This window comes from Ictidomys tridecemlineatus, chromosome 2 (assembly GCF_052094955.1).
Source record: "Ictidomys tridecemlineatus isolate mIctTri1 chromosome 2, mIctTri1.hap1, whole genome shotgun sequence".
Classification (NCBI taxonomy): Eukaryota; Metazoa; Chordata; class Mammalia; order Rodentia; family Sciuridae; genus Ictidomys; species Ictidomys tridecemlineatus.
Window position 1 is genome coordinate 68,374,678 of NC_135478.1, and position 72,089 is coordinate 68,446,766.

The 72,089-nt window shown below is 36.0% G+C and overlaps 2 protein-coding genes and 2 pseudogenes across 4 annotated transcripts in view; 1 reads left to right on the forward strand and 3 right to left on the reverse strand.

Moving 5' to 3' along the window:
• The first annotated feature begins 17,266 nt into the window (after positions 1-17,266).
• On the forward strand, positions 17,267-44,493 carry LOC144375132 (cytochrome P450 3A9-like). The gene is made up of 13 exons (XM_078038693.1): positions 17,267-17,398; positions 20,001-20,094; positions 22,846-22,898; positions 24,911-25,010; positions 28,777-28,890; positions 29,319-29,407; positions 31,900-32,048; positions 36,815-36,942; positions 38,079-38,145; positions 40,894-41,054; positions 41,281-41,507; positions 43,569-43,731; positions 44,061-44,493. The coding sequence occupies exons 1-13, from the start codon at positions 17,328-17,330 to the stop codon at positions 44,148-44,150; spliced, it is 1,506 nt and encodes a 501-aa protein (XP_077894819.1). The 5' UTR covers positions 17,267-17,327; the 3' UTR covers positions 44,151-44,493.
• A 14-nt stretch (positions 44,494-44,507) lies between these two features.
• Positions 44,508-46,172, reverse strand: LOC144375131 (olfactory receptor 2AE1-like; annotated as a pseudogene).
• Positions 46,173-61,828: 15,656 nt separating this feature from the next.
• On the reverse strand, positions 61,829-70,716 carry LOC144368158 (protein Spindly-like; annotated as a pseudogene).
• Positions 70,666-72,089, reverse strand: part of LOC144375128 (protein Spindly-like) — a 7,557-nt gene continuing 6,133 nt past the window's right edge. For all 3 annotated transcript variants that reach the window (XM_078038688.1, XM_078038689.1, XM_078038687.1), the window contains exons 3-4: positions 71,379-71,482; positions 70,666-70,853 (exon numbers count right to left, since the gene is read on the reverse strand). In XM_078038688.1, the coding sequence (XP_077894814.1) occupies positions 70,748-70,853; positions 71,379-71,482 (210 nt within the window). In that variant the 3' untranslated portion in view covers positions 70,666-70,747. The remainder of the gene's footprint in view (positions 70,854-71,378; positions 71,483-72,089) is intronic.

Below are 72,089 nucleotides of genomic sequence, written 5' to 3' on the forward strand. Positions count from 1 at the left end.
TGTCTTCTGGGTGCTGGCATGACCTGAAGGTTTAAATAGAAGCAGAATTGGGACAGTGGGGAAGAAGTATGCATTGTGAAGCAGTCTTGTCCAAACTGAGGTCTGAGGGATCACTATCTCACTTCTAGCACTCTTAGGTGGCTCCTGAGAAGTTCTTACCACTTGAAAGGAATAAATTTTATTTACTGTTCAGGATATTTATCTACCAGACCTGGAATCCTAAAAAAAACAGTGTATGTCCCATGAGATGATTGCTCCTGTTCAGGAAATAAACTCCTGTGTATATCTGTCTACAAGCTCTGCCTTTCCTGGAAGGAAATAAACAATGACTGAAGATTTCTGAGAAGCACCCTTGGATTCTGAAAAAAGATACTGTAAAAGCTGACACTTGATGGGCTGGGGTTGTGGCTCAGTTGTAGATCACTTGACTGTCATGTGTGAGGCACTGGCTTTGACCCTCAGCATTGCATAAAATTAAATGAATTAAACAAAGGTGTTTTGTTCATCTACAACTAAAAAGAATATTTTTTTTAAAAGCTGATAGTTGAATGTTCCTTCAATATTGCCTTAATATTCAAGGGGGATAAGACAGATTAGATAAATTGGTAATCTATTGCTAGTTTTTATATGAGCATTCCTTAAATTATTAACATGTCTATGTGCACAGCTGAGCAGTCACAAATATTAAGTTAGTAAAGGATCCTGAATTAAGGCAGAATGCCAAGCTTTATCCTGCTTTTAGTTACTCATTGTACAGCGGCAGGCCCCAGAGTCAATGTCTTTACCCAAGGCAGTATCTGTAAGTCCCTGTTTTCAAGCAAAGGTCAAAGAAGGAGAGTGCGTGATTCTTTGCCAGCTGCAAAGAGGACACTTGACCCCTCCAATTCTAGGAGATGCAAAGGTGGCCTTTCCACTGGATTCATCCCTGGCCCCACCTCCTTCCCCAGCACAAAAACTAGCCTCACTGAATCATAGCTTGTCACAGAAGGGACACTCTGCAGGCACAGTTCTGCAAAGGGCAGCCCATCTTGCTGAAAGAAAGATACAGAATTCAAAACTTATGAGGAAAAGTGGTGAAGAACCTATCCCTGAATTCTTTCATAGACACCTGGGTGCTCCTCGCTATCAGCCTTATGCTTTTCTGTCTGTGAGTCACTGTCAAGCCTTTTCTCCTCCAGAAGCCTGGAGTTGGTGGCCTAATCAGGTTCCTGTTTTCCTTAACTATTCAGGAGATCGAAATAGATGATGGAATTGAAATTGTTATACACACTTAAGAATTTTCTATTGATATTAGGCAGACTGCTTGAGCTTCTCCCTGCACTGAAATCTATATTCCTATGGGTTTGGGGATTCATGTTGATGTGTATTCCCAGTAATAATCTGATTGGCTCTGAGTTTACACATAGAGTGATGAACCAGAATTCAACAGATACAGCTAATGCATAAGTTCTTATCACATGTAGTGGGAACGTCACCCTTTCAAGCTTTGGGAATTCTGGGGAAAATTAGTCTCTTCATCTTCTGGGTTATCTGCTAAAAATATTCTGGAGGACTGTACCTGTTCATATGGTGATTCCTGTGCCCTCCTGGCTGTAGAACCATTTGTACAATGCACCATAGCCCCTCAGACTCCCTGGGAGGCTGACTGAACAATTCCCTCTTTTCTGTGAACCTCTCCTAGCACATCCTTCCTTCAAAAAACTCAATTCTCCCACCCTGAAATTCACAGAAATGTCTAAATGATGAGCATCTAGAGCAAAAATACCTGACAGAAATTTTAAGAAGTTTTATTCTTTTCTTTTGTATTATCTTTCCTTTCTCTGGGAGATTAGCATCAGTAAAGAGACTTATTTACCCCCAGTATAAAATCTACTAGCAACCTGACAAACACCCCAAACCCAATTGGGCTTTTCTTTATTATTTCCCTCCACACTCCAGCATGAAAGAATGAATCCATACAATCTAGAAGTGATGCAATTTAGTTTTATTGTACTGTTATAGTTAAAGCTTTGTCCCAGGGTTTTATAAACTAACTTCCATTCTGGTCACATATAATTAAATCAAGCATTTATTGCAGTGCACTAGTGGCCACTGACTAGAACTTAAAGCTGCCCCCCCCACCCGTCAGCCCTGAACAATTTCAAGGGTGCTCCTTAGAAGCCTGAAAACCACAAAAGGGATGTTTGGGGGTCTCGCCAATGTAAGGAAGCCAGGTTATAGAAGCAGGAGAGTGAAGTCAAGCAATTGGAAGCCTAACCAATAACAGTGAGTCCAGTCACCCCAGTTACAGAAACAGAGCTCTGTTACCCTAGTTAGAGAAACATTGCCCCACTAGGTAGTTCCATGTTCTTAAGGTTTTGATAGTAAAAGTAAAAGAACATCTTGACCCAATCATGACCCTTCTACTTTGCATGGCTGTTTTACAGAATGGAGTCACAAAACAAAATGGAGTCACATTTTTTTTACTATCACATTCCCACTGGTTTTAGTAGGTTTGTTGTCAATCTTGCACATCATTAGGCTTCAGTTTCTTTTTCATCCTTCTGTGTCTAAGGGACCATACTAGGCTGGCAAGACCATAAGTCGGACCTCACCTACACTCTTGTGTAATAGGCAGAGCCCTATAGTAGTCCCAATCAGGAGAAAGACTTAAGGGCCCAACTATGGCTGAGATGATTGTAGTCAGCCAAGGAGACCAGGAGCAATAGTTTTAGAACTAATTGCCTGAAGCTTCTTATGGTTTGTGTTTCTTTCTCACTAGCACCAAATTGTTTTTTTTTTTTTTCCCAGAATGGTTTGCTTAAAAACAACACATTTTTCCTAGGGCCATACAAAATCCTACTTGTTTTAGAAAGAGATGATCTAGACCCCATCTGTTTGTAATACTATTTCTGTCAGAGAGTCTAGTAAAAATTCTAGTTTGGAGACTGATATTTTTAGTTCTCCAAAATCTATATATATTCTATGGCTGAGGGACTTAAAATTTTTAGAGCCTGTGATAAGAGCTGCAGTTCCCAAAGCAGTATACTGATCCAGCTATTCCCATACCAGCCAGGAGGGGAACTAAAATGGGGTCAGCCTGTCTATTTTGATAAATCAGAGGGCCCTGGTCTTTTAATAAGCCCAGGTACTTTTCCAATTTCTCCATCAAAATAGTAGGTTACATAGATAAGAGTTATTGACAGTTTTGAGATTTAGGCAAGGAGTTTAAAGTGGGACCTGGAAGCACAATTTTTGGTAAATGGGGAGTTGTCCCACTTATAATTTGGATTGTGAAAGCAAGTGTCTCTTTCTGGAAGATCACCCAGGGTGATCTTGGGGGTAATTCCCCAGGTACATCTTCCTGAGCTAGACATATTGGCGAATATCTATACTGACCATAATTTTTTCTATAATATTAGGGACCTACTACTGCTGTAAAGTAAAAGGGAGATGACTGTTCTTACTGCTTCGAGCTGAGAGGGAGCGATGTGCAGTGGGCAAGCAGTTTGGAGTCCCTTTGTAGAAACTGAGAGGGTCAAGGAGTCCATGGTAAAAATTTGATTCAGGAAGAATAGATTGTAAATTCATCTGGGGGTGTGCACTTCTATGAGAGAAACAAAATGACATGAGTACTGAAATAAGATTAATGCAAAGTAGTAGTTGTAGCATCTGAAATCTTTTCATGAATATTATGAAAATGATAGAAATTAATAATTGTTTACCAGGAGGCAAAAGACCTGAGAAATTGTTCCCATAACAAGGCCTAACAAAGCCTAATAAGGCCCTTTTTTAGGGAAATAAATCTTTAACATTGTCAGAATTATCAGGAATGTAGACACAACATTTAGGTAAGTTAGATAATGTCATCTTATTTTTGTAAAATATCTTTATTGGCATGACCTCTACATTCAGTAGAGATTTCTTTGTTACATAGGGGAAGATAGTTATACTAACAAACACTGATTAAGTCTATTTGTGTATGAGGTTAGGAAAATATGTAGGCCTTAAACTGACTAAAAACTTCTGACTCGCAATTTTTATTATCAGGCATTCTTGCCCAAGAATTTTTCTTTTGTTGTCTCCAGTCTTACTTACTGGAGGGTGTTAACACAAGTGTACACTTTATGTTACATTAAAATAAGTGTTGTTTATTTTAAATGCCAAGAAATGGCTATGCTTTGGTTTTTAACTGTTTTTGCTAGGTGATTAAGACCAAGCTGGTCAAACTGACCTTTTTTCTATCTATTGGAAAGAGTCAGCTGAGTTTCCTTGCAGGACACTCTTGGGGAACTTGTGAGCAGTATTTCAGCTCTGCTAGTGCCATCTACATTAGGATGGGTCAAGGTCTTGCTGACCATGTGGCTTCCCTTGGAAGCATCAGGCATGTCTCCTCTTTTTAATGAACCTTCTCTTTTGAAGCATGTATACTCATTGGCTTTCTGTTCTCCAGTAGTCTCATTAATCTCCCTTATCAGGAGGTTATGTGGCCCAGAGTTGCAAAGCTCTTCCTCCTGTCCTGGGTTCAGGCTGACACAGAGGGCAAGAGCCAAATATTGGTTTTCTTGTCCCCTTTATTTTAATCTTAATTTTTAAATTTGATCCTAAGCATCTAGCAAGTCAGTTATATCAGTGTTAAACTGAGAATACTCTGTTTTAACCTTAATGTTTATAACTTTAGAGTTAATTTTTTTACATAACACTATATCTTTATTTTTTATTAACTTATTTAATGTTGAGGATTAAACCCATTGACTCACTCATGCAAGGCAAACACTGCACTGCTGAGCTATAACTTTAGCCCCTTTTCAGTTAGTTTAACCTCTTTTAATTATTATCTGTCTACAGATGATGGCTTATTATCTCAAATTAACTTAGGTTGTGTGTTAATGAAGTTTTACTTCTATAACACATTAACAGGCTCAGTTATTGTTAGTTGTGGAGCAGGCTGAACAAGTGTCAGCTTCTTTTGTCTGCCTCAAGTCTGAACACATTCAATCTGTAAAGAAGAGTAATGTACCACACTTGTATTGATGTTTTTATATTAACCAAGGTTAGCTTTTAAAGAAAAATCTAGACTGTGTAATGTAGAAAAATACTTTAAAATAAACGTTGCTGTTTAACCAAGATTATTTGTTGTAGGGGATAAAATTCACAGACACAATGTAATTAATATTTTTAGAAGGTTTTGTCATTTTAGTATATAAATATATCAGTACATTAATATTTGTCTGTAGGGAAAGAACTTGAATAGTTTTAACTATTTGTGTTACACATATAACCAACTTATTTACATATAAACCTTTTAATATTTATCTTTTATTTTTAGACCTTTATATTACTTAATTAGACCCTTTTGTTGTTTACTTAGAAGTATTAAAATTATACTTTACCACATAAAGACTTTTTACCTGGAACCTATTTTTAAATGGTTTTAAAGCTGATTTTTGTCTCTCTTTTAAAATATTATTTTATAAAGTTTACATATATTGTTTCCTGACTCTGTATGAATGTTAGCTAGCACAATATGACATACATCTGAAACATTAGCTTATTTTTTAAAACCTATTAGATTTTTACTAAATATATTTTTATATTAGAACATTTTAATAATTTTTAATCCATTGATCTTTCTTTCTGTTTATACCTTGAAATAACCCTTATACATTCCTGAATTAGATAAATTAATCTATTTTAATAAGATGAAATATTTGTTATTTATGGTCTTTAATTGAAATGTAGTTGAAACGTCTTGACTCCTTGCATATAGAACTATACTTGTTGGGACTTTTAATTTGTAGTAACCTTGTTTTTATGATAACACAAAATATTTTTGGAGAAAGAGAGAGAGAGAGAGAGAGAGAGAGAGAGAGAGAGAGAGAGAGAGAGAGAGAAAGAGAGAGAGTTTTTAAATATTTATTTTGAGGATTTTGGTGGAGGCAATATTGTTATTTTATTTTTATGTAGTGCTGAGGATCGAACCCAGTGTTCTGCATATTCCAGGCGAGTGCGTTACTACTTGAGCCACATTCTCTGTCCCACACAAATAATTTTTTAAAAAATTAATTTACCAACTTATGAAAACACAAACATTGTTTAGGTATTTTGCCTTATGGAATTTAAGGTGTTAAAAGTACTTGATACTATATTTAACAGTTAGAATTTTAACTTTGTTAAACAATTAGATGTCTATACCAAACACATCCATGATTAATTTTATATATGTTTAGGTGTAATTTATGTTTCATTTTTAAAAAACAAGGTATCAAACAGGTGCATTCAATAGTGTTAGTAATCGTTTTTTCCTGTTGAAGAAAAGTCCTAGAGAGAATGGATATCAGACACTTTATAAATATTAACATTTTAACAGCTGTTTAACCATCTAGAAAAAAACTGTCATTAGTAACTTTAAAGACATTTGTATTTTTATTTATTTTACCAATTTAAATTAAAACTTTTAAATCATAATAATGAAAGGTATTTGGATCTATTTTTTAATTTTAATTTATGATCTCAGATGTCAATTTTTTTGTACCAAATATATGTAGACATGGCAATACATGTAGATGGACAGTACACGGGTGCACCCACACAAAGCAAACAGGCAAACAAAAGCCTTGTAACTTATTTTTTAAAACCTATTAGATTGAGGGTTAACCCTTGTAAATTGGCCTTAGAATAAAGCAGAGTGTAATCAGAAAAACATATTAATCTAGGCATATTGGATCAAAGTTATCAATTTGGCAAATATAAAATTTTAAAAGTTTTTTTGACCTTTTCCTTGAGGAGGTCCTGTTCATCAAAGCTAAAATGAGTTAAGGGAATATAGACAAATGAAAGGGTCTTATTTTTTTCCTGAAAAAACTTCCGAAAGATGCAGCTCCACTGGTCTCCTAGGGAGAGTCCCTAGGTTGGGGACTCATTCTAAACTGTTTTTTCCTCATTTCCTGGATTGTGGCGACCAAATTTTAACCTGACATAGAAAAATCTTTGGACCACTTTTTTAATAGTTGGGAGTTATTCATGCTTGCAAATACTGAGAGACAAAATCCAAACTTCCTAGACAAAATTATGCTTTTTGTTATACAATTTAGTAATAATAATTTTATAAAACACTTTAGTTTTAATCTGTTCTCTATAAGAACTGACACGATTTACCCAGTTGGCACCTGGCCTAGTTACTAAGTGAAGGCAATCTCCAGATTGCTTTTTTTTTTTTTTTACCTTTAGCTTTTACTATTGACAATTCCTGTTGGAAGCACTTTATATTTTAATGAAAGCTGTAGTGAGCACAGTTAAAACCATTTTAATCATTTCTTTTCTCATTAGAAACAAATTGAAGTAGAAATTAACACAGAACACAAAGGCAACAAACAAAAACAAACCAACAAACAAAAGTTCTGAAAATTGTTAAGAAAATAAGTTAAAGGGGTCCAGGTAGAGATCTCTATAGAGCTTCCTTGTCCCATGATGATGGTGAAGAGAAGGAGTTCTGATGAGAGAAGAGCAGTTGTGAGAACAAAAAAAGGGCCCATGCACAACACAGGAACAGATAAACACAAGACAGATGTCCGGCAAACAGACACTGGACAAATAACAAATAGAAAGGCAGAAGCTGGAGAAACGATAAACAGCAGAACAGATGCAGGACAAGCAACAATCGGTAAGGTCACACAGGGAGACCTCAAATGGGGCACAGACCACGTCTCATTCTGCCCCCAGGTACAAGATGAGGGCCCACAGGGAGGCCTCCAGGGGGACAGAGACAATGTCTCCTCATGCCCCAAGATACAGACAGGTGAGGTCACACAGGGAGTCCTCCAATGGGGCAGAGTCATGACTCATCCTGCCCCAGGCAAAGGTAAGAGCCCACTGGGAGGTCTCCAGGGAGACAGTGGCAATATCTCCTCCTGTCCCAGGAAAGGTGTAAGCAACTTCGCCCAATCTGGCCCTTTCCCCAGAGGAGTCCACTCACCATATCTGAGAGGCCAGCCGGAGGAGCATCCTAGGATGCTATAGCCCCCCAGATGTTATAGTTAAAGCTTCACCCCAGGGTTTCACAAATTGACTTCCAGACCACTCTTGTATAATCGAATCAAGCCTTTTTTGCAGCACACTAGTGGCCACTTAACAGAATATAAAGCTGTTCCCCTGATCAGTCCTGAACAATTGCAAGGGTGCTACTTATAACCCTGAAAACCACAAAAGGGATGTTTGGGGGTCCAGCCAATGCAAGCAAGCCAGGTTTCAGAAGCGGAAGAGTGCAGTCAAGTGGCAGAAAGCCTAACCAATCACAGTTGGCTCAGTCACCCCAGTTACAGAAACAGAGCCCTGTTACCCTAGTTATAGAAACCATGCCCCATTAGGTAGTTCCATGTCCTTAAAGGTTTTGATAAAAAAAGGAAAAGAACATCTTGACCCATTCATGACCCTTCTACTTGGCATGGTCGTTTTATAGAATGGATACACAAAACAAAATGGAGTCACATTTAATTTTACTATCACAGTATTAAATGGCAGGATTTGTAAGAATATAAGAAACCTACACTGCCTTAAACATTCTCCTCTAAAAAGCAGCAGCAAGTTCTTATTGCAACTGTCTGGAACACATTATGGGTTCTTATTTTATATTGCATATTTTTTTCTCATTCAAAAAGACAGTTCCTGAACTTTGGAGGGTCCCCCTCCATGTAGATGAGAGGAATTACAGAGCATGCTGGGCCATTTATCCATGCCACAGTTTTCTCCTTTGCCACTATGGGGCCACTTTTGCAGAAATAGCTGTTTAATGGTTAAAATAGCTGCTAGGAGTCTCTTGTACACTATTTCTTTTTCTCCATGTTTCCCTCATTTTGGGGATGGTGGAGCATGGGTTGTATGACATAGAACACTCTGGCATGGGGCTGTGAGTATGACACATCTGAGTTGCTGCCAGCCAGGCTAAAGGAGCACCAGCCTTTGTGGGTTTTCATACAAAGGAAGTTGATGCATGGGGGCAATAAACAAAGTGTGCTGTGACTGGCCACCTTGATGAACATGAGCATGCCTGGCTTTGGGCTACTATCTGAGCATCACAGTTGGAGAAACAGAATCAATGAGAGAGAATGGCCTGGAGATGATTCCTCAGTCATTCATTCCTCGCTGTAGCACTCAGAGGACATAAGGAACTCGGTCTTCCCTTTGAATCAAGGCAACCAGATTGTCTGACAACAGACTTGGGTGACACTCAACATGGCTCACATTTGTGTGAGGTAGAGGGAAGTCTCATTGTTTCAAAATGGTATATTTGCCATTCAACAGAAGGATATTATTACTGCTTCCAAGGATCCATATAAAGTCAATTTTCAAGAAGGGCTGGATGCTGAACTGGGAGCATTGCAGAGAAAAAATGAAAAACCCCAAAGTTTTATGACCAAGTTGTAAGAAAAAAATGTCACCAGAGGCTCTCAATGGGCCATCTGTGATTGAATAGACTGTGTTAAGCAAAATCTCTTCATCAAAGTAACTTCAAAATATCACCCCCCTTTTTAGACTGGGAAATACTACATTAAGGAAGGGCCAACATACCAAAGAGACATGCAAATGAAATGCCCTGGCAGAATGCCAGGCTGGACCTTGCAGGAGCACTCAAGTCTGGGAATGTGTATTGAGTATAAACCTAATAATTGAGGAATAAAATCTCAACTTCTCTTAACTCATCATTATGACTTTGGTGTAAGAGAGTGCTTTCTAAATGAAGTTGGGAAAGATCGAATGTGCCCACTTTCTCACACTGTGAGTTGGAGTTGTTATATATCACCTACATGTTACCTATCTCATTGCCTGGTCCAGTTTCTGAGTCAAAGACTGGTCAGGCTCTTATCTATAGAATGACAATCATACTCACCTGGCTTTGTCTCTCAATTTATATATTTGAAACCTATTCATATGTGCTGTTTGAGAAGTTGGGAATTTCTGAGCCAACACCTTTGTCTTTCTTTGGAATGTTTCTGTACTACTGCAAGGTGAGTATGGTTGAGTTCCCTCTTTTTTCTTTGGCAAAAAGAAAGTACCAGTTTAATGTCATTGGTAAAACTGCACTTCTTTTGGAGGAAGTTCCCAGCTCTCATCCTTTTTGAAACAGTGTGCAAGCTCCACGCTGAGCATGGCCAGATTTTCCCTGGGGCTCTGCTGTTAAATTTTCAAGAGCCTCAGTGGAACAGCTCAGATCTCTAGTTCATCTGCATTGGATGCTCATGATGTTGTTCAGACTTGTACATATCATAAAGGGGATGTTTAATTTGCCTTTGCACATTTCCAGGAAATTTATATTGTATTTAATATTTGATCAAAAATCTGTGAAATAGAAGACATCAAGCACATTCAAACACTCGTATTCATAACTAGATTTCATGAGTAGCTATTTAAAAATGTTCATGGATAGATTTGAGACTAAAATTTCTTGAGCAATGCAAGTATTCATAGTTTGATAATTTACACATACATAATTTCTTAATGTCTAAATTTGTGGTTATTTCTATGGCACTACTCAAGTTTTACTACTGAAGGTACATTTAGAGGAATTGAGAGATGAAACAAAAGCATTCTGAATTTTTTATTATTCTCCAAAGATAATACCCTGTCTATAAATCTTAGAAGGAAAAAATTATGAATGAGATCAGACAGTTTTTATCTATGGACTTCACATAATTAAACATAAGATGAGTATTGTTTTTTCAACAAAGGCACATTTAGTGATGTCAAATGAAAAAAATTATAAATGAGATCAGACAGTTTTTATCTATGGACTTCACATAATTAAACATAAGACGAGTATTGTTTTTTCAACAAAGGCACATTTAGTGATTTCAAATGAGCAGAAATTGGGTGATTTAAATATTATTAAAATTTAAGTCAACTGAATGGAATATTCCAAAAGAAATGTGAAATTGTGGCTTGCATTTGGGACTAACCTGGTTAGGTATTTGACTCAAATCTTGATTACTGGACAGAAATTCATGAGCTCAAAATTAGAGGCCAGAAAAAAGGCTACACTCTGCTCAGATTATCTCTCCCAAACACTGAGGCTTATTTATCATATTCTAATTCTAAAATTCTGAGATCTAATGACCATCTGAGAATTTCATAATTTAGCTATTTCTGCTAAAAAGGCATTATTTTCCTATTCACGTTTTTCTGTTCAACAGTATACTAGACAGGCTGTAAGATCCACATAATTTTGGGTCTCCCTGTGCATCATAAAATATCACCCCTGAAACATAGCAACAAGAAGATTTATTTTTAAGTGTTAGAAGCAAAAACTTAGAGAACTTAATTTGCTGACTCCCATGGGTAGAGTGGCATCTCCCCATCTTTTCCACATTGAGCTGGAAAACTGGAAGGTGACCCCATTTTGTCAATCCATACTTATTCTTTCTCACTTTACAACATACATGAGAATCACTGTTATGGCATTGGTGTCCCTCAGAAGCTCATGTGTGAGGCAATTGAAGAAAGTTCAGAAATAAAGTGATTGAATTCTGAAAGCCTTAATCTACTCATTATAGAATTTCCTCAGTAAGGATTAACTGGGTGCAACTGTAGGCAGGTAGGATATTGGTGGAAGAGGTGGGTCTCTGAGGGCCTGGCTTCAAGGCATACATTTTGTCCCTGGTTAGTGGAGTTTCTGTCTGCTTTCTAGTGCCATGTCCTAAACTTTTTTATTCCTTTACACTCTTCTGCCATGTTATTCTGCCTCACTGCAGACCACAGCAACATAGTAAGCCGTGTATGAATTGAGACCTCTGAAACTGTGAGTCCAGTGGTTCTTGTCAGGGTCACAGTAATGAAGAAGCCAATTAAAGTAATCACATCAACATGGTTAACTAAAGAGGTGATTTGTGCCTTTAATTTCCTAATTTCCCCATGATTCTAGAAGGATTAATGAAAGAAATGAAAAAGATCTGGGGAAAAAATGAGTGAAGTGTCCTTGAGAATGTCCCTGGGAAACTCACTCACTTTCTCTCAGCTTTGATTTTTTCACATCCAGGTGGAAGGAATGATTCAAATTTGGAAGGATTTCAAAAACAGTTCATGCACATGAGAAAATGATACAGAAAACTAGATTTGCTTCATATTCCTACTCAAGGACAACAAGCAAAACTGTGGCACATACCTATAGTCCCAACCACTCTGGAGGCTGAGGCAGGAGAATTGCAAATCCAGGAGTAATCTGAGGACCTTTAAGAAGATATATCTGCCATTTGTCCCAGATATCCCACTTCTCGGACTATACCCAACATAGAGAACATCGCAAAATCTTATCTCAAAGAAAAAAGAGAATAATTACTTCAATATGTACAATACTTCAAGAAAATTCAAGATTGACTCTAAATTCCCTTTTCTAATATCTCTTTTCTTTTTTTCTTTTATGCTTTTAGATGTCTTAGTATAAGATCTTCTCTCTAATATTCCCTTTTTAGCAAGAAAGTATAGAAGGTGGCATCACCATATTAGAACTTAAACCATACTACAGAGCAATAGTAACAAAAACAGCATGGTATTGGCACCAAGATAGACTGCTAGAACAATAGTACAGAATAGAGGACACAGAGACTAACCCACATAATTGCAGTCATCTTACATTAGACAAAGGTACCCAAATAAAACAAAAAGCACCTTCTGGCAAAATACAAGCATGACCTATGGCCCACATAATCACTGTGTCTTGTCCTTTCCATTGATCAGTCTGTAAGTCCTAAAGGGCCTGTTGCTGTGGAAGAGATGTGTCACTCAGTGCAGTGTGACCTTCTGAGTCATAATTTAGAAAATTTAAAACAAATACAGCATTATTGAGGTTTTTTGGGGGAGTCATAGTCTTATATCCCCCTTTTAATTTTTGTAATTGTAGCTTAATAGATAAACGAGCTCATTCTACAATGGCTTGACCTTGAGGGAATATGGAATATTCCTTATGAAATAACTGTTTTATGGTAAATCCAAAATTCTTGGTGAAATTGTTGAAAAGAAAAGCTTACATAAGCCAGTGGATTATCAGTTTTAATCTGTATCATAGTGAGGTTCTAAGCAACTTAGGAAGACTCTGTTTCAAAATCAAAAGGACTGGGTAACAAAATCAGTAAGAAATGTTAACAGATGCATTTTACAGAGATCTCCATAATGGTGAGCAGGTCATTCCCTGAATAAGGCCAGCCCGCAGTCCCACCAGGCAAGTTAGAAAGTCACTGGCCCACATAGAGGGGCAGTGTGCAGGCTTTTCAGGCTTTTTCAACATAACCCCATGATGCACATTTTGTCCTCACTGATTAATTCTCTCAGTTATCTTTGATTTATTGGTTTTGACCTCTTTTCCTTCTTGTTTTCCTGACTATTGGAATGATTCTGATTGCAAAATGGCTGAACTCCTTTTACCTCTGACTGTCTGCTGACTCATAGAATTCAGTGAATTCACATTTAGTAATAAATAAACAAAAGGTCGTCTGTAGATTTGTGTTTACAAGCAGTTCTGCAACATTTTGTAACTGTGTTGGGAGTGTTCTGGAAGATGTGGAAAGAAATATGTAACACATGTGAGGTTGAAACATCAACCAGGTTTTTTAGAAGGTCTTTTGAACTTTCAATGGAAAATGGAATTACAAGATTTTGCTCCAGGGCCCCACTTTTTGATGGTAGTAATTAGCTATGTAACTGTATGTGATGAATTAAATTTCTGGGGCTTAGTTGCTCTTTCATAAAATGATAATTATAGCCATACATATCTCATAGAATTGTTGGATGGGTTGTGCCAGTTAATGAAGGAGAAGTCCTTACAACAACAACAAAACAACAACAAAAAGATATTAGAAAAGAAAGTAGAAGTAATTGGATGTCACTTTCCTATGTTCATATATGCATACATGACCAGAAAAAATCCACATGATGTACAACCACAAAAATGGTATTTTAATTTGAATAAGATATACTCCACGTATGTATAATGTCAAAATACAATCTTCTTTCATATATATCAAAAAACCCCAAATAAAAATTTAAAGAGTTAAAAAATAAACACTAGCTAGTTTTTCTTGAGGTAAGGGGTGTGTGGAGGTGTGGTGTACCTCTCTCTCTGCACTCCCAGTTGAGAAAACTCTCTAGACTTTAGGACTCAGAGCTTCCATGGCAGCTGTGTCTTCTTTAAGATCCTGCCTATTCTACCTTTGTGCATCATGATCATAGGATCTCTTGGTTCCTGACTGGACTGCAGGAAATTATGGACTTTAATATACAAGATAAGTAGAATAATGAAGAAGTGGTGTGTTTTATATCAATCCTGAGAGAGGCAGGTGGTCCTGAGCAAGTCCTGTGATTCAGATAACAAGACCCGTGGACATCTTAGGTCAATTCTAGCCAATATCCATCACCTACATGAGGAAAGAAGTCTAGTTACACCCAATGGCTCACACTTCCCTTCTCTTTAGTTTTGTTGATTATGCTGTTTTTATATTTTTTGAAAAATGAGTAAGTTTGAAAAAGGAAAAAATGAGTGAGTCAAATCCTGCTACAAGTTTCAGTAAAGTATTCTTTAACTTCACAGAACTCATCCAAATTTGTAATTCAAAATCTATATGTGTGGGGTTTTTTTCATCTTGCTGTTTAGTGTTTAATTCCCCCAACAATGGTTAAAATTCATGAAAGCCATGTTTCTGGATAGTTCATGTGTAATGCTTGACACAGGTCCTGAACACAGTGGGAATACATCACATTCAACCTGCAGTGACTATGGGTTGAGGAACATTTTTCCTTCAGTCCAAGAGGATGTGTTCCTGGACCTGACAGTCTTCACACCACTCAAAACACAAGGCCGAGAATACTTGGCTATTCCCTCTCCCCACCACAAAGCTTAGATACTTCTGCCTCTCAAAGTTAGCAAGATGAAAATAGTACCTACTTAAAAGAAAGAGCATTTGAGAGCTGAGTTTAAAAAATCATCTTACTTTTTTTTTTCTTTCATTCCATTCTATTTTTTTTGCATACTTAAGATTATGACCTGTGAGTTTTGAATGTAAAACAAAAGCCAAACCCATGTGCAATTTATTTGTCAGTGGAAGTGATAACAGGCTTCTCAAAACAGATATTATGTGGACTTACGATGCACAAGAGAATGGACTGTCCCATGCCAAGAAAGAAGCTCACCTTTAAAATTGATAAGAATGTTTTTTTCTCATACCTCTATGATTACTTTATTTGGCATCCTACAATTGCCTGTTCATGTGTGCCCCTCTCAAATCAGCATGGTATCTGGGGCTGAGTCTGTATATAACCAAATACGTGAGCAGATCTTCATACTTAACCTATGGAACAAATGTAGGTGTCCTTCAAAAGATGAATATATAAAGAAAATGTGATACACACACACACACACACACACAATGAAATATGACTCAACCTTAAAAAAGAATAAAATGGCATTTACTGGTAAATGGATGGAGCTGGAAAATATTATGTTAAACAAAATAAGTCAATCCCCCCAAACCAAATTTCAAATGTTTTCTCTGATATCTTGATGCTAATTCACAATAAAGTGGGGTGTAGACATGATTAAGTAGAAATATGTGAAGGGAATGAAGGGGGTTTATGAGTAGGAAGTATAGTAAAATGAATCTCTTGGTTGTACATGATGTAGATTTACATGGATTGTGTAACCATATATGCACATAAAGTAATACTGTATTATTCATTCTATTATTCTTCCCTTTTTATATTTTATTTTGAGAGAGGGTCTATCTAAGTGTCATAGGGCCTCAATCAATTTATGAGACTGGTTTTAAACTTGCAATCCTCCTTCGTCAGCTTTCAGAGTCTTGGAGATCAGAGCAAGGAATAAGTTTTCCTACTGCTCAAGATAAATTAGGAAAGACTATACCAAAATAGGTGCTGTGGGAGCTGGTTTTTGAAGGGTAAGCTGAAGTCTTTTGTGAGGCACAAAAACATTCTAGGTGCAGTAACCTGTATAGCCAAAGATTTATGGATGTAGCTTGTTTTGATGAAGGTCTCATGTATTCTCATGTCAGCAGCTATGGTGCTATGAAAAATTAAGAAAATTAAATGCTAATGGTTTTGCTTGAGTTCAAAAATAAAATATTAAATAACATTGACATTATTGATTACACAGTGATATATTTATTTTTTCACCAAACATAAACTAAGCATACTACAGAAGTTTCAGGCCAGATACAAAATCTAGGTCTGGCCACTCACCCCCAAAATCAAACGCAAAGGGTAAATGTAAAAAGCAAGTAAAGAAATATAATCTGTGTATCCACCCCAGGAAGATATATTTTTAGGCATGTCTTCAAGGTGTGGAGTTGACCTGAAGGCTTTTATATAAGAATTAGAGCAGTGGGGAAGAAGTATGCATTGTTAAGCAATCTTGCCCAAACTGTAGTCTCATGGATCACTATCTCAGTTCTAGCACTGTGAGGTAGCTCCTGAGAAGTCCTAATCACTTGAAAGGGGTAAATTTTACTTACTGCTCAGGATGTTTATCTACCAGATATTGGATACTAGAAAGGCAATGTAGATGTCATGATATGATTCCTTTTGTTGAGGGAACATTCTCTTCATAGTGATCTGTCTACAAGACTCTGCCATTCCTGAAAGGAATTGAAAAATGAATGAGAAATTCTAGGTACCACTCTGGTGCTCTGAAGAAAAGCTGCTTTAAAAGCTGAGGATCAGGGCTGGGGTTACAGCTCAGTTGGTAGAGTGCTTGTCTTGCATGCACAAGGCCCTGGGTTCCATCCTCAGCACCAAAAAAAACAAAACAAAACAAAACAAAACCCCCAAAGCTGACAATCAAATGTCCCTTCAATCTTGCCTCAATCTCCAAGATGGTATCAGATTAGGTATATTTGGGACTAAACATTCTTATTTTGCTAATTTTTAGATAAACACTCCTTAAATGATTAACATGTCTTGTGCAAAGCTGCGTAGTCACAAATATTAGGTTAGTAAAGGATACCTAATGAAGGCAGAATACCAAGATTTATTCTTCTTTTAGTTACCCATTGGACAGCTGTTGGCCTCAAAGTTAGTGAAATTACCAAAGGAAGTTTGTTTAAGTCAATAGTTTAAAAGATCAAAGAGGAGAGTGCATGATTCTTTGTCAACTGCAAAGAGAACACCTGACCTCTCCAATTCCAGGAGATGCATAGGTGGCCTTTCCACTGGCCCCACCTCCTTTCCTAGCACATAAATTGGCCTCACTGAATTACAGCTTGACACATTTTGGCAAAAAAAGCCCAAATAGCAAAAAAAAAAAAAAAAAAAAAAAACAATTAAGAAGACAGAACTGCTGAAGAAAAGTGGTGATGGATCTGATCTCCAATTCTTCCATAGAGACCTGGGTCCTCCTGGCTATCTTCCTGGTGCTCCTATATCTGTGAGTAGCTGTCCAGTCTCCTCTCCACTGTTACCCTGGAGGTGGGGACCTAATCATGTTCCTCTTTTCTTTGTCTATTTGAAAGATCAAAAGAGATCATGGAATTGAAATTTCTATAAACACTTAAAAAGTTTCTATTGAGCATGCCTGGCCCCATCTCCTTTCCTAACACATAAATTGGCCTCACTGAATTACAAATTGACACATTTTTGGCAAAAAAGCCCACATAGTAGAAAAAAAATTCAGAAGACAGAACTGCTGAACAAATGGTGAGTTCTTGTGGATAGGGAAATTGGTGTTGAGATTTGTTTCTGGGGGTTATCTGATTGGCTCTGTGTTTCACCTAGAGGAATAAACCAGAATTCAGCATATACAGATAATTAATAACTATTATCACATGCAGTGGGAACCTCACTCCCTTTCAAACTTAGGGAATTCTGGGGAAAACCAGTTTACTTGGGTTTTGTCTCTTTATCTTCTTGGATTTCTGCCTATTGCAGAAGACATGCAAGAGGACTATCCCCTGTGCATGTGGTGACTCCTGCCCCCTCTTGCCCCCAGCACCCTCTATATAACACACCAATTTCCCCTCAGACTCCCTGGAAGGTTGACTGCACAATTCCCTCTTTTTCTCCTGGCACTTTCCTCTCTTGTAAAACTCAATTATTTCACCCTGAAATTCACAGAACTGTTTTCTTGTAAATGATAAGTGTCTAGAGCAGAGAATACCTGACAGAAATTTTAATAAGTTTTATTCTTTCCTTTTCTATTATTTTTGCTCTCTCTGAGATATTAGCATCAGTAAAGAGACTTATTATCCCTCAATATGAAACAGTCTAGCAGCGTGAACAACATCACAAAGCCAAATTGGCTTTACTTCTTTTCCTTTACACTCCAACATAAACGCATGAATGAATATCATCTAGTAGGGAAATTGCTTTTACTAATGGGATCCTGACATCATGAAACAGAGGGAAAGAGGTTATTTTGATTGTGGGTAGGAGAGATTCCACACAGGTCACATCTGACATTTGTCTCAATTTCACTCTTAAAAATAAGGAATCAAAATAGCATGGAAAATGAAAATATAGATCTGTCTTTTATTGTCTGAAAGAAAAGGTACTACTAATTCAGGGTGTTGTGGCAACATAATCCTCTCTCTGCAGACATTCTCTAGTGAATCAATGTAGTTTAATTTTACTGTATGTAATCACAGGATTTGTACAGAGTATGTGAAAACTATACTGCCTTAAAAATTCTCCTCCAAAGAAGCAGCAAGTTCTTATTCAACTGTCTGGAACACATTATGGATTCTTATTTTATGTTGCATATTGTCTGCTCTGTCATCAGGACTGTAACTAAAATTTGGAAGGTCACCTTCTATGTAGTTAAAAGGAATTGCTGGGCATGTTGAGCTATTTAAACATGCCAGACTTTTCTCTTCTGTGCTACTATGGGGCAATTTTGCAAGACTGGTTGTTTCGTGATTGAAGTAGCTGCCAGGAATCTCTTGTTCACCATTTTTCCTTTACCTAGTCTTTCATCTATTATCAATGCTGATAGGGGTGAAGATTTTAGGATCCAGAACCCTCAGGCATGGGGATGTGAACATGACACATCTGTGTTGCAGGTTGGCTAGCCCAAGGAAGCACCAGCCTTTGTGGGTTTTCATACAAGGAGAGTTGATGTATAGAGGCAATACAAAAATTTATTTTATGATTGACTGCCTTGGTAAACATGAGCATGCCTAAATCTATGCTGCCATCTGAGCATCACCAGTTGGAGGATCAGACTCAATGAGAGGAGGAATGGCCTGGAGATGATTCCTCAGTCATTTATTCCTCACAGTAGCACTAAGAGTCTAAGGAAACTCAGCCTTCCTTCTTGCTCAAGTCACTTAGATTGTCTGACAATGGACTTGGGTGACACTCAACTTAGCTCACGTTGGTATAAAGCCAATGGAAGTCCCAGTTTTCTTAAATGTCACATTTGTCATTCAACAGAAATAAGAATACTATGACTGCTTCCAAATATCCATGTGAAGTCAAATTTAAAGAAGGGCTGAATGCTGAACCAGAGACATGGCATAGAAAGAAGGAAAAGTATGAAAGGTTTATGACCAAATTGCAAAAAATAATGTTACCATAGGTTCTCAGTGGACACTGTGTGCTTGAATGGATTTGGTTACTCAAAATCTCATAATGAAAGGCATGTCAAAGCATTGGCCCTTTTTTACTAGGAATCTCTACGTTAAGGAAAGGTTAACATACCAAATACACATAGCAACTGTGATGCCCTGGCAGAATGCCAGCCTGACCTTCTCAGGCGCAGTCAAGGCTGGGAATGTTTATTAAGAACAAACCCAGTTATTGGGGCAATGAAGACTCAAGTTCTTTTACCAAATCATTGTGCCTCTTGTGGCAGGAAGTTATCTCTAAGTGGTGTTGGAAAACAGAATGTGCCAGTTGGAGTTTTTGTTGTTATGTATCACTGACATGTTACCTATCTCACTGCCTGGTCCAGTTTCTAAGTCAGAGACTGGTCAGGACCTCATCTATAGAATGACAATCAGGGTGACCCGGCTTTCTATTTCACTTTATAGATATGGAACCTACTCTCATGGGCTATTTAAGAAGCTGGGAATACCTGGGCCAACACCTTTGCCTTTATTTGGAACTCTTCTGTACTACCGCAAGGTGAGTGTGCTTGAGCTCCCTCTATTTTATCTCCTGAGTACAAATGCCAGTTTAGTGTCATCAATAAAAATGTTTATCTTCAAGAGAAATTTAGTAGTTTTTATCCTTTGAGAAACAATGTTCAGGCCCCTCCTGGAGCATGGGCAGGTTTTCCCTGGAGCTCTGATGTCAACTCTTCAAGAGCCTCAGTGGAACAGCTTGGATCTCTCGTACATCTGCATTTGATCTTCATGATGTTGTTCAGACTTTGAATTTTTCATAAAAATGATTTTTAACTTGCTCGGTGCACATTTCCACGACGATTATATTGTGCTTAGTATTTGAGCAAAAAATCTGTGAAAGAGGGCATGGTAAACACCTTCAAACATTCCTATTCTTTGCAAGGTCTCATGAGTCCCTTTGTAAATTAAAAATGAAACTACAATTTCTGAAGTACCCCAAGCATTCATAAGTTGACAATTTGCACATACTTAATTTTTTAATATGTAAATACCCTGTGGTTATTTCCATGGCTTCACCCAAGTTTTACTTCCTGTGACATATTTGGAGAATTTAACAGATGAAACGACAGCATTCTGCATTTCTTCTTATCATTCAAAGATAGCACCCTAGCAGTGAGTCTTAGCAACAAATAAGTATGAATGAGATAAGTTAGCCCTTGTATATGGATTTCACATAATTAAACACAAGATGTGTATTGTTTTTTAACAAAGGCAGTATCACATATGAAATGAACAGTAATCACATGATTTAAAAAAAATTAAATTTTTAAACTAAATACAAGGTAACATGTTCCACAAGAAATGTGAATTTTCATCAAGCCTTTGTCATTAACCCGTTTAGATATCTGACTCGGGGCCTGACTCTTGACAGAAATTTATGAGCTCAAAACCAGAGGCCAGAAAAAAATGCTACACTCTGCTCAGATTATCTCTTTCAAACACTGAGGCTTGTTTATCATACTCTAATTCTATAATTCTGAGCATAATTATAGACCCCCCTGAGAATTATAGGCCCCCTGACACCCTGAGAATTCCATTCTGCTATTCCTGCTGAAAAGGCATTATTTTCTATTTACGCTTTCCAGATAAACAGTATACTAGACAGGCTGTAAGATCCACATAATTGGGGATCTCCCTGTGCATCATGAAAACATCATCCCTGAAATATAGCAATAGGAAGATTTCTTTTTAAGTGTTAGAAAAAAAAACTTAGAGCAAGTACTTAATTTGTTGACTCCCATGGGTAGGAGTTGCATCTCTCCATCTTTTCCACTTTGATCTGGAAAAACAGAAGGTGACTCCATTTTGGCAATCCTTACTTGTTCTTTCTCACTCCACAACATGCATGAGAATCACTGTTATGGTCTTGGTATCCCTCAGAAGCTCATCTATGAGGCAATGTAAGAAAGTTCAGAAATAAAGTGATTGAATCGTGAAATCCTTAATCTACTCTATACTATTTCCTCAGTAAGGATTAATTGGGGGCAACTGTAAGCAGGTAGGGTATTGTTGGAAGAGGTGGGTCACTGGGGGCCTGGCTTCAGGGCATACATTTTGTCCCTGGTTAGTGGAGTTTCTGTCTGATTCCTAATGCCACATCCTGAGCTGCTTTATTCCTTCACACTCTTCTGCAATGCTATTCTGCCTCACCACAGACCACAGCAACACAGGAAGCGATGCATGAACTGAGACCTCTGAAAATGTGAGCCCAGTAAATCTTAGTTTTCTACATGGTTCTTGTCAGAGTCACAGTAGTGAAATAGTCAGCTAAACTACTCACATCAACATGGTCAACTTAGAGGTGACTGGTGCCTTGAACTTCCTCATTTCCCCAGTATTCTACGGAGATTCATGAGAGAAATGAAAAAAGATCTGGGGATGAATGAGTGAAGTGGCCTTGAGAATATCCCTGGGAAACTCACTCACTTTTTCTCAGCTTTGATTTTTTCACATCCAGGTGGAGGGAATGACTCAAATTTGGCAGGATTTCAAAACAGTCCATGCACATGAGAAAATGATACAGAAAACTAGACTTGCTTCATATTCATACTCAAGGACAATTAGTGAAACTATATCACACACCTGTAGTCCCAACCACTCTGGAGGCTGAGGTAAGAGAATCACAAATTCAAGGTTCATAGGAAACATGGCAATACCTTGTCTAAAAAAAAAAGAGGATAATTTCTTCAATATGTACAATACTTCAAGAAAATTCAAGATGGACTCTAAATTCCCTTTTCTAATATGCTGCAGTCTGGCTGGGCACAAATTAACCAAGCCGCCACAAAGCCTTGTAGGTTCAAACAGCAACTCTTTATTCTGGAACTCTCACCAGCACTCTACATACACTTCCCAGGAACACACTCCCTCCACAGGGCTCCACGCAGTCAATTCTCTCTGAATCCCAAGAGAACTCAACGGGAACTCAAAAGTAGTGAGCACCAGAGGCAGCAGGATCCGCTCTAATCCCAGAGCCACCCTAATCTCAGAGCAGGGTCATCTTTTAACCATTCCCTTCAGCAAAATGCCAGGCATCATTCCGACTAAACTGTGGCTCTCAACACTAATATCCCATTTATTTTCTCTTCTTTGCCTTTGGATGACTTAGAATAAGAGCTTCCCTCTAACTGCCAGTTATAGACCATATTCCAGTCTGATTTCAAGGGATTCTAATTATTGGTTCCTGAATTAAAAGCAGGGTTCAATATTTTCAAAATAACAATATAAATTCTCTTGTTTCTCCACCCAGAGTTTTTGGCAGTATGATGTCCAATGTCATAAAAAGTATGGGAAAATGTGGGGGTGAGTGCCACGTCCGGCTAACGGGAACCGAGTCCGGCGAGAGACATTGAGGTTAAAAAATAAAAAAATCACAGGACACCAAGGTTCTTCATCCAGGAGGAGGCATGTGTGCGCTTTATTGCCAAATTTGTTCTCCTTAAATATCTTTTGTAACAGGGGAAATGACTCAAAGGCGAGGAGAAAAGAGTAATAACTGTGTCCTTGGGTTATCGTCATGTCCCCTTTCAGGAGGCTCGAACAGGTCAAGCTGTTCCGAGAGACACATATGCTCGAGGTAGATAAACTGGAAACTGCAAGCCTGTATCACGGCCTTGTGAGCTGGCCACCTGCGTCACGGCCTTGTGAGCTGGCCACATTGACATGCAGAACAAGGAATTGGGGGCTGGGCCCCGGGGGACAGGGAAGGCCTGCTACCAGCAGGTGAGTATTTTGGAAACTTCCCTTGAGTAGACTTATTAAATGAGGCACTCCAGGGCAAGAGGACAATGCCAGCCCAGAGCTATTACTGGGAATTGATTACATAAAGCTTTTAGAGGCTCCTCCTCCTGTCAAGAGTCCCATATTTCACCAGATGTCATGGTTCATGGACAAGAATGTCATACTTTTGACTTTTCTCAGTCTCTGATGACCCAAAAACTCTTGGCCTCACCTTCTCTCTAGTGCCCAGCCTCTACCCCCTTTTCCATTTTTTTCTTCATTAGGAGCCTTTAATACTGCATAGGAGACATTAAGTCAGACCTTCCTAAAATGTTCACCATGCATGGCTTAATCTACTTTCAAGATTGTCACATTGAATAAAAGTGACCTTTATATAAATTTTGGGGTTATTATGTACATTTGAAAGAAAAGAGGAGACAGAGATGAACAGATTGGGAAATGATTTGACCTCTGCTTTCTTTTGTTTTAACTTTCTCTGCAAGTGTGAAGTCTTGGAGATTTCATTTGTTTTTCCCTGACAATTAGGAGTTTTCACTAGAAGTATACACAGGGATTTCTCTGCCTACCTCATTCTACTGACTTTCAAGAATAGACTTCCAGTACATTTTAAACCACTGTGTTTCCATGGGCTTATGTACTTCATAATCTGCTAGGGTGAAAACAGCTAATTTCAGTAGCCATTTTCTTAATAATTCTTGATGAAAGCAGCTCCAGAGGTATTATTGTAGTTATTGTGTTCTATAAGCAAGTGGAAGAAGGCTTTGCCTCTTCCTCCCGCTTCATCGTCTCTCATCAAGTCCTCAAAACAGCAGAGCTGGCCACATCATCCTACCTAACTGGCATGGCTCATAAAGGCCATGTTGTTGATTGGAAAGAGCACACAGGGCTGAGTCCCCACTGATACAACCTTAGCCATCTCTTGTATCTTAAGCACTTGTAAGAACTTAATAATTTACTTGTCTATTTTTCTCTAATTTAATATACTTTCACATCAGAAGAAACAATTAAAGCATAAAAAGAGAACCTTCAGAAGTGGATAAAATCTTTGCCCCCTGAACTTCATTTATGGTGTTAATATTCACAATATTAATAAGCTTAACACCAACAAAACAAATAACCCAATCAATAAATGGGCAAAATGACTGAGCAGACCCTTCTCAAAAGAAGAAATACAAATTACCAATGAATATATGAAAAAATGTTTAACATATCTCCCAATTAGAGAAGTGCAGATTAAAACTGCACTGATTATAAAATATTTTTAAATACAAAATTATTAGAGAATGAGGTAGAAAACATGTACGCACCATTTAGACATCTCTGACCAGGCTCTTCTTATAAAGAGTTTCTTTATCTTTAAATATCCCTTCCCTGCTTCAGGTACATGACCTTCATCTTTTATATGTCCAGAATGTTCTTGTGTGTCATTACCTAACTTGAACTTGTATCTAGTGTCACTGTGCATTCTACAGTCAGGCATACGGATTATGGAATATCAGTTTGGATTCCTGGGTGTTGCTCTAACTGAAGAATATGTCTTAGTAGGTTTAATGAGCTCTTCTTTCCCAACACAGATTGTATGATGGTCAACAGCCTGTGTTGGTTATTACGGATCCAGAGATGATCAAAACAGTGCTGGTGAAAGAATGTTATTCTGTTTTTACAAATAGGGCAGTAAGCATTAATTTTTTTAAATTTCTTTTTTTTTAATTGATTTTTTAAAAATAAATTACAGCAGAATGCATTACAATTCTTATCACACATATATAACACAATTTTTCATATCTATGGTTGTATATAAAGTATGTTGACACCAATTCATGTCTTCACACATGTACTTTGGATAATGATGTGTATCACATTCCATCATTTTTGCTAACCCCCGCCCCTTCCCTTTCTCTCTAACCCCTCTGCCCTATCTAGAGTTTATACATTCCTCCCATTCAACCCCTCCCTAACCCATCATGAATCAGCTTTCTTATATCAGAGAAAACATTTGGCATTTGTTTTTTTGTGGATGGGCTAACTTCACTTAGCATTATCTTTTCCAATGCCATCCATTTATCTACAAACATCATGATTGCATTCTCTTTTATTGTGGAGTAAAATTTCATTGGGAATATATCCCCCCCTTTTTATCCATTCATCCACTGAAGAGGATCTAGGTTGGTTCCACAGTTTTGCTATAGTGAATTGCGCTGCTATAAAACACTGATGAGGCTGTGTCCCTGTAGTATGCTGATTTTAAGTCCTTTGGGTATAAACCAAAGGCAGGGATAGCTGGGTCAAATAATGGTTCCATTTCAAGATTTCCAAGGAATCTCCATACTGCATTACATATTGGCTGCATCAATTTGCAATCCTACCAACAAAGTATGAGTATGCTGCTTTCTCCCTATGCTCGCCAATATTTATTGTTGTTTATCTTCATAATAATTGCCATTCTGACTGGAGTGACATGATAGTGGTTTTGATTTGCATTTCTCTGATTGCTAAAGATGATGAATAGCTTTTAATATATTTGTTGATTGAGCTTATATCATTTTCTGTGAAGTGTATGCTAAGGTTATTTTTAAAAATACAAATATTTATTGATTAAATTTGTGTCTTGGAGTAATCACAGCTTCACAGAAATTAGCTCCAAAACTGTTCAAGGAAGTTTCATAAAACTTTTCTTCTGTTTTTCCCAATTGACATGCTTTGAATATCATATTACTTATCTCTGAATGTAGTCTATTCCTGTTATTAGAGTAACCAGAAATTGACATTGATATAATCCACAGAACTTATTTAGATTTCACCAGTTTTATGTGCCCGTGTACATAAGAGCCTATGTACATTTGGGCAAAATTGCTGCTGTGGATAAATCCATATAATCATCAGCTTTTTTGGGATATAGTGATCCCCAAGGCTCCCTCTTGCTAGTCTTTTCAAGTCCTGATGGGTCACTTGTCTTTTTCTCTTAACAGCGTCTCCATAAGAGCAAGTATTGTCTTTTATGGGGGACGCTAATACATGAAAAGATTTGCCTCTAACTTTTATGTTGTTCTTGTTTCTCTCCTAAAAGTTATAGACTTTACAATTTACATAAAAACCTATGATCTATGTAATACTAATTTTAAAACATGGTGAGGGTTCATTTGTTGTTGTTGTCTTGTTTTGTTGGTCTGTGGCTGTCCAGTTGTTTCAGTACCATCTTTAGAAAGACTGTTCTCCCTCTGATCATTCTGTTTACACCATTGCAAAGCATTCATTTGGGCTGAGAGGGTGTGTCTATTTTTCACTCTGTTTTATTTTAGTTGTGCCTGTGCTCTTCTCTCCATTGTGTTTTTTCTTGCAATGAGTTTCATTACCACTTTAAGTACCAACCTTGGGGGATGGTGACTATGTTAATAAAGCAAAGGAAAAAATATGTTATCATCTTGGGGCCAGGGTTGTGTGGTTCAGTGGTACAGTGCTTGCCTAACATGTGTAAAGGGCTGGGTTCAGTCCCCTGCACCACATAAAAAACATAAAATAAAAATATTGTGTCCATCTACAAGTATATATATATATATATATATATATATATATATATATATATATATAGAGAGAGAGAGAGAGAGAGAGAGAGAGAGAGAGACAAAGAAGTTACCATCTTAACTTTTCTATGCATGCATTTGCCCCTTAGTTCAAAAAGATGTGACACCTCATCTGGGGGAGTCCCTAGTATTATTATCAGAACAGGGAAGACTAGTGGCCTCTCTCAGTGGGTTTTATTGTAATGAACTGGTCTTTGCTTCTGGCTTGTTGGTTTTTCTGATGAATTCATAGCCTCAGAATGCTGAGCTGACTTCTCAAACTCCTGTCTCCTGGTGTGTTAAGTTAGCATTAGAGACTATCATACTGTTTAACTCCTTATTTTCTGTTATGTTTGTATGTGGTGCTGAGGATCAAATCTGGGCTGCATGCATGTCAGGCAAGCGCGCTACTGCTTGAGCCACATCCCCAGGCCTCCCACTTTATTTATGTTGGTTTTTTAATTTTTCATACAAATTCAGAATAAGTTTGTCTGCAAAAACCCACTTGGTGAGATTTTGATAAGAATTCAATCAAATCTATAGATTACTTTGGAGAAAATCTGTATCTTTTCTGGGTTGAATCTTTCAATACATGTTATGCTTCTCCATTTCTTGAGATTTTCTTTAATATCTTTGATCAACATTTTATACTTTTCTGCATAGCAATCCTGTACTTGTGTTTATATCTGTTCCTAATGTGTTTCATTTTCTTTGGAGTGACAGTGAATAGTATTGTGTTTTTAATGTTTTTTTTTTTACATTTCCCTTGTTTTTATATAGCTTGTTTTTGCATGTTAATACTGTATCTTACAACCTTGGTGAACCTATTTATTAGTTCTAGAAGTTTTAAAATATTCTTTGAGATTTTTCACATTGATAATTTTGTCCCCTGAAGACAGGGTAACTTCAGGTTCTTTCATTTGCAATTTTTATGCCTTTTTAAAAACATTGTCCCATTGCTCCAGTACAAATTTAGAGTATAGTAATATTGGATAAGAATGATAAAAGTAGAAAACTATACATTCTTCCTGAACTTAGGAGAATAGATTCACCATTTCACCAGTAAATGTTATGTTACCTTAAGGTTTTGTTGTTGGTTTTGGGTTTTTTAGTATATAGAGTCTGTTTCAGATTGAAGAAGTTTTTTTTTTTCTTCCTAGTGTTTTGAGCTTTCATCATGAATGAGAACTGGATGTGTACCTTTATAAATAAAACACAGTGTTGGAAGCTGAATGACAGCTTCCAGCAGGTTGGATTGACAGGCCAGTCTCAAGCTGGGAAACATAATTATCTTTCCTTTTCCTTCTGTCCCTCCATGTTTGTGTAGTGGGAGATGATTCAACAAAAGTGCTTCCATATAATTGCATAATTTTTTCAGAATTCAGAAGAAGTTCCTAATATTTTAAGTTATTAGATACTATATTTAAGTGGCTATATCCTGGCATCCCTTGCAAGACATTTATGCTGTACATATATGGAAAAGCATAACTGGTCTAGGCAACCTAGTTTTCCAAGGTTATCTGGATGACTGTCATCAATCAGTTTTTTCCTGTGCTGCCTGTATAGGATGCCCTAGGTCATAATGCTCTCTGTACCCTGGAAGAACAGTTTACCTACCATGAGGGGTCTTTGTATTTACACAGCAGCTGTAATATAAATACTGAACATGCATCTGGTGGCTGGGTACCCCCTCTACCCTCACAAGAGAAGAGGAATTTGGGATAAAAGTTTATGGAGCATCTAACACAGGGAGAGCCCCCTAGTAGACACTCAGTAAATAACTGATTAAAAAAACTGATGCCTGTTTAACAAGTTCTCTACAATGTGGAGACTTCCAAAACATACCTCATACAAAATGTCTTTTTTTGTGTGAACTTCAGGTAGTTTTGCCATTGGGATTTATGCAAAAAGCTCTATTTACAGCAAGGGATGAAGAGTGGAAGAGATTTCGAGTCTTGCTGTCGCCAGTGTTCTCCAGTGGGAAACTCAAGGAGGTAATAAACTAAGAGGACTTTAGTTAAAAACTTAAATAAGGATTTGGGGATAGGACATGTGTGAGAACATCATCGTTTTCCAAAGAATATTTCACTAAGTTTGAAATTTCTAATAAAAAAAAACTAAAAGTAAATATCAGAAAGAAGGGAACAGAGGGAAGAAAGAGAGGAGAGAAAGGGGAAGTATTGGGACTGAGTTAGAACAAATTATTTTTCCATGCTTTTATAATTATGTCAAAATGAAACTTATTCTTATGGATAAATAAAAAGAACTAATTAAAAATTTCAAATGACCTATTGTCTTTATATCTAGAAGAGATATTATTTTATTCATTATAAATATCTCATACTTTATAATCCTGGGAAAACCAGAGCCTCGGGGACTCGATTCTCCTCTAACTGTGGGTGAAGTTGTGTTTTATGCTTAGAAGATCCCCATCATTAACCAATATGGAGAAGCATTGGTGAAGTACCTGAGCCAGGAAGTGAAGAAAGGCAAGCCTGTCACTGTGAAAGAGTAAGTAGCAGGCAGCTCTGTGGTTCTGAGCTGTTTTAAGACCTTCCAGCACCCTGCCAGGGAACTGAAATTACCACTGTTGAGCTACCCCCTGACCAGACAAAAGTAAGTGTGTGCTGTCACAACCACAATGGGCCACACAAGGAGGAGAGGCTCCTAGGATGAGGCAGGGTGCTGGGACATCTGTGTACAAAAACAGAATTAGTTTATCTGCTTGATCGTCAATGTGGATATTATGTAAGTCAAAACACATATTTTACAATGAAGAACATAATCACTCAGAAGTTGAGGGTAGAGCCTAGGGAATGTTGGATGGGGGGAAGTTTCTTGTACCTATTGAGCAGGGATAGAAAGATATAACACAGAGCTAGGGATGTAGCTCAGTGGCAGAACACTTGCCTAGCATGTGTAAGGCACTGAGTTTGATTCTCATCATCACATAAAAATAAACTGATAAAATAAAGGCATGCTGTCCTCTACAACTAAAAAAAAATATTTAAAAAAAATTAAAAAAGAAAAATACCATGCAGGCCATGGAACAACAAATCTCTTCATGGTTGCACTGAGAATATCAGCAAAATACAAAATATGAAATATTCTCACCACTTGTTCCTCCAGTCTCAACAGAGATAAGGTCCTGAAAGGATATGGATTACAACTACCATATCATTTGTTATATAAAATGGGTTATTTTGACTCATGAACAACCACTGATACTTGGTGAAGGTGATCCCCCACTCACTGCTTGACAGGGTCACAGTGAGAAAAAGTGTTGGAAAAGCCGCTCTCCCACTGTCTTGACAGGGTCACAGTGAGGATGAATGCTGGCAAAGCCATGCTGGTTGGTGGGTAACCGAAACCATGAGACCCTTTTTTTTATGTAATTGGGACTTTGCATTTTCATGAATATGCTTCTCACAGGAGGCATGAGTTTGTTAAATGCCAAACAAATTAAATCTTAGATGGCTAGAACATAAAAGGTAGTTCATGCCTTGGAGGGTGTCCTACTACCCAACATATCAAGGACAATGTAGAAGGCTATTCTTCTATCTTAGTACATTGTGGACAAACCTAATAACAGACAACAAGCATCTTCTGAAAGGTCATGAGAACTAGTGCTCCTTGACTGAGAAACAAAGAAACTCTTTGAGAAAGCAGCTCAAACAGTTTTATGAGAATAAATTTAGGAATTAATTAAAATAGATTTATAAGACACAGTTTTAGAATAATGTTAGAAATATTATTTTATTTAGATTCTTAAGTTTAGAAATTCTTAAGTCTTTAGTTGTATAGGTTTTTGATATGTTTTAAGGATAATTCATAAACTTTAGGATATTTTAAATATAATATTTAAAGGGACATTTTTAGATGGGCATTTTAGATTAAAAATAAAGTACAAGTGTACTTTAGGTTAATGATTGGTTAGGAGACTTAGAGTCTGGTTACGTAGTTTGACATTAGTTAATAAGAAAATAACATATCTTGGGAAAAATAGTAAATCTTGGGAAAATCTGCAAAAGTAAATTAGTGACATATTTTATTAATGATTCTGTACTTTTAATAATTATATAACTGAAGGTCATATCCTGGAAAAATGTAAATTAATGTACCCTCAATCATGGTTAAGGAAATGTCATGTCTTGGCAAAGTTTTAAATTATATAATTAATGACGTATTGTGAATCTATAATGATGAGAAAAATTGTAATAAAAGGGGACGCAGAGAAAGCTGCTTTAGCTCTCTCTCTAGATATTGCTCGAGGGAAGGACTCCTGTCTCATCTTATCGCGGACGCAACTCATCCTTCAGGACTCCCTGGACCCCGCTAGGGCAGGACCCCGGCAGATACTGTCTTGGGAAATCTGAGAGAATATGTTCCCCACGTTGTGAGATCATCCAAGTACATTTTGAGAAAATTTTCAATGTTTTAACTGAGGATATTCTTACTCATTTCCTTTTGTGAGATTCTGCCCTTGGGGCCACTTTGGGTCCTGAAGTTCAGGACCTCTCAGGAGCTGTAGCAGTGGGTGCAGAGAAGGGGGGGCAATGTTTCTGCCTCTCAGAACAGGGTGTTGCTTTTATGTGATGTGCTAGAGAGGAATCAGCTCTGGGCACAGACTGTGCTGAGGCAGGACCTAGGTCAAGGTCACTTATATTGGATCTCCTACCAGGAGTCAATTATAACACCTTGGTTTTGCTGAAGCTCCATACTTAATCATCTTTTATCTTCTGCGCTCCACTCACTGAGGTAATTTATCTGATTATGGGTGTCTGTCTCTGTGACTGAACTCCTTGAGCTCACTACCCTAGTATCCCTAACTCCCCTGGCACAGGGGCAGCTGCCTCACGGCATTTGATAGGAGCATGGACTAGTCATTTGATCAACAGATATTTCTGACGGTTTGTGAATGTGCTCATATCACTTCTTCCAGCATGTGTAGTAGGAGAGTAAAGCAGTACAGATTGAAATTTTACATTTCTTTTTCTACTCAGAATTTTGGGGAGCTACAGCATGGACGTGATCGTTAGCACATCTTTTGGAGTTAATGTCAATTCCCTCAACAATGCACAAGATCCATTTGTGAAAAAAGCCAAGAAAGCCATTGGTTCAGATGTCTTCCATCAAATTTTTCTTATAATTAGTATGTGGATCACCGTTTCTTTTTTTTTCTTTTAAAATAACAACTTCATTAAGATATTATTTACATACTATATGATTCCTTACAATGTAAAACTCCATAATTTTTAGGATGATAAATGATATGTGCAGCCCTCACCATTGTCAAAACTCAGAAAACTCATTATCTTTTAACTGTCAGCTTTCAAAATGGTTTATGCTAAACAAACACTACTGTATTTTCTATTTCTTTAGCCTTGCATATGATGCATACATTATAAAAATGGGGACATACAATATGTGGTCTTTTGTGATGTAAGGTGATATCATTTAGTATTTTGTTTCCAAGTAAAATATATATCAGTATTTCATGTTTATGGTGCCATTATGAACATTAGTGTGAAACTTGTTTGTGAACTCTAGTTTTCAATTTCATCTGAGTATATACTCAGGAGTGAAATTGCTGCCTTACAAAGTACTTCTGTCAGTGTTTTCCATAATAGCTGTACCATTTAATATTCTTACCAAAAGTGTATGAGGGTTCCAATTACTTCACTTATTTTCTAACACTTCCTGTTTCCATCTCTTATTTTAGACATTGTAGTGGATGTGAGATGTCAACTTATGTGGATTTGATTTGTATTTTCCTGTTGGTTACTGATAACAAGCAATGTTAATCACTTTTTTATTTGTTCTTTTCAGATATACATCACATATTTATAAAAACATAAAGTATACCTTATTCTAATTAGGATGGCAGGCTTGTGGAGGTACATGATGTGGAGATTCACTATGAGGTGTTCATCTATGTACATAGGAAAGATAATTCAGATTCATTATTTTAAAGAATGTCTATCCATATCTTTCCCCACAATTACCTGAAGTATTTGTATTTTTGTTTTGAGGCTTAAGAATTTTACTGGTGTGATTCTGTACCATGTACAACCAGAGGAAGGAAATCTTGTGCTCCATTTGTGTACAATGTGTCAAAATACATTCTACTGTCATGTATAACTAATTGGAACAAATTAAAAATAAAAGAAAAAATAATTTCTAAATAATTTATTTGAAAAAATACTTCTTCATATATTCCTTACACAGTTTCTTATCAGATTATGATTTGAAACAAGCTTTTCCTATTCTATAAATATCTATTTACTTTCTTGATAGTGTCCTTTAAAGCACAAAGTTTTTAGTTTTTTGCAGTTTATTCCTATCATGGAAGGTATTCCATATCCCAACCATTAAAATGAATGAGCTGGATTTCAAAATCTTAAAATGTATTAATATTAAAGCTGTAGTGTTCACAAAAGAAAAGCAATTGATAGTAGATGCATGCAATTTGATGTCATTTATATAAATGTTAGAAACTGAACAGGTCTTGGAAACTTAATATTTAAATCATTTTCTTTTATTGTTTGTGCTCCAAGTATCAAATATAAGAATTGATTGAAACCATATTGACTTACATACTTTTTATTGTTTACTACTAAAAATTGTAGTTTAGCTCTGATATTAAGGTAGCCCAATGATTTTAATTTAAGTTTAACATTCAGGGCCAGGTGAGGACAACATGTTATTCTTTTGCATGTGGCTATGTAGTTGTTCCAGCACCATTTTTTGAAGAGTGTCTGCCCTGTTCAATGGCCAGGGCACCTTTCTCAAAATTCCATGGTCCATAGACATGTGGGTTTATTTCTGGACTCTAAATCCTATTCCATTTATCTATATGTTTACCCATCTTGTAGGACCACATTTTATTTTTGCTTTGGAGTGGGTTTTTAAATCAAGAAATGTGAGTCCTACAACTTCAATCTCATTTTCAACATTATTTTAGCTATTCTGTGTTCCTTTGAATTCTATGTGAATTTTAAATCAACTTGCCAATTCCTCAAAGGAGCCAGCTAAGATTCTGTTACAAAGTACATTAGAATCTGCAAATCAATTTCAGTACTATTGCCATTTAAACAATATTAAGTTTTCTGATCCACAAACCTGAGATGTTTTTCCTAGTCATGTAGATCCTCTTTCTTTTATTTCAACAATATTTTGTAGTTATTATTGTGCTTGTCTTGCACCTTTGTTAAATTGATTCCTATGTATTTTATTCTTCTTAATGTCATTGAATATAGAATTATTTTTTAATTTCTTAGTTTTTCTTTTGGGTTGCTTATCACAGTGTAGAGAAATGCAGTTTATTTTGGTGTACTGATCTTGTATCATAAAATGCTGGTGAACTTTTTATTACTTACAGTATCCCAAGAGAAGTGGTGAGAGAGGGATGCTTGTCATGTTCTTGATTTGGGGTAAAACTATTACATTATTAAGCTACAAATTTTCATAGATATCATTTATCAGATTTACAAAATTTCATCCTAGTCCTAATTTGCTGAGGGTTTTATCACAAAAGAATGATTTTGAGAATTATTTTTCCACGGGGAATGTTGGTTTTGATTTTATCAAATGTTTTTTTCTGCATCAATTGAAATAATCCTCTGTGTTGACTTTTTTATTTCATGGATTTGGTGTATTACACAACCACTTCCTGTGTTGTCTTTGCTTGGTATTAGTATTAGGGTAATACTGGTCTTTTAGAGTATATTCAGAAATGCTCTTTTAATTTTGGAAGTGTTTTTGAAAAATTGGTATAAGTTCTGTATTTTTTAGAATCTACTATTAAAACAATCAAGATCTGGGCTTGTATTTGTGAATAATTTTCTATTACTAATGCAATCATGTTACATTTTACAAGTTTATTCATGTTGTATATTTACTTCTCAATCAATTTCTGTAGTTTGTGTCTTTTAGGATTTTCTGCACAAATATATGTGAACAAGCAAATTGTTAGAATTCTTTCATAATCCTTCTCCAATGGTAGTAATAAATTCTTTTTTCATTTCTCTTGCTATTCATTTCTTTTTTAATATTTATTTTATTTTTTCATTAACATGTATGAGTTATGCAAATAAATGGAGTTCCATGTGATGTCTCAACACATATACACAGCATACACAAATGAAATAGAGCCTTTCTTTATCCACCTTCTGCCATAGCCCTTTCCAACCTTTAATAATCACTATTATACATTCAGGTCAAATATTTTTACCTTCCACATATGAGAAAAAACATGTGGTACTTGTACTGATGTGTCTAGTTTAGTTCATAAGCTGAATGTCCTCTAATTCCATCCACTTTTAGCTACAAAATACAGAATTTCATTCTTCTTTATGGATGAATGTTCCATTGGGCATATATGTATGTGTGGGTATATATATTTTTTATTTTAATATATATTATAAATACATAAATTTTATATTATAATATATAATAAATAATATATATATATCACTTTCTTTATCCATGCATTGATGGATACCTAGATTTAATGCACATATCAGGTATTCAGAATAATATAGAAATAAATCTGGATGTACAGATGTTCCAATCATATAGAAAAAATATATTAATATAAAATATGTTTTATATATCTATAAAGTATTACATATATAAATGATATATATTTTCATAATATAACAAATTTTTAAAAACATAATGGCCAAATACCCAAGTAATCCAGTTTAAATATAGAAAAATTCTCCACATAGTTATTTCTCAAAAAAAATGACTTAAAAATACATGAAAAAACTATTCAATATCACTTGGTGTAAGGGAAATGCAAATAAAAACTACAATAAGGCATCATCTCACCCTGGTTAGAATGACCATTATCAAAAAAAGAAAGAATGAATGAAAAAATAACAAATGCTAGTTAGATGTGGAGAAAAAATTCTCTTACATACTGTAGGTAGAAATGTACACAATTCTGGAAAAGAGTGTGAAGGACTCCAAAATAAATAAAAGTAGATATACCTTCTGATCCAGATGCCCATTTCTAGTACATATTGAAGGAAATATCATATGAAACTGTTATGCCTTTGTATTTCTTGGTCAATCTGGCTAATGGTTTGGTGATTTTTATGACATTTTCAAAGGGGTAAGGTGACATATACACACCTTTTGTTTTTGTCGATTTTATTTCTTTTCTATTTCATTTGTTTCAACTTGAGTTTTATGATTTTCTTTCTTATGCTTCCCTTTTGTTTAATTTCCTCTTTTCACCATTTTATGATTTAACTTAGACTATTGACTTGAGAACTATCTTTTATAAAACCTATACATCTGTAGCTATATGTTTATGAGCGCTGCTTTTGCTACTTCTCCTAAGTGTGATATAACATGTCATCACCTTAATTCACCTAAAAAACAACTTCTAGTTGCTTTTGGATTCCATCTTTCATGCTTGACAGTTGTGTCTGGAAGTTTTATAGTTAATTTGTATTTTTGTCTGAGTTTCCTGATTTTCCATCTGTTATTGATTTCTGGTTTCAGTTCTTGACAGCTGAGAAACATAGGTCAACTTGTACCTATCCTGCCTACTTTTCCTTGAATGCATAATTAATTATAGCACAGAGTATAAACTGTTTTACCCAGAGACCCTATTCCAATACACAAAAGGGTAAGGAGCCAGGGAATTTAATCCTCTTCCTTTTATCAGTCCAGTGGCATTGATGGGGCCACTGATCTCCTGCTATGGTGGCTGCAACCCCATGTATGAAATGCCCTTGCTCAGCCATGAACCAGACACCAGGTACTGGCCACAGAGGCAATGGCTTCTGCTGGAGGAAACTGATGATTTTTCTCTTCTGTATTTTTTATAAAATAATCAATGCTCCTGGGATGTTGCCTTTTCATCAAGGTTTCTCTTTATTTTTTCTTTCACTTTTTTTCTAGTGATATTTCCATTCCTTAGACCAGTGTTTCAAGCATTAAATGTCTACAGGTTTTCAAAAAGTGCTCTGGATTTTTTTAAAAATTCTGTAATGAAGGTGAAACAAAAACCCCTAGAAAATAAAGAAAAGGTAAAACCTGGTGGTGGTGACATGACAATGTTCGCTTTTTGATCATTTATTTGCTGTGTACATCTGACTTGTGCATATACAAATGTACATGTAATTTTGTAAGTGGTGCTGGGGATTGAATCCAAGGTCTCATGTATGCTAGGCAAATACTGAATCACTGAGCTTCATTCCCCAGTCCCTCTCTGTACATTTTTTAAAGTTGATGGAATACTTTAAGATTTGCACTGGAGAATTTTTACATTTTGGTTAGAATGAAGATCAAATTTAAAAAAGTCAAACTGATAATGAGTAAGATTGAAAATTTTTGATACAATAATAGACATGATGTTATGTCTTGAAAAAAATATCATTCAAATAAAAACCTTATCATTTCCCTCTCATTCAGTAAACTGTCAAAATAAAAATCGTATTTCAAAATGATTTTACTGTTAAAAGTATTCCCCAAATCTTAAACTGGTGAACAATCATTACAATTCCAAGCCCTTTACATCTTAATTGGCACATTCTTCAAAGGAAGGTCCTATTGGGCACCTGGTGAAGTATGTGTATGTTAAATCTGAGTCTTTTCCTGTCCACAATCAGGCCGTGCTCTTCAGTTACCATCAAGGTAATATGATAACCCAGGTTTGCCTTCTGCTTTGCCTGGAGGTCAGCACAAGAATGTCTCCAGGTCAGGGAGGCAGGACAGACATCCCCAAGTGTGACTGAAGATTGAATCATGTACCTAATGGGTGGAGGATTTGATGATACACAAACAAAAGCTAGTAATCATCTTTGAAACTACCAAGTGTATTCAGTGTGGTCATTGAATAAGAATTAAGGAAAAATAAAAGAATTGAAGTCCAAGACCACTTCCTGGTCAAGCAAGTATGACAGGAAAAGGAGACAAACTCAGCATTATGGGGAGCAAAGACCAACAGATATTGGACACCATAGCTGGATTTCTCTCAGGAAAATATCCTGTTTTCCATGGTTTATACATGCATATTTTTTTCACTTGTGGGTTGTGTAACCCTAGCCAGACTTCTGGACTTAAAGGACCCATATTCTAAGAAGGGAGGTGAAATGCTACATTCAAGATGTACTTCTGACTTTATGACTGATTTTGTCATTCCCATTTCCATTTCTAATTCCAGAACCACATTGATTTTCTCCAGTTAATGATTGATTCCCAGAATTCCCAAGACAAGGAGCCCTACCAAGGTAACCAAGAATGTTTCATGGTCCATTGACACGGAAATTCAAATAAGCAAATTATCCTGAAAATATACACATTTTCTAGAGAAAATAGATTTCCACCAAATTGCAGGAAGATACACATTTGGATATTGCAAATGGTGCCCACATGTACTGTCTAGAATCATACAGATGTAACAAGGCTCAAAAATTGAAGGGAAACTAGGAAAAAGCATTTCAGTCATGAAGTTAGTCTGTTGTCTTTTTACCATCAACATCAGAACAAATGATGATTTGAAGCCTCATTCAGATACACTGAATCAGAACCTCTGCCTGGATATTTGCATTTGTACATCCAATCAGGAGGTTCACTGTTCCAGTAGTGGTGAGGGTCAATGGCAGTACTGGGTGAAAATGTGTTTACTAGCTTCATCTGATATTAAGATTAACTTTTCCCATGTAATTCATAAGAATGTTGTGGGGGAAACCTCCGATACTGTGTAAATATCCTATTCCTCAGCATACTTTCACCAACTAGTTTTATCATACATGAATGATTTTTGATATAAAGCATTTGAATTATGATGTTTACAAACTGCTGTCTTTATCATTCTATTGTCTACTGTACATTTATGAGTTGGTATTAGATTGTCAGAGAGTTCCATTCTTATTTATGTCAGTATGATGTTATATACTATGAATTTATTCTCTTGCTATCATTTTTTATTTTGATGGTCAAATTCTCTTGGGCTTAAGTCTTTTAACAACTTATCCCTTCTCTTTCTGTTCCTCGTCCCTCTTCTCTTCCTCATCTTATATTTTGATTGATAAAATTGACTATATTTTATAGCAGTTTAGGTTCATAACAAAACTGAGAAGAAGGCATAGAAATTTCCCATATCCATTTTTTTCTCGAAATTCATCTGTTTCCCCATTACAAAGGTCCCTCACCAAAATGATATATTTGCCACAATCAATGAACCATCACAGATAAGTCACCTTACCCCTAAGTTCATAGGTGAACATAAGAGTTCTTGAGTTTGTACATTCTATCAGTTTTGATTCCTATATAATGATATATATCCACATTGTAGAAACATACACAGTATTGCATATGTTTTCTCAGATTGTTTTGGGAGAACATTCTTGCTTTCTGGTGCAAGAAACTCTAGGTTCCTTGTCTATATCCTTTGATCAGGCCTGGAATCACCCATTTTTTCTAGAAGCCCTGGCTTTTTTAAGTGAGAGATGGTATTAGAAACCAAAATCTGGAAGTGTAATGTGACCATTACTACTGTAGTTTCTTTGAGATCGTTTCTCTGAACAGAGATATGAAAATAAAATATATTAGTGCAGACTGAGCAATATAAATATTTCTATGTGAGTCCATATACATGGTTGAAACAGTAATCCTCTCCCTGATTCCACTACAACTTTCTGTGTTGAATGAAGTACTAAATATAAGTATTGTTCATACAGTAAGCACTGGATACGTGGCTATGTAGCTTTTGGCATGTAGGTAATGTTACTGAAGAAGTGTACTTTCTATTGTTATTTAGATTTAATTCATTAAAATTTAAATTTAGATAGACACATATGGTTAGTGGCTACCACTAACTTAAGTGTAACTTAAGTTTATACTCCAATTTCATTTTAGTATCATTGGGTTTATGCCAGTAGTGGGGAAAATTCGGTTTGAGTTTTCCCACAATAGCATCATAGAAAGCTTCTGTAAGCTAGAATTCCATGTAGATCTTTCTCACACTCATTTTGTATTTTTGTATTATTTTTTGTTATGAATTACATGGTTGGAATGTATACCATATTTCGTTCAGGTATTTGAGTATCAACAAATTCTAATCATTTCTCCAATCAATGAGATGAATACTTGAATGTGACATTTTAGGAGAAAAGTCAAGAGAAACAACACCTTCTATCACAAAGGCTGTTTGATGATTATGAAGTTCAGCAAATAGAGGGGATGTGTACTAAGAAAGATGACATTCAGCCCAAGATTGATAAGCAATGTTAATTTCACTCACTGAACCCCATCATCCTATGGCTTCTGCCTAATGCCCTGTATCAACACATTCTTTCTTGTGTGATTTTAATACCACTCATTAGGCTCTGGTTAATCACTACTCTTCTGGGTTATTTTTCTCTGTATAGTTTCTGCACACCCTGAGATCATCCAATTTGAAAACTGGTGCCCCAGGTCTTCTATTACCTGATGATTCTTAGGCTAGTTTGTGAACAGAGTTGACTACATCTCATGGAAGTTCAGATTTCAGTTTAGTAGCTTGAAACTCTGTGTTTCTAATAAGCTCCTTGAAGCTTTTGATGCTGCTGGTCCATGGACCACAGTTTGTGTAGAAAAATTTCTCTGTGGCTCAGTATAGTTCTGTCAATTATGGCCTTTATTTTCCCTGCAAAGACGCCAGTATTGCAAATGCTTTCAAGGTTCTTCAAACTACATTCTAGATAGAGTAAGTTTATTTTTTTCCCAGGGGAAGAGTGCTACCCACTATTTATAGCTAAATAACGTTCATGATATGCAAGGCACAGTTGAAAAATACTGTTTGTTTGACATCCATACTGTCTCTTGAAATCACCCAGTTGTGTTCGTGGTGGGGGGTGGCAGAATGAGGAACATTATGAATTGCTCTTCCAGTTTTTCCTCATTGGATTTTGGATCATCATTCTGATTTATGTTCATGTGAACTGTAAAGTGTGCATGTACATGCTTAGACTAAATTGTCTTTCCTCTCCTTTTAGGTCTATCTGATCTGGAGATTGCAGCCCAGTCTATTATCTTTAATTTGGCTGAGTATGACACCACTAGCAACACTCTTTCATTTATTATGTATCTACTGGCCACCCACCCTGATGTCCAGAAGAAGCTTCAGCAGGAGATTGATGAGACTTTGCCAAATAAGGTGAGTGAATGGCACCTGGAGGGGAGAGGAGAGTTAAAATCTCTGGGCATCTCAGTGTGTTATTGGGCAGTTCTAAAATTATGATGGTTATTAAATACTTTGCAAATGCTATGGTATTTTACCAATATGAGTTATTTGAGGAGCTCTGAAAACATCAGTGTACTGTGTCAACAAAGTTTTAAGTTATTTCCAAATCTTAATTTACAAAAAATTTCTTTCTTGTCAGGCACCTGTTACATATGATGTACTATTTGAGATAAAGTATCTGGACATGGTGGTGAATGAAACTCTCAGATTGTATCCAATTATTGAGAGAATTGTGAGAGTCTGTAAAAAAGATGTTGAACTCAATGGGGTGCGCATTCCCAAAGGAACAATCGTGGCTATACCAACATATAGTCTTCATCAAAACTCCACGTACTGGCCAGAACCTGAAAAGTTCTACCCTGAAAGGTACAGGGCTCCTGAGAAAAAAATCCACCATAAGAGGCTGTTTCACACATGTTCTGAGGACTTTTAGTGCAGATGGCATACATGTGATTTTAAAATTTTCTTGTTTTAAGAAAATTTTAAGAAGTCTTTTACAAAGTGGTAATTGTTTTAGAAGACAAACATTAGAAAAAATAAATGACTATAGCCATTTAAGGCCCTAGAACATCAAGATAAGCCCTATCTATTATTAATGTGATTAATTCAGTATGGAAATTTTTATATAAATGTGTAGTTTTTAAGGACTGAAATGCTATCACATTTCATTTGATGTTAAACTGTTTTTTATTTTATTTAACAGTAATCTATAAACCTTTCTGCCACTTGACCAGTCTCTTATTTTAGATGCTTATCTTTTTTAATCATTTTAGGATTTTTGTCCTGTTCACTATAGCTCCTTGAATTTTCTACCAGCTTTAGGAAGCACTGCTATCTTCCACTTGATTAAACATTGCTTCCTGGTTCCTCCAGCACAATTGTTAAATAAAAGTTAAGGCCTAAGAACCACCCCCCACCCAGATAGTTTAAGCAGCCTCACTGAGGATGGAGAGAGCTCAGATCCTCAGAGTTTTGTCTCTGGAGTGTTCTGGGCCAGCTCTTCATACTATCCACATTTGATGACTTTTTCAAAGCCAAGTAACCTGCCCCCAAGACACCTGAGATATTCATCCTTAAATATGTCTTGACCTTGGTCTTCTGAAAATTTTGATCCTTGACCTTGGTCTTCTGAAAATTTTGATCCAACCTCACAGTTTGCACTCTGGAAAGAGTTACTGTTTTCCTGTTGTTGTACTGAGGAGCAAAATAAAGAAAGTTTTCAGGGTAGTGTCTGGGGGGTCCAGTGGCATGGGATCAAGACTACTCTTGGCCCCTAATGTTACACTTCTTGATTAGAGTGACCTTGTCTTGTTGGTTATGAGTTCCTCAATACCAGTTTCCTCCAATTTCAGCACTTCCAACTTTTGAACTTCACAGATACAAAATCAGAGATTACACATCTCTTTGATTCACTGAGGCATGATAAGATACTACATGCTTAAAGTGCATCAGGGACTAGACCAGGATGAGGAAAATTACAAATATGTGTGGTATAGAGGACTCTTGACATACACACAAGCATAATCTACAGACAGTAGTTTGGAAAACGCTTTCCATGCTTCCGCATCTGCTCATCATCTGCTCAAACAATTATCAACCAACCTCATCGGACCCTCCACACACCACAAACCCTCCAATAGATTCCATATTACTTTGATTCATAATCACCTATAAATTTGCCAAAATGTTCTCAAATATATAAGAATACATTAAAAAAAATCACAATGTCATTATCACTTTCTCCAAATCAACACTTTCTCCTTAAAGTAATCAAAAAACTAGGGCTCAATTTAAATACAAACTGGGTTCAACATTCCAGATATTATTTCTAACCTTATGAGACAGACTCAGAAGACAATGATAATATTCTATGGAGAGAGAGGCAGAAACAGAAGGAGAAGGAGAAAATAGATGAATGAGGAGGAGGTAGAGGAAGAGAGGAATTGTGTAAAAGAAGGGAGAGAGGAAGGAAGGGAGACAATAAGATCCAGATAAAAAGGAGTATAGAGAAGAGAGGTAATCATGGTGGGAGAATTTTCTCCTCCTTCATCAATAAAAATATGAAATGCAGGAGTGGAAGTTATGGTAGGAACACACTTTGCTTCATTTATATGCTCATTTTCTAATTTTTTAAAGAGTGTGTATGGATCACAATCCTGAATATAATTTCAGTACTTAAAGACATATTTTCTTTTAAATAGCATTCATCACATCTTAACAAGACAGAGAGCTCCTCTAGTGTAAGGAGAATGAAAGTTCTGTAGGTTTCAATTCTTATAAGAAAAGTCACAGAAGGATTTCAGTGACCATTCCACAAAAGAATCCTGTGCTTTGCTGCTTATGAATGTTTAGGAGACAACCCCAATTATGTAGGTTTCATAGATTTATGTCTCAATAACTTATTTTCATCTACTATTGTGAAATTAGGTTCAGTAAGAAGAACAAGGAGAACATCAATCCTTACATATACAAGCCCTTTGGAAATGGATCCAGAAACTGCATTGGCATGAGGTTTGCTCTCATGAGCATGAAACTTGCTCTCATCAGATTACTGAAGAACTTCTTCTTCCATCCTTGCAAGGAAACACAGGTCAGGACACTTTATGAAAAAGTAAGGTCTTGTGGGTAGTTACATTTAGTTGAGGAACCTATTTAAAGAAAAGTATCTGCTCACTCAAAGACTCTCTTTTGAGACACTTGTGCAATGTTAGGCTTCTTCAGTTTTAGAGCTCTATATCTGTGGCTTTATAAAAAACAAGAGATTAAAGATCAGGTAGCTAAGGAATCCCAGACACAAGAGGCTGAAAGTATTTTTTACTTGTTTGTATAGCTTTATTGTCTGAAATGTACTTTTTCCGATTCTTTCTGTTGTTCGAGTTTCATTTACTACATCTAAATATACTTGCTTAATGTTTGCAGATTCCTCTGAAATTAAGCAAGAAACCATTTCTTCAACCAGAAAAACCCATTGTTCTAAAGGTTGTGTCAAGAGATGAGCCTGGAAAGTAGAGTCTAAATCTCCCTGAAAATCTCTGCTATGTTCTTCAAAGAAGATGTATCTCAGAAGAAAAGACATATTGATTTTCTCTATAAATAAAAAATTGGTCTTGAAAATAGATTTATGGGTGGATGATGCTCTTGAGTTACTAGGAGGCTGGACCTTTTCTGGGCTTGTTCATTGTCTGTGCAAAGAATTATGTGTTGTTTGATGGAAAGGAGGTGACCATCTGTGTGACAGATATGAAAACTCAGCCTCTCTGGTTTTGGAGGAATTCTATCCACCCACCTCTGCACCCTCACCTCTTCATATCTGCCCTTATAAATTCTTAAACACTGATTCAGTAACTCAAAATATCTGAGTAGAAATATTTTATCATCAACTTTTTCTTTCAAAACACGCTTTATTTCACAGGTTTCTAATATTAATCAACACATTCTAATTTTATACTCCCTAAATAGTCTTTGTTGTCATGATTTACATATGTATTTTCAATAAAAATAATGATAGAAAAGGTCTTTATATATTTATCTTAATATTTTTAGAGTATCACTTAACTTCATATGTCTACTTTAAATGGGATTGGTAAAGGTTTTTCCATAATACTCTGAAGGATTTAGACACATATACAATGCTACTTGAATTTCTGCAACTCAGTTAAAATAGTGAAGGTATACATAAACCACTTTATTCTTTGGATAGTCAAAGTACATCATGGATCTGGAATCTTGAAAATTCTTAGAGTTTTACCCATAATAACGCTCTATACTTGGGCCAAATACAGGTGTAGTCATTGGGTTATAATACCTCTCCTCAACACTCTCCTCAGAGCCTTAGCTACATCCTTATTCCGGAGAGTATAAATCAGAGGATTCAGTGTGGGAGTAATGATGCTATAGAACACAGAACCAACTTTGTCTTGCAGTGGAGTGCGCTGGGACCTGGGCCTCATGTACGAGAAGATGCAGGCACCAAACCAGAGAAAGACCACAATGAAGTGGGAGCTACAAGTGGCAAAAGCATTTCTTTTACTCCCAGCTGAACGCATCTCAGTGACACTGTGCAGGATGAAGCCATAGGATGTAGAAACCAGAATGATGGGGAGGAGGAGAAGCACGATGCTACAGATATACACTGTGGTCTCATAGACGGTGACATCACCACATACCAACTTCACAACAGCTGGATACTCACAGGAGAAGTGGTACATTTTTTGAGATCCACAGAAGGGAAAGTGCATCAAGATGACTGTGTGAATTAGGGAGTTCAGAGATGCCCCCAACCATGAGGTGAGGGCCATCATCAGTGCCACCTTTCTGCTCATGAGCACAGTGTAACGCAGAGGATGACAGATGGCAAAATACCTGTCATAGGACATGAGAGCTAGCAGAAGACACTCAGCACCACCCAGAGACAAATAGAGAAAGTGCTGGGTGGCACATCCCAGGAAGAAGATGGACTTGCTGCCAGACAGGTAGTTGGTAGCCATCTTGGGGATGGTTGTGCAGATGTGCATCAGGTCTATGAAGGAGAGCTGGCTGAGCAGGAAGTACATGGGGGTGTGAAGTCCACGATCCACACAGATGAGGAGGATGGTGAGAGTGTTGCCACTCAGTGCAACAAAGTAGACCACCATGGTCCAGGCAGAAAAGGAAAAGGTGCGTCGGGGAGTCATGGAAGAGCCCTTCAAGGATGAAGTCTGCCAGAGACGTCTGATTCCTCAGCCACATGGTCCCTTCAAAGTCCTTGGGGAAACAGGGAGTGGAGACAAAGTGTGATGCCAGAAATATGGGATCCTGTGTACAGGGTGGTAAGCTCTCTTGATCCAAGAAAATATTTGTGAAGAGTTTTTTCTCTATTTGTAAGTATCCAGAAACTGAAATTATTGAAATTCATTTTTTTTCAAAGCAAGACAAACCTAAAATTTGTCATCACGATCATGGTCATTTGAAATTCCAAGACTCTATTAAGGGCCAGAATTTATGACTCTTTTTACTAAATATAGGCCTATGTGTGTGTAATCATGTGTATGATTTGTGTGAGTGTGTTTCTGTGTTTTTATGGTTGTTGGATTATGTTTCCTGTTTTACCAGGCAGGTTCTAATAAGAGCAGCTAAACCACTAAGATGTTGTTAGTTATGCATGTAAATGTTAATGGTTGTGTTACAGAACTTTGGCCTTATTTCTTTGTGGAAGCTGGTTAAGGAGTTGGTATACTGCTGTCATGTTTAAGTCTGATGTGGAAATTTAAAGTCTACAGGACAAACAGTAGAAAAGGAAGACAGTACAAAGCAGGGCAGACAAAAGAAAGACAAAACCCCAAAGCATGAGCTGTGACCCCACAAGAGAAAACAAAAAAAGTCAGTCTGTTTGTCTATAGAATTAGGCACTAAGGTTCTTCTTTTTGTATTGGCTCTTTTGAGTTCTACAAAATATTAGGAATTCTTTTGACATAATTAAAAAGCATAAAATAGGCCTCAATTCAGTCTCCATACTTCCCATTTCCCCTCTCCTCCTCTCTTCCTCTGATTCCTTCCCTCTGCTCTGCTGATATGCTATTTATTTATGGTTTTTTTATTAGTTACTTGTGGCTATACATAAAGATGAGATCCATATGGTATGTTCATACAGGCACATTGGAAATTTAGGTCAGATTTCTAATGAAGCTGAATGCACACCCCTAGCCCAGAATTCCAAGAGCCTAAGGGAGAATCATGGGGAAGATTAAGTAACTGCAGGCCCAGCCACTGCTCCTTACCAGTGAGGTGTGAGCCAGCAGACCAGCAAAAATGTATTAGTACTACAGGATGGCTGCTTCCCTTCTGCTCTCTAATCTCCCAGGAAGCTCCTCTTGAGACCCACCTTAAACAGAAACGATGGATTAGAGGGAATTTGGTGAGATGTAGTTCATCCTGGAAAACATCACACATCACAAAGTCACTGCAGTCCATCTTCTGTCTTTTTGGTACACATGCACACCTCCATAAGTCAGGTTAACCTTCAAATACAAAAATGATACCTGTGTAACTAAATACAATACATGCAGCATGAAGGCAAACACCTTAACCCTTTCTCCAGAAGAAAACCCAAAGTTCTTTACGTTGCCTACAGGAGACATTCATTCCTCTGATACATGTGTTCCCTTTATTATCCTGGAAGTACAAAATTTTCTGGATAATATATATGAAAAAAATATTCTTATGAAAACCACCCATGGGATAGAGATTCTTATTCCAAAAAGGGTTAACCAGTAGTTTGGATATCAGCCCCTGTTTCCTCACTCAGTCCTGGCATCTGCCCAATATATCCATGAACAAACTGGACATGGCATCTGGGGTAAAGTTTATCCCTGGATTCATCATGATAAACTTACACTCACCAAGGCAAATCTGTCTGAAGCCACTGCTGAATACCCATGGCTAACAGCAAAGACAATCGTGAGTTCCCAACATCACACCATTCCCTGGGATAATCAGCCAGCCACTGCATAGCACATTGATGACATTGGACCACATTCAGCATGAAAGGGACACTCCTTTTTTTTCTGGACTGGACACTCACTCTTGGTATGGATTTTGCTTCCTCTCATGAAGTGCTGCTGCCAGAACTACCATCTCTGGACTCACAGAATGCTTTATTCACCATAAGGGTATTCCATGCAGCATTGCTTCTGAACAAGGAGCTCCATTCACAGCAAACAAGTGTGTAATGTGGCCTGTGTTCATGGGATTTGTTATAATTAACATAGGTCCTCCATCTTCCTGAAACACAGAACCTGATAGAATGGTAAAATACCCTTGGAAGACTCTGCCTCAAGTAACACCTAGATGACAACACCTCTCATTGCTGGAGCAATGTCCTCCAGGATGTGATACATGCTTGATGTCTGCATCTAATTTATGGTATTGCTTCTCCCACAGTGAGAATTCATAGGATCAGACCCCCAAGAATTCAGTGGATAGAAATGAGAGTGTGTTCTCTCCCTATAAGATTGATTGATTCTGGGTCTCATTTCTCCAAATGAATTTTATGATTGATTTTTCTAGAATGTCATTGGGAATTGCATTAAATCTGTATGACAGTTTTGGTAGTATGGCTATCTTGACAATATTAATGCTGCCTATCCAAAAGCATGGCAGATCTTTCCATCTTCTAAGGTCTTCTTCAATTTCTTTCTTTATACACTAATATTCTTTGTATGTTTGTATAAGCCCTCCTCCTTTATTCTTCAAGATTTTCTTGCCTATTCTTGGCTTGTTGAATTTCCATATAAATTTTAGAATCAACTTGTTGTGTTCTAGTGTGAGGGGGGGATTTACTGGGAATTTATTGGAATTGTATTGAATCTTTAGAACAATTTGGAAATAAGTGATATTTTTAGTTTAATATATACCACCAAGTAGATCTTCTTTACCCTGGGATGTTTGAAGTTCTTAATAGAGAAGTCTTATACTTTTTTCTGTTGGCTTTATCTCTAGGAGTATGGTATATTTACAATTATATGATCAAACATTTGTCTTCTTGGTTATTTGCGGCAAACCCAAGGCCAACATCTTACTGAACACAGAAAAACTGAAAACATTTTCCTCTAAAATTAGGAGCCAGACAACAATGCCCACTCTTATCACCCTATTCAACATAGTCCTTGAAACACAGACAGAACAATTAGGCAAGAGAAGGAAAATAAAGGGATACATATAGTAAAAGAAGAGGCCAAATTATCAGTTTGCTGATAACATGATCTTATATTTAGAAGACCCAAAAAACTCCATCAGAAGACTTCTAGAGTTAAAAAAAGATACAGTAAAGAAGCAAGATACAAGATTAACTTTCCCATATACTCCATTAGTGATAATGAATCTGCTGAAAAAAAAATTAGAGAAATTATCTCATTCACAATAAGCTCAAAAATACAATAAATTGCTTGTGAATTAATCTAATGAAGGAGGTGAAGGACCTCTACAATGAAAACTATAGAATACTGAAGGCATTGAAGAAGACCATAGAAGATAGAAAGACCACCTGTATTATTGGATAAGCAGAATTAATATTGTCAAAATTGCTACACTACCAAAAGTGCTATACAGATTCAATGCACTTCCTGTTAAAATCCCAATGACTTTCTTCATGGAAATAGAAAAAAAAACAGTCCTAAAATTCATTTGAAAAAATAAGAGACCTAGAATAACCAAAGCAATCCTGAAAAAAGAAGAGCAATGCTGGAGGCATCTTAATAGCAGATCTCAAATTATATTACAGAGTTATAGGAAAAAAACAGCATGGCATTGACACTAAAATAGACCCAAAGACCAATGGACTAGAAGACACAGACACAAACCACATACAAACCGTCATTTTTTATTTTTCATTTTTGTATCAGGGATTGAACCCAAGGGTCTTTAACTACTAACCAAATTCCCAGCCTTTTTATTTTTTATTTTGAGACAGGGTCTTGATAGGTTGTTTACAGCTTCACTAAATTGCTGAGACTGGCTTTGAACTTGTGATCCTCCTGCCTCAACCTCCCAAGATGCTGGAATTATAGGCATGCACCACCATGCCTGGTTATACAGTTATCTCATACTACATAAAGGTGCCAAAAACATATTGGTTAAAAGATAGCCTTTTAAAACCAATGACGCTGGTATAACTGGATATTCCGTGTGCAGAGAAATGAAAATTGACCCCTATTTCTCACACCACACAAAAGACAAATCAAGCTGATCACAAACTTAGGAATTAGACCAGAATATGTGCAATTGCTAGGAAAAAATGTAGGCCCAACACTCCAACATATTGGCACAGGTATTGATTTCTTTAACAAGTCTCCTAAAGTGTAATAAATAAAATCACAAATTAAAAAGTGGGATGGCATCAAATTAACAAGCTTCTCCACAGCAAAGGAAACAGTGAAGAATGTGAAGAGAGAGTCTACAAAATAAGAGAAGATCTTTCCAGCCATTCCCTGGACAGAGGATTAATATCCAGTAAGAAAAAAGAAATTTAAAATCTTGACACACATACATATACACACACACACACAAAAATAGCCCAATCAATAAATTGGCAAAAGAACTAAAAAACAGACTCTTCTCAAAAGAAGAAATATAAAAATACAAATGGCCCACAAATATATGAAAAATGTTTAACATCTCTATCAATCAGAGAAATGCAAATTAAAACTACATTGAAATTTCATCTCACTCCAGTCAGAATTGCAATTAAAAAAAATACAAATAAGAACTGTTGGTGAGGATGTAGGAGGAAAGGTATACACCAATATTGTTGGTGAGACTACAAATTAGTACAACCACTCTGGAAAGCAGTATGGAGATCCCTCAAAATACTAGGAATGGAACCAATATATAACCCAGCTATCTCACTCCTCAGTATATCCAAAAGATCTAAAATCTGCATGCTATAGAGATGCAGCCACATCTGTGTTTATAGCAGCACAATTCACAGTAGCCAAGATATGGAACCAACCTAGATGCCCATCAACAGATGAATGGATAAAGAAAATGTGGTTTATATACATATGAGAGTATTACTCAGCCATAAAGAAGAATGGAATTGTGGCCTTTGCCAATAAATAGATGGAACTTGAGACTAATGTACTAAGTGAAATAAGCCAGACCCAGAAAGTCAAAGGCTGAATATTTTCTCTGACATGCAAAAGCTAGTCAAAAATAAGGGAAAAAATAGAAAAGAAAAGGGGAAGGATTTCATCAAAATAGGATAAAGATCAGGAAGGGGATTGAGGAAGAAGCAGGAGGGATGGGATAAGTGAAGAACAGTGGAATGAACAACATTCGTAGGTATATATATGAATATACCTCAGTGACTCTCACCATTACATATATTCATAAGGCACTAATTGAAAAGAAAAAATACAAGTAAACAGCAGAAAGATCAGTAGAGAAGAAGGAAGGGAATGGGAGAAGGGAGGATGGAAGGGAAAAGGGGAAATACTAGGGACTGACTTCAAGCAAATTATATTTCAGACTTTTATAGTTACATCAAAATGGATCCTAATGTAATGCATAACTAAAAAGAATTAATAAAACTGAATAAAAATTTCTCCATGTGTTTAGAGCTGCTATAGCTGATTTTTAAAAATTAAACCTGCATTTGATAGGCAACTTTAATAAATTTCATCATTAATTTTAATAGATTATCTACAAAGTATTTTAGACTTTCTACAAAGCATATGCAAATAGTAACACTGAAAAGCTTCTAATTTTAACATAGTTTTAGACTTACAGGAAAGCTACAAGAACAATGGAGCCTGTAGATTCTTTAAGTACCTTTCCCAAATGTTAACATTTCAATATAGTTGCTTTCATGTCTCTTTCAATATATAAAACTACTTTCTATTTCCTGGACCACTTGTGAATAAAGTGCAGACATGAGAATAAGTAATATTCACTCCTACATATTTCATTGTACATTTCTTAAAAACAAGGCAGTATAAGAATCAAAATCAGGGAATGAACATTCCCACAATACTATCAGCTAATCAAAGTACAAATTTGCCAGTTGTTCCACTATTCCTATCACAAATTGCATTAATCAGATATAGGTCTCTAATCAGAATCAGGTTTCCCACCTTTACTTATCACTCATGCTCTGCATTTTGAAGTATACAAGCCAGGAAAGATGCTACTCAGTAAATATTTTGAGGCTAAGTAAATATCCTAAAACTTATTATACTTTTATCCCACTAATTATAGCATTTATTGGTGATTCTTGTCTAAATGACCTAGTATATGTACCGGAGATTTTTGAAATCTATTCTCTCTTCTGAGCTCATGCAATGCAATTCTACTGTGAGCAAAAGGTTTTCTTCATTTATTCATTAGTATTTAATTTTTTTTATAATTACATGGGCTTGTGGTTTCTTATTTTACTCAATGTTATGACCTATTACTATTGTCAACTTATATGCTCAAAATGTCCTCAGATTTGGCCAATGGGAGCCACTTCAAGGTGATAAGTTCATTTCGATGTGCCCCACCATTCTCTGAGCACTTTCTTACTTTTTGGCATAAGATGTCATAAGGCTCATCTCATTCATTCCCAGCCATACTCCTGGAGTCCATTAATTTTCAAAAAATTCTAGTTCCTTTTTGGTGGAGAATGATATTAAGAAATCAAGATCTGGGTGCCAAGGGTACTCACCAGTACTCAGGTGATACTGCTGCCAGGACCTCTCAGTAGACATATCCAGGAGTTCATAAAACTCAATTCCAATTCAACACCACAGAGTTTGTTTTAGCCTTCCTCCTTTGCACATTCTGACCTTGTTATCCATAACATGTGTAGTTATTTTTCAATTTTTCAATCCTATTGCAAAAGTTATTCCAGGCACCTTCTGTTGGGATGATTACATTCTAGGAAATCCTTCAAGGAGGGTTTATGGCTACAAAATTCCATGAGTTTTAACATATTTAAAATGATTTTCTTATAACCTTTATAACTAAAGGATAACTATTTTTATTTTTTACAGTGCTGGAGATCAAACCCAGGGCCTTTCACATACTGGGTAAGTGTTCTACCACTTTTCTTTTCCTTTCACTTTTTTTAAAAAATATATTTTTTAGATGTTGATGGACCTTTATTTTATTCATTTATTTACATGTAGCACTGAGAATTGAATCCAGTGCCTCACACATGCTAGCCAAGTGCTCTACCACTGAGCCACAACTCCAGCCCCTTTTCCTTTTAAAGTAAGAAAATACCAAGGCTTTATATATAAATCCTTGGTTATATATATATATATATATATATATATATATATATATATATATATATATATATATATATAATCTTATTTTATTCTCTTTCATTGCTGAGTAATATTCTATTGTGCATATACGCTACATCATCTAGGTTGGTTCCACAGTTTAAGCATGTGTGTGTGTGTGTGTGTGTGTGTGTGTGTGTGTGTGTGTGTCAGGAATAAAATAAGAAGATAGTACTAAGTGAAGTTAGCCAATCCCAAAAAAACAAATGCTGAATATTTTCTCTGATATAAGGAGGCTGACTAATAGTGGGGTAAGGAAAGGGAGCATGAGAGGAATAGACAAACTCAAGATAGGGCAGAGGGGTGGGAGGGGAAGGGAGGGGCATGGGGTTAGAAATGATGGTGGAGTGTGATGATCATTATTAACCAAAGTACATGTATGAAGACACAAATTGGCGTGAATCTACTTTGTATACAGCCGATATATGAAAGATTGTGCTCTATATGTGGTAGTAAGAATTGTAATGCATTCACTGTCATATATAAATAAAAAAATAATTTTAAAAATAGCTCTACTTATTAGGTAAGTGGAAACATTTTACACAGTACTCATGAGTAAATAAGATTTATCTGCTTTTGAGGGGTATTTCTAATCTAAAAGAAAGCCCCTCTTGTTTTATTGGGTGGAAACTGTTTCTTTTTTTTTTAAACTAGTTTGCTTTTTTGTAGCAATTTTGAATTTATAGAAAATTGAGCCGAAAATAGAGTTCCCCTGTACATGTTCTTGCCCACAAGCAGTTTTTCGTATAAAATGGTGCCCTCCACCAACTTCATTGATATATCTAATTAATTAATGATTGCTTACAGTATTCTCTTATGACCTTTATATGTCTATAAAATGGTTAGTATTATTATTTTTGTATTGTCTCTCTGATTTTTTCTTTCCTCCTTCTAGCTTTGAGTTCAATCTTCTTTTTTCTAATTCCTTACAGTTGAGTTATTGGCCTGAGATCCTTTTTAATTTATAGCCATAAATTTCCTGCTGAGTCCTTCTGACTTTGCTACACCTCCTCCTAAGTTCTATTACATTTTCACTTTCATTCATCTTAAGTATTTAACATTCATCTTTAAAAGTATTTTCTTTGTAATTCGCGTGTGCTGTGTAATTGCTACATGGAGCATGTTAGAACATGTTAGAATTAATGAATCCATACTGATACATTATCATGGAGTCCACAGTTGACCTTAGGGACTCAGCTTCATGTTGTGAAGTTCCATGAGTTTTAACAAATGACAGACATGAGTCCACCCACACAGTATCATACAGAGTAGATCCACTGTCTTAAAAACTCCCTGTGCTCCACCTCACCATCCCACTTCCTACCCTCTCCCCTCACTCCTGGCAACCCCTGATTTCTGTCTTTGTAGTTTTGCCTTCTCCACAATGTCTTGCATTTGGAATCACAGTCTGTAGCAGTTTCAGACTGGCTTCCTTCCCTTAGGAAACCTTAGGTCAAAGGTTCCTCCATGTCTTTTTGTAGCTTGATAACATTTCTTTTTACCACTGAATAAGACTGGATGGTATGGGCATATCCATTTGTTTATCCATTCACCTTCTGAAGGACATCTTTGTTGCTTCCAAGTTTGGACGATTATAAATTTACTGTGAACACTTCTGAGTAGATGCACTGAATGTAGGTGTATGTGTACTATAAACATTTTTGTGAACATTTGTTGTTGTTGTTTTAATTCAGTTGGGTAAATGCCAAGAAAGGAGAGCAATTGCTGGATTGTGTAGTAATGCTGTATTTACTTTTGTAAGAAAACTGCTTTCCAACGTAGCTTGTCACTGTGTACTTCTGTCAGCAATGAATAAGAGTTCCTGTTGCTCCCAATTATCACCAGCATTTGCTGTTTTCAGTGTATTGGGTTTTAACCATTCTAATAGAAATTTAATGGGATCTCATTGTTGTTTTAATTTGCAATTCTCTAATGATAGAAATGTTGAGCATCTTCTCATATGTTTATTTATTATTTATCATCTGTAGTTTTGTGTCTATTTAGATCTTTTACCCATTTTTAATTAAAATTTTTGTTTCTTTCATGGCTTGTGCCTTTGGTGTTGTATCTAAAGGGCCATTACAAAACCCAAAGTATCCTATAAACTTGGTATAATTGCTTATTAGATTCAGCAGATTTTGTTTGGGGGTACTGGGAGTTGAACCCATCGGCATTCTACCACTGAACTATATCCTCAGCCTTTTATTTATTTATTTATTTATTTATTTATTTATTTATTTATTTATTTATTTATTTATATACTTTGAGACAGGTTCTCAATAAATTGGTAAGGATGGGCTTAAACCTCCTGCCTCAGCCTCCTGGTTCACTGGGATTATAGGTGTGTCCCATGGTGCCCTGTCAGCATGTATTTTTCTGTTGATTATTTGTGATTTTCTACCCAATGATGTCACCTATAAAACGTTTTACTTCTTCCTTTCAAAGCTGTATATTTTAATTTTCTTTTTCTTGCCTTTTTGCATTAGTTATATATAAAGCAAAAACTATTCTAAGCCAGGTATGGTGGTGCACACTTGTAATCCCAGTGACTTAGTAGTTTGAAACCAGAGGATTGCAAACTCAAGGCTAGCTTTAGCAACTTAGTGAGACCCTGTCTCAAAATAAAAAATAAAAAGGCTGTAGTTCAGTGGTTCAGCACCCCTCGCAACTACCAATAACAAACATAAAAAAAATAATAATAATTTTAAGGTTGGTGTTGTTTTTTAAATGATTAGAAGAATGCATTCAAGTTTTGAGCCTAGAGTTTTCTTTATGGAAAAGCATTTAGTTAAAATGACAATTTAATATTAGGTAATTCAAATTTTATTTCTTAATGTTTTTTTAAAATAAGTGTTTTTCAAAAAATTTCATCAGTTTATCTTGATTGTCAGATTTGTTGGTGTAACCTGATCATCCACCTGTTATCTTTTAAAAATCAGTAAGTTCTGTAATGTATTTTCTTTATTCCTGATATTATTAATTTGTATTTTCTTTTTGACTTCATAAATCTGGTTTGGATTTTATCAGTTTTATAATCTTTTTAGATAATCAATTTTTGGCTTTGTGGATTCTCTACTACATACTTATACACTATTTCATTGATTTCTTCTTATTAATGTACTTTCTTTCTCATAAGAAAATATAAAGGTTTAATTGCTAGATTTTCTTTTACTTTCCTCAAAGTTTAAACTGATAATTTGAGGCATTTCTTTTTGCACATTATACATTCTGAAAGCTGCTTTCTACAAGATTTTAGAAATTTTTCTGTGACATAGCATAAAAGTCATCATTTTAACTGTTTTAAGGTGTCCAGTTCCGTGGAATTAAGTACATTCAATGTTGCAAAACCATCACCACCATCTAGTTAAAACATTTTCTTCATTTCAAATTGAAATTGTGTCCATCAAGCAGTTTTTCCCTTTTCCCTTCTCCTCTCTGTCTCTGCCAACCAGGAAGCTCTTCTGTCTATGGATGAGCCTATCTAGATATGTCACACAAATGGAATTATAAAACAAATGTCTTTTGTGCCAGTTCTCAAGGTTCATCTACATTGCAGCATGTATCTTGTTTCCTGCAATTCTACAGTGAGTTTTGAAATGGAAATTTGTGAAAGACCTCCAACTTTCTTCTTTTTAAAGTTGAATTTAGCTATTGGGATGCCATTCAATTCCACTTAAATTTTAGAATTAGCTTTTCTGCAAAAAAAATGGCCATTGGGATTTTGATAGGAATTGCATTGATTCTGCAGATCACTTGGGTCATCTTATGGACCAAATGTGCCCTCTCCCCAGTCCTATGTTGAAATGCTAATCCCTACTGCCATGGTACGGGGCGGGGGGTGCTTCAAGAGGTAATCAGGTCATGAGGGTAGAGTCCTCATGAATGGGACTAGTGACCTTATAAAGAGACATGCACTTACTTTCTCTGTTCTTCACCATATGAGAATATACAATGATTGCTCTGCACACCAGAAAGTGGGGCCTCATGACATTGCATCTATTAGTATCTTTGTCTTGAACTTCCAAGCATTCAGAAGTGTGAAAAATGTTGCTTGAACCACCTAGGATTCAGTAGCCCAAACTGACTAAGACAGTGAGTACTGCCATCTTAACAATATTGAGCTTTTCAATTCCTAAACATGGGGTAGCTTTCAATTTATATTACATTGATTTTCACTTTAATCCAATCTGAATTCCTGGAACAAATCCTACTTGGTCATTGTGTTAGTCAGATTTTCATTGCTCTGACAAAATAGAACTTGGGGGAAGAGTGTCACTTTGGCTCAGTTTCAGATGTTTTAGTCCATGGTCAGCTAGCTACATTGTTCTGGGCCTGTGGTGAGGTAGAGTTTCATGGCAGAAAGGTATGACACAGCAAAGCTGCTCACCTCATGGCAGCTGGGAAACACAGAGGGAGGAAGAGGCCCTGGACAAGATACAGCCCTCAAGGGCACACTGCCAAGGACCCACTCCCTCCAACTAGGTCCCACCACTGTCCAATAACCCATTCAGCTATGGATTTATGGATTAACCTATAAAAAAGGTCAGGATTCTCCCGATCCAATTACTTCCCCAAAGTCCCACATCTGCACTGGGGACAGTCTTCAACCCATGAGCCTTTGGGGGGCAATTCAGATGCAAGCCCTGACAGCCATGGTATCTATTCCTTTACCTTACAGAGTTCTGCAGCCACAGTCATCATTGATATTGGTCTATAGTTTTCTTCTAAAGTTTTTTTTTGGTTTTGGTATAAGGCTAATACTCTCCTAAAAGAATGAGTCAGGAAATGATCTTCTACTTTTTTGGCAAGGTTTGGAAAACATTTAATAGAGTTTGCTCGTGAAGCCAGTAGGTCCCAGAATCTTATTCTGAAAGTTTTTTAAAAAATATTATTTATTTTTAAAATTATTATTTAAACTATTGACTGTTACAATCTCTTTTTTGTTATGCCACATTATAATTTTTTTTCTTCTTAGATTTTGGTAGTTTTTTTTTCTAGGAATTTGACAACTTCATTGATATATCTAATTAATAACTGTTTACAGTATTTTTTTATGATTTTATGTCTATAAAATGGTTAGTATTGCCTCAATTTCATTTCTAATTTCATCAATTAGAGTCTTTTCTTCTTTTCTATTGGTTTGTCTAATTGAGTCTGCCAATTTTATTGATTTTTTTTTCAAAGAATGAACGTTTTGTTTCCATACATACATCTTATTATTTTTGTATTGTCTCTCTGATTTTTTCTTTCCTCCTAGCTTTGGATTTAATCTTCTTTTTTCTAATTCCTTAAAGTTGAGTTATTGGCCTGAGATCCTTTTTAAACACAGGAATTTACAGACATAAATTTCCTGCTGAGTCCTTCTGACTTTGCTACATCTCCTTCTAAGTTCTATTACATTTTCACTTTCATTCATCTTAAGTATTTAAAATTCATCTTTAAAAGTATTTTCTTTGTGATTCTTTGACCCCACTGGTGGTTTAAGCATGTGCTGTGTAATTGCTAGTGATCATCAGAGATCTCCTTCAATGCCGACACTCAGGCTGATTTTTTTCTTGACTGTTCCCTCACTGCTATACATTCTTGATCAATCTCCAGAGTTCCTGCAGTCACATTATGCTTTCTACAATTCCTTAGTTAATTGGCTAATTTTGTAGAGGAACGGGTGGTCCATTGAAGCTCCCTGTACACCATTTTTCTCTGACATCTCTCAGTATTCTATTTTTAATCTAAGAAAGGAGGTGAAAAGTTTATCTACCTATTTTGTCTACATAAAAGTTAGGGGAGAAAAAGTAAGTCATACACAAGGATAAAAGCAACCTTTCTTATAAATATATTTTATTTTGTAGATTATGGATCTACATATTATAAATAATTATAAAAAATAAAATATTAAACAAGCAATACACAGGAGCTCTGGTTATAGTTCAGTGGTAGAATGCTTGCCTAGCACGTGAGGAGGTGCTGGGTTTGATCCTCAGCACCACATAAACAAATAAAATAAATGTAATGCAACTATTAAAAAAAAAAACTTACAACTATTTAAAAAAAAAAGCAATACCCAAAGCAACTGTTCCCAGAGACAAAGTTGCCCAAGTCTAACTTTATGCTGAGAAGTTGAGATTTGGGTTCAGATATCCTAGAATGCTACAATCTTATTATTATGCTAAGAGAAGCAGAACATAAAATATCTAGCAAATCAAACATTATTCCCTTCTACTAACACCTTTCTCAAGGAGAAAAAATAGTTTTGCCATCTGTACTCCACCTTCTGTCTAATAGTGAATAAACCAAGGCTACTTTTTGGAGTAATGATGAGGGAGAAATGTGCCTGTTAGAACAAGGCTATATGTTATTTCACATTTTCCTTTCAAAATTAAGTTTCAATAAAAAAAACTTACTTTTGCAAATCATACACACTATGGGTGCTCTACCACTGAGGTACATCCCAAGCTCCTTTAATTTTTGAGACGGTGTCTTATAATCCTTCTGTCTTAGCTTCCTGAGCAGCTGGGATTATAGGTGTGCGCCATTTTGCCCAGCTCCCTGCATGTACTTGAGTAAAAGTGTCCACTAGAACTGAATCCCTCAACTCCTACATTCTATTACCACCACCATTTATTCACTAATATCTGAGTCCCACATCTCATTTTCAACACTTATTGACCATTCTGTTCCTTTTAAACTGTATCTCGAATCCAACTCTCATTTTATATTACTGACCTACTGCCTCAGTCTCATTGTGTATTTAACTGTACTATCCAATGAAAAACCTTGCCATTTCTGGCCTCCATTCTTAGCTTTTTCTAAATCCATTTTCCATTATGACTTCACAAATCTTTTACTAAAATAAATTGAGTGAGGACACTATTTTGTTTATATCCATTATTTGTTTCCCATCATCTACAGCAGTGATTTTTCAATATATTCCTAGAAGATTCAAGATCAACAGAATTGCCTCAGTTTCTAGGGATAAAGGCAGAGCCTCAATGTATGAGATTACCTTGTTGACCCAGTTCTTCAACCTTCAATTGGCTGCTTAATTTCTTTAAATATTTGTGCAAGTCTCTTTGTAAAAAACATTTCCCAAACTCTTTGTGTGTTGCTCCTAGATTTCTATTCAGACTTAATTTACTAAATGAAACATTTCTAATTCAGTACATTGGATTCAGAAATGCTTGTGAATATGAATGAATGTGAAAATATGTAGGTATATGTACATGGAAGAACCCTAATTCACCCACCTATAGAAAATATACATGAAATTTCTATGAACCAATCTATATTCATTTAGAAAGCTTAGCATTAAATCTTAACATATAGGTATATATTCACAAAATATAAAGTTATATATAACATACATATATTTATATGTAAGATCATAGGTATCAAGGAATTGAGAATCCCTGAAGTTTCTTTTTTTGACCACACCTTTATTCTTTTTTGATAATATCCTGTTATCCACACAGAATAAGAAAACACAAAGAGGAGAAATTGTTGCAATTTTATTTCATATTTTAAAATTATTTGTCTCATATGCTTCAGTCATAAAGTGAACATAAATAAAGATACATATAGGTGCTTTAAACACTGACAAAATCTATAACAATATATATTTTCAAATCAAATTTCCTATTTTTACAATACAACGAAAAACTAAGTTCATAAAAAGATTACATACAAAAATATAATAGTATATTAGTTCATTCTCTGAATATATGGCTCTGAAGGTAGGTTAAAATATTCACTTCACTTGAAAAAAATCCAGACACTATACTGCATGTAGATTTAAGTTAAGTATAGTCTTCCTTCCGTTAATAGTTTATTCAGTGTGAATCACAGAAGATCCATGAAGGGTCATCACTTAAGAAACTCTCCTTAGGATCACAATCAAAATTGAAAGCCTGGTTGAGAAGCATGGAAATGCCGGCTCTTGATACAATGAGGAGACATGAGTATTTGGAACTCTGGTACCACTCTGGCTCTTAACTAAACTCCTCAGTAACCTCAGGGCAAGTAGTACTTCCCTCTGATAAGAGAGAAGTCCTTACTGCTGAGGATACTGGGTCTCCGGAGTGGATTTGGAGGACACGTATACAATAGGGTGTGATTTCTTACAAGGTTCTTTTTCCAATTTGCTTGCAGGTTCTTTCCTTTCATTAATGTCTGTTTGAAGCATTGACTCAGCGGCTAACCTACAGGCATTAAAGCATCCACTCTAAATTCAAATGTAGTTAAGGAAAAAAAATAGAGAAACAAACCCATAATATATTGAGTCTCTAAGGAGGAATGGTGCTATTTTTTTTAATAAGAAAAATATTAGTCGACTCCAGTACCATTAAAATACTAAATGACTCTTGAAATGAATTATTCTTATCAATAGACTTGATTTTTAAATGTCTAGTAAATATGTTAAGGTTGATAAAAAAGGCCTGTTAAGGCCTAGATTAAAGAATTAAATCTGATGAGATATCTATCATGATAAGTACACATAACACAAAAATTGAAATGCTGGAGCAGTATTTTAAAGATAACATGACACACAAGAGGCCCATGCACAAGATGAAAACACCATGGGATCCTGGCTGCACAGATGTCTGTCTCAGACAATGAAAACACACTCAAACTGAGTTTCAACTAGGAGAATAGTTAAAGGAAAATATAAACAGTGGGGAGATAATAAAATAGGCCTGCGAACACTTTAAAGAAGCGCATCAATTAAATTTATAAAGCATGCAACAGTGAAGTTTCAAATAAAAGCCACTTGGTATAAAATCATCTTCAGATTGTGTATCTAAGTTAAGCATGCAAGACACAAGGTTGGAAATGTCTGCAGTGAGCAGATGGACTCACACACATGCAAAAAAAATAAATAAATAAAAATAAAGTGTTTTGTGGTATTTTATTTGTTTTTGTTTAACTAGCAAGGCAAATAGTTTCCAATATGCAATTTGAGTCAAACAATTTAATTAGATACATTGAAGCAATATTTTTTTCAAGCACAAAAAAAGCAGAAGAAGAAATGAAGGCAACATAGCTGGCAAGATATGCACTGATCGGTTCTGGAAATCCACCTCTGGAAGACCATACAGGCCACACACACACCCACACCGTGAGCCACGCAAACCCGCACTGGCCATATGCACACTCCCACAGTGAGCAACACACACACATGCACGGCCTGCAGAACAGTTAGCACTATGGGTACTGTCAGGTAGCATCCATTTTTCATTTCCTCAAGAATATCAAGCTCTTATTTTATGTGACTTACAACATTATAAAAAAACTCAAGGAAGGAAATAATTAATTAGTTTTCCTTACAATAACAACAGCATCTTGAGTTTTATCATTGTTGAGTACATTTAGAAGCACTGAAAATTTAAAGAAAAATCAGATAAAACATACAAGGAAGTTCTTTTACATATGATGGACTGTTTTACTTTTTCGATCAAATGCACACAGAAAATGCCTGACTCTGTTCCCTTCTTTCTAATAACAAAGTAGCCCTAGTAGCACCTTAAAAACCTCACTTCATTGGAGACAACCCAACCTGGCTACTTTCACAGAAACAAGTTTGAATTTTACATGTCTAAAAATATTTATTTTTAATATACCTGCCATTGCATTACACAACCTTCATCTTGATTTCCCCTCCATTTCCCTCACTCACTTCTGTTTATCCTACCCAGATCCTGCTGTGCATGCCCAGTACTCCAGCTGCAGCCAGTTACATCCTCTTCCCTCTGTTCACTTGCTCTTACCTTCTCACTTCTATTTCTTTTAAAGGACAAGGCCCTTCAACTGGTCCTTCAGATACACATATCTGACACTTTCTCTTTTAAGTCACAAATTCAATTATGCAGAAATTGGAGGCTTTGATGTTTTAGAAAAAATGGAAACAAATTACCTTGGATATTTAAAAATGTCAAAATAATTAAAAGTAATGTCTGAAGGACTGGTATAAACATCATCAAAAGCCATAGAAAACTTCACCTACATTTTCTTAACTAAACTGTCTTCAGACTACTGTAAAACCTTTGAGAAGGTAAGTTGATTGTTCCTTCATGGCTACTCCTTTACCAGGAGAAAAGTAATAGCACATTTATTCAAACCAACAAGAGAGATGTGTGGCTTTCTAATGACTCCCTTCTTCAGGAGTCCTTTCCCCTTGCAATCATTTTTGTCTTTCTCAAAGTTTTAGAGAAGTTGAAGGCAGGCAGATGAAACTAGGGGATTAGACTGCATGCAATATTGAGAAGACAGATAAAGAGACAAAGAGCATAGCTCATGCAGCGAGAAGGGAGAGAAAGGGAGGGCTGCTGGCTGACATGAAAAGAGGACACTGACCTGAGAGAGCCAGGCATGTTCTCACTTTTTTCACTTAAGGCTTGAGCAAGCTTCACACATTTCTTCTCCTTCTTTGTCTGCTGCACATCCACGGGCAGATTTTTGTGAGGATAGAGAGGGGCAGTGGGAGTGTTTGCAGATACTGACTTTTCTAACTGCAAGTCACCTTCTGAAGGGTTAGGACAGGACTGTGTCTCCTTGTGAGGTGGGAATCTAGAAGTTCCTTCCCAGGCAGCACCACTGGCACATTCGTCTTCAGCAGGGGTCAAATCCAGAGGTAGCACCTCCCACCTCTTTTTGAGTATAGGAACTTTGATTTTCTCTGAGAATGAAAACCATTAGAAAAATCCAGTCAATAAACAAAAGACAGACCAAGGGAGAGCGGTTATACATAAAGTCTTTTCCTTTTTTCTATTCTTTCAAAATCCACTCATCACCTCACTGAAATCTATTTCTTTTTCTTTCTTTTTCATAGACTGCATTAATAAAAGCTTTTATAGATTATTTTGAGCATAAATTTTTCCTTGGGAACTCAATACAGGAATTCTAGGAATGAATAAAATGTTCTTTTGTGGTATTTTGATAAAAAATTCTAAGGGGAGATGGTTCCTAAGGGTGACCTTGGTGCCATGGAGATAAAGATGCAGTGGCAAACAGTCAGGGAGTTTAGGGTCAAGTCTGGCACTTAGCAGCTGGATGACCTTAGGAAAGTATTTAATCATCCTACATTTTAAGGTTTCTAAATCTGCAAAATGCGGATTAAAAATACTTACTTTGCTTTGTCTGTTACAAGGATTAAATGAAAAGAACAGGTCAAACTCTAAATATTGGATATCCCTTGCTGCTCCTCTGAAACCCAGATCATCTGGATTTACTAACCATCCTCCTGTCCCTTTGCTGTGTTCAGTTCAGCACACTACCCCTGAAATTCCTAATGGGTAATTTTTACTCACAGGAGCTTACTAGGATCAGGGAAGAGAAAAAGGACAAAAGAAAGAGAAGTCTTTTAAAACAATATAAAAAACTTCTCATTGTTTACATTTTCCCCACTATTGACCACAATGAACAGAGTTCAGCCTGTCAACAGGGCGGGGGCAGAAACCCGTTGAGAATCCTTAACCTAAAACATGTTGACAATACCTTTTGGGGAGGGGAGGGAGTTAGGACCATCACATTCATGGACTTCTTTACATTTGCCCTTTTATTTTAAAATTTATACATAGTAAAGTTCATTTTTTGTAGTATACAAGAGGCAGAGGGTGTATTGGGCTATTTTTTCTCGGTGATGTGACTTGCTCTAATAACTGTTCAAACATTTTTCCTTAAAGGCTAGAACTGTAAGAGAAGAGGTCAGGTAGAAATCTCCAGTGATAAATCCCCTACAGAACGACCAAGCTAAATAACTATATGCCACAAAAATACATTCACAAGAACTAAGAAAACTAGAAAAGGTAAGTTAGACTGTGAATCCCACAAGGGGAAAGGTTCCCTGTTACTGCAACACTTTGTTCCCAAGCTTTCATGGTACCACCTGCAGAAAGCCCCCAGAACTCAGTGTATATACTAAAAAAAGTAAGCAAAAAAAAAAAGATATTTGACTTCCTCACCACCAGAGTCCCTCTGTGGGAGTCTCACTGCATGGGCTCACAGCAAGCACTGAGAATACTCCATGGGATGCTCCTGAGACCAGCTAGAAGGAAGGAGAAGTAGGGCTCGAACTAGCACACAGAACTTGGCACTGGCCCTCCATCCCTGCCAGAGGAGACATGCTAGCAGACAGAATGTTTAGAAATGTTTACTGCTGGAGGAGGGGTTCATAGATCCTCTGGACTCAAGAGCCTGACTGGCTCTCCCACATGCCTTGAGTGTACTCCATGAATCTCCCATGGGTCCATCCAGGTTGGAAACTGCACTAGCAGCAGAGTTGTCAAAAAACTTGCATCTAACCTGAGCTCAGGGTGCCCTCTAATGCTGAAATGGAATACCATAGGCAGTCTGCTAAAAATGTCTAAACAAGCCTACTGGAGTAGAATAGTCACAAACAAGTCCAGATTGGAAAAAAAAAGAAAGAGATACCTAATTCATCAATGAAGAGACAAAGATATATGTTACAATAACTAAGAAGAGCCAAGGAAAGATGTCTTTATCAAATAGACAAAACATATTGCCAAAGATAAACCCAAAAGACATTCATATGCATGATTTGGCAGACAAAGAATTTAAAATATCTGGTTTAAAAAAAACTCAAGAAACTTCAAGAAAACAGAGGACCAATTAAGAAAAATTTATAAGGAGACATTTAACAGATTGAAATAATTTTTAAAAATCAAATTCTGGAGCTGATAAATAAATGAAATAAAAAAGCCACTGGTGGGCATTAATAGCAGAACTGATCAAGAAGAGGAAAGAATTGGTGAGCTTGATAACAGGCTATTTGAAAACAGAGGAGAAAAAAGAATGAAAAAGAATGAAGAAAATTCATGAGATCTCTGGGACACCATTAAAACAGCAAATCTATGTCATTGGTGTCCAAGAGGATCTAGAGAATGACAAAAGGTTAGAATTAAGTTTATCCAAAAATATAACAGAAAACTTTCCAAATCTAAGATACAAACACCCAATTACAGGATAATCAAAGGTTGCCAATCAGATTCAACCCAAATAACTCTCAAAGGTCAAAGACAAAGAGGACTATGAAAGCAGCAAGAGGAAAGAAAGAAGAAAGTGACACAGAAGGGAATTCTAATATGACTGGTGGACTTCTCAGCAAAAACCCAAAGGACATAAGGGAATCAGATGATATCCAAACTGCTGAAGGAAAAACATCTGCCAACCAAGAATAATGTACCCACCAAAGCTTCTTCAGAAGTAAAGGGAAGACAGACCTTCCCAGACAAAACCTGAATGCACTCATGGCAACAGACTATCTTACAAGAAAGGCTGAAGGGAGTTCTTCAAATGCAAAGAGAAAAAAAAAGATGAAAATGTCTAATATGAAAACATCTGAAGGTATAAAAACCCACAGGTAAAAGTGAGCATTCAGATACATCCAAAATAACACGGGAATTAGGGGATGTAAACCATTTATATCCTTAGTAAGAAGCCTAAAGGACAAAACTAATACAAATACAGTAATCTGCTAAGGGATATGTAATATAAAAAGATGTAAATTTTAACATCAAAAACTCAAAATATGGGAGAGAAATGGAGTTGAAGAGTAGAAGGCTTTTTTTCTTTTTTGTTTTGAAATTAAGTTGTTGCAGCTCAAAATAACCTGTTGTAATTATAAGATGTTCTGTGAAAGCCTCATGGTAACCACAGAGCAAAAACCTTAAATAGATACACTGAAAATAAAAACCATGGGATCAAAACATGCTGATAGGAAAAAAAAATCACTTAACAAAGGAAGACAGGAAGATAAGAACAAAGATGTACAAAACAACCAGAAAACAAGTAATTACATGACAGTACCCAAATCTGACTCTGCTGCCTACAAGACACTCACTTGTAAGGAATAGATAGATTGTGAACAAATGGAAAAAGATATTCCATTGAAATGGAAACCAAAAGAGAGTAGGAGTGGTTATACTTAAATAAAATATGCTTCAAGTCAAAAACTAAGGAGACAAGGCCATTACAGAACAAAAAAAGAGTATACAACAATTGTAAATATGTCTAAATACATAAAGCAAGCATTATTAAATGTAGATCGATAGGCAGCAATTTTTTTGTGGTGATAAGGTACTTTAACAGCCCACTTCTAGCAATGGAAGAGCATCTAGCCAGAAAACTAGCAGAGAAACATCAGATTTTAAACTGTACTCTAGACCAAATGGAGCTAACAGAAGTTACAGACCTTTCCATGCACCAGCTGCAGCACATTCCTCTCAACTGCACATGAAATGTTCTCAAGGGTATCATGTCAGGCCACAAAAGAGAACATCAGAAACTGTACAAAGATGTAAAAATTAAACATACTTAGAAGCAACCAATAAGTCAATGAGGAAATTAAAAGATAAATTTAAATATTTCTTTTCACAAGTAAAAATGAAAATATACCAAATATGCCAAAACTTTATGCTTTCAGCAAAAGCAATTCTAAGAAGGAAGTTTATAGCAATAAACTCCTACTTCAAAAAAAGAAGGAAGAGAACAGCTTAGTGGTGGAGTGCTTGCCTAGCACATAAGATGCACTGGGTTCAATCCTCAGCCCTGCATATAAACAAAATAAAGGTTCAAAAAAATTTTAAAATTTTTTTAAAAAAAGAAGAAAGATCTCAATGTCTCATCTCAATAAACTAGAAAAAAATAAGAAAAAAAATAAGACCAAAATTAGTAGAAGGAAGAAATGGTAAGGATCAGAGCACAAATAACCAAAATAGAGGAAAAAAGAAAATAAAAGATAAATGAATAATTGGTTTTTGAAAAGATAAACAAAATGAATAAATCTTTAGCCAGACCAAAAAAAAAAAAACTCAAATAAATTTTAAAAAATCAGAGGTGAAAAGGGAAACCTTAACTGACCTCACAGAAACAAAGAATTTTAAGAACTAGTAAATACAAACAAATTGGAAAACCTGAAAATAAAAAATTCTGGAAAGCAGAAGGCAACAGCATATCAAAATAATTAAATATCACGATCAAATGGAATTCACCCTAGGATCAAAGAATGGCTTAAAATACAAATCAACAAGCTGATATATCACATTTCAGACAAAAGGGCAAACACCATAGGACCATTTCAATAGAAAAAAATTGATAAAACTTAACATCCTTTTTTGATAAAAACTCTAAATAAATTAGGCATAGAAGAAACACATCTCAGTATATTAAAGGCCATAGATGATAAACCCACAGATATCATACTCAACAGGGTCAAAATCAAAGTGTTTCCTTTAGGATCTGGAACAAGACAAGGATGCCACCAGCATTCACTGTTATGACTCAACACAGAACTTGAAGTCCTAGCCAGAGAAATTAGATAAAAGGAAGAAATAATAGGCAGCCGAATTGTAAAGGAAACCGTCCCTGTTTTCAGATAATACAATCTTTTACAGAAAATTCTGAATACTCTACTTAAAAACTATTAGAACTAATAAATACAGTAAAGATATAAGATACTAAAGCCAATATATAAAAGTCAGTAGTGTTTCCATTCAAAAATAGCAAATTATCTGAAAAAGAAATAAGGAAAGTAATCCCATTCATAAAAGCTATGGTTTTTTTAAAAAAGTGAAATAAAATACCTAGGAAAAAATTTAATCAAGGAGATGAATGAGCTCTATAGTGAAAACCATATAACACTGGTGAAAATTGAAAAGACAGAAAAACATGGCAAGATATCTCATATTCATGAACTAGAAGAATTAATATTGTTAAAATATTCATTCTACCCAAAGCAATCTACAAATTCAATGCAATCCTCATCAAAATTCCATAATTTTCTTTACAGAATAAGAAAAAAATAATCCTAACCTGTCTTAAACAATAAAATTTCAAATAGTCAAAGAGCAGAAAGAACAAAACTGGAACAATCCTAGTACCTGACTTCAAAATATACTACAGTGCTAAACTGACCAAAATAGCATGATACGGGCACAAAAACAGTGAAGAGAGCAATGGAGCTCAGAACACATACTGGGGAAAGGACAGTCCTTTAATAAATGGTCCTGAGAAAACTGGATCTCCACATGTAGAACCATGAATATTCATTATTTCTTCATTGAGAACATTCTCAACTTCTACAAAATCAACCTTTTTTAAATTTCACAGATGAATAGGATCATGTAGTGTTTGTCTTTTTGTGCCAGACTTCTCTCTTATCATATACAAAAATCAACTAAAAACTATAAAATTACTTGAAGAAAACATAGGGAAATGCTACATGACCTCGGTCTGGGCAAATGTTTTTTAGACAATCCCTTAAAAGCAAGAGAAACAAAAGCAAAAACAAGCAAACCAGATAATATCAAACTAAAAGTTTCTATAGCAAGGAAAACAATCAACAAAGTGAAGAAAAACTACAGAATAGAAGAAACTGCTTGCAAATTATACAGCTGACAAAGCATTACTATGTAGTATCTATAAGGAACTAAAAGAACTCAATAGCAAAAACCCTTAATATAATCTGATTTTAAATATGGGCAAAAGACCTGAACAGACATTTTTCTAAAGAATACAGAGGTTTACGAAAAAATTCTCAACACCACTAAATCACTAAACATCAGGAAAAATGCAAATTAAAACCACAATGAGAAACTATTTCACCCAAGTTAGAATAACTATTATCTAAAAAAAAAAAAAAAGAAATTCTGGTGAGGATATGGAGAAAGGAGAACTCTCATATACTGTGAGTGGATCTATAAATTAGTAGTCATTATGGAAAATAGTATGGAAGTTTCTCAAAAACTAAAAATAGAATTAACATGTGACCCAGCAATCCCAATACCAAGTGTTTGTGTGTGTGTGTGTGTTTTTCCAGATATCTGAATTCCCATAAATGGAGAAAGAAAATGTGATATGTATAAGTAATGGAATACTATGCATTCATAAAAAAGGTATGAAATCCTGTCATTTGTGACAACTTGAATGACCTAAGGATCTTGTGTTAAATGAAATAAGTCAGGCACAAAAAGGAAAACACTACACATTCCTATTCATCTGTGGAATCCAAACCAGGTTGATTTTGTAGAAGTTGAGTGTTCTCAATGAAGAATGAATATTTAAGGTGATCACATGCTAATTACCTTCATTTAATCATTACACAATGTATATATAAATAGAAACATAATAAATGTCCAATTATTATATGTCAATAAAAAATATAGAATTCCCAATATTTAGTTGGAACATGGCCCCTGAGAATCAAGATTGAATTTTCTCAATCTTGCCTTGCTGTGACAGCAAGGCCACATAAATCAACTCTGCTCAATGGGATACTGGCAGACAAACACAAAAGGAGTCTGAATCCTGCAATGCCTCCTAGACTTTCATCGGCGGAAGAATAATCACAAGCACTTAAACCTAAACTGTGTTTAGATCTTCTATAAATAATCTGAATTAGGATAACTTCCAACATTAGCTGCTTATTTAACTTTTTGGTATGACAATATGCTACGATTTAAAGTGGATAAGCCTCAAGTGACAGTATGATGAAACCTAGACATCCAAAATAGCCACATATCACATTCATTCATACCTAGTTCCCTTTGAATTTTTCAGTTGTAAATTTCCCTTATTAACTACAGATTGATAACCACAAAATTGGTTTGTAATGAGATTTGCTAAAAGCTATAGTTTGAAAAAAAATGTTGATACACTTTCTCAGTGCTACTTAGGACTTAAAAGAAAAAAACATACGAAACTTGCATACCTTCAGGTTCATACTTCAGCTTTAATTCATCTAGCTTAGCTCTCAGTTTCATATTTTCACTTTCTGCAAGCTGAAGGCATCTTTCATTTGCAAAAAGTTTTTGCTCGATATCCAGGGTTCCGCTGGCTCTCAAACAATGCTTTCCTCCGCTGTATGGACAATTCACTTTTGCTGCTTTCATTTTCTTTGCTACAGTAACAGAAAAGAAGAACCAAGGAATGTTAATATATAATTTTGTGAATAACTTAGTGGGATGAATCTCTAATTTTATATTTGAACACTTGGTTAAAAATATATTTCTTTGGGATTTCTAGTAACAAAGAAACAACAAATAATTAAAGTTTAACAATAGCATTCCCCGCTGCCAAAATTCATACATTATTCCAAGGTGATTCATGCATAAATTCCCTTTAAGTTATGAGATACTTATTCTTGAGAAATTTGGATTATAAGAATATTTTCTACAAGAAAGTCCTTTTTACTTACCAATCTAAAAAGCTAAACACAAATTATTTACTGAAAGTATTCTTCAGTAATTAGTAATTATTAAATCTTGCATAAAACTCATGTATTACACAAAGACATGTTATTGACTTTCTTTTCTATGGAAATTTCTTTTGGCAATTTGAACTTAAAAATTTGTTATTATTTGAATACCATCTATTAAAATAAATAAAAAGTCTTTAACTTCCATCTGCCAACCCAGACACCTACTTTAAGTTCTCAAGCTTTAGCTGAAGTAAATCTGTATAATAGGTGTTATCTTCCAGAGCACCAGAGTTGCCTGAAGGTTTTAAATCCATACTTTCATATAAATTCTAAAGAAAGAAAAAATTCTTATTACTTACATAACAAATTAGGTTACTGTATGCTTATTAACAGTGGCAGCAGCCACATGTTAATCTCTCATCCTTTGACAAATACTCTTCAAAGATCCACCCACTTACCTGAGTGCAGTAGGTACAAGAACCACCAGTCCTTCCTCAGGTAAGAAAAGTGGCTCAAGGTACTACCGGCAAGTAAATCAAGAGCTAGATTCTGAATCCAGATCTAACTCGCACTCATATCTCTGAGTCCCAACTATACCTGTCTTAGGATTTCACTCTCCTGGCTTTTAGAATGAGAGAAGCAAATGCTTTTGGGGTTGAATTCTGGTATGACAAAGCTATACAATGGAAAAATACGAAAAAAGAGAGGAGATTCTTGAGGTTATTTTTGGTATCCACGCTTTAAATATTCTGATTTACTCTTTGAATATTTTCTTTACTGGAAAAAAAAGCAGATGTTTAAAAACTTGCAAAGAATTTCAGAGATTGCACTTTTTAAAATCCTCCTAATTTAAGGTCACAATATTCAAAGCACAAAGCCTCAGGGATAGACTACATATACCTGCCAAGTGACACACTGCAAATTTAGCTAAAAGTA

Coding starts and splice junctions, on each gene's coding strand:
- LOC144375132 (XM_078038693.1), top strand. CDS start 17,328: ATGGATCTGATCTCCAATTCTTCCATAGAGACCTGGGTCCTCCTGGCT. Junction 29,408..31,899: donor AAGCCTGTCACTGTGAAAGA/GTAAGTAGCAGG, acceptor TTTTCTACTCAG/AATTTTGGGGAGCTACAGCA. Junction 36,943..38,078: donor CCCTAGAAAATAAAGAAAAG/GTAAAACCTGGT, acceptor TTCTAATTCCAG/AACCACATTGATTTTCTCCA.